We start from the raw sequence: 70788 nt of genomic DNA, 5'->3' as shown, positions 1-70788 counted from the left end.
TTAATTCTTCAGAAATATTTAAAAAGCAATGCTTAGCCAAACTACACAATAAAAGCTGTTTCTCAAGGATGAAGTCTTATTTTAAAACTGTCTAATTTACTTTTTTGTGTGAATTAGCCATCCTCTTCTTGGGTTTTTGTGTCCAATAAAAATAAGGAGTCACTCTCTCTCCATATTTCTTTATCTCTCACTATTTTAACTTTAGCAAATCAAGCGAACATGCATGCCTCTTCCCAAAGAAAAACATTAAGACATAGTGAGGAAGGGACAGAAAGGTTAGGAAAAAGTCAAACAAAAGGCACCTTACCTCTCTGGAATCGATTTTCTGTCAGCCTCATCACCTCTTCTTCATCCTGAACAGTTTTCATGATGTCACCTGTCCACAAAAAACGTCGAATAATCTCCTCTTTCTTCTCTTTTTCCGGTAATTTTCCTCCGAAATCCCTGGAAAAGCAACCTGACTTTGTTTCACTACATTAAAAAAACAAAACAGTAAAGGTAGAATCATGACGTCAGCACCAGGTGTGGATGACAGCCCGCACGCGCCCCGTCGAGTGCCTGAACTGGTGACCCCGCCCACCAGCACGAGCCATTGTTGTGGAGCTTTCTGTCTGTCATCAGCAGCTGCGTGGATTTATCTCTAAAAGGTGAGAGTGACACCTCACATCAGCTCCATGGAACAATGAAGCAGTTAAAAGCTGCATTTCACGAGCAGGTGGAACATTTTAAAAACACATTTTAGTTCAAGGACTAAATAAAGATTAGTAGCTACAAAAAAATAACAAAAAAATAAGAAGAAATGATTGAAGATGCCTTTGATGAAATGTACGACGGAGGATTAGGGCCACGTTAAAAAAAAATAAAATAAAAAAAATTGAGAATTCGAAATTAAAGTCGTAAATTTACGACTTTAATCTCGAAATATTTTTTTTTTTTAAAGTTAACGTGGCCCTAATCCTCTGTTTTCCCATAGAAGTCGAAGTTAAAAAAGTCCCCAGTCACAATTTATTGATTTTTTATTTCTTTGAATGTTCCTACAACCGACTGACACCTGAGAACGTGAGTGGTCTGTGCACGGGTCATCCTGTTGGTCATTTATATTAAATCCCCAGAACTGTTTTGGACCGAGAACACATTTTGCCATCTGTAATCTCACAAACTAAAACAGAATTATGCAAGACCAGAAATTTAAAAAAGGCCTCTGTTATTTGTTCATATAAGGTTAATATTATGTAGGCTACTTATTATAACTTTATGTAAGAATGAGCTTAATCCAGTGGTTCCCTACATTTTTAATGTGTCTATATCAGGCTGTTAAAGGAAGAATGTGCGACTTTTTGATCCAGTAGATGTCGCCCTTGAGCACCAGCATGAAACCAAAACAAACTGCTGTTAGGCCACGCCTCCTCCATACTGAAGCATCCGATCTCCTCCAGAGACACACCTCCAACCCCTCTCCACTTGAGTTTGCACGAAGGAGTCACGCTCAAGCGGTGGAACAAATTGTTCATTGCTTGAGCTGCCTGTGTCCTGCATTGTTGTGTTAGCATGCTAATGTTAGCCAGCGGGACTCGAGCTTCTCCCTCATTGTAGACAGTCATGACTCAGACACATTTACACAGGATATAATTCTTTATTTATGTGTGACATGTCGCACATTCTTCATTTAAAGGGTAAAGAACGGCTGTCAGGTGAACGAGCTGAGTTCTGGGCTTTAGAGTTTGGATTCTCACCGGGGTCCTTAAATGATGTCATGGATGTTCTTCACACTGAAACCCCGTAGAACAACGTTTACAAAAACTGAATCTGAGAACATCTATCTCATAAAGCTCTTATTTGTGTCTTTAGGTGGGAGCCAAATCTTTGATCAAGAGTAGTAATTATGCACTCTGCGACTTTCTTGTTCTTCTTACTTACCTTTGATATCAAAATAAAAGTGCAGGAAATGTTTTTCATTCACATCTCCAGCTGCTGCTTCATGACAGCACTGCCGCAGCAATGACTAAAATTAGCTTCCTGTCAGCTAAAAATATCAAGAATCAGAGGTCCGCAAGAGATTTAGTGAAACTGATCACGACTTCATCTCCAGCAGGGTTCAATGAACTCTTGTTCTTGATCTACTAAAAAAAAACACATTTTGACTGCTGCTGCTACAACAACAAGAGCCAACACATTTTAGCACCAGCTCCAACTTAGTTCTAGAAAATGATTTCAAAGTGCTTCTGCATAACAGCCGGAGGGGGAAAAATGTGCACTGATATGTTTGAAAACATGAACTCAGTTGGACCCTCAGATCACAAGGAAACAGGTTTGGTGCCTCCAGTCAGAAGCAAACATGGTAAAGATGTGTTTAGCTTCTGAGCAGCCCACTCAGGACCCCCATGATGATGTAACCCAACTTTAGTCACTTCATGCCCAAACATCAGGTCATCTTCTTTCTCCAAGACGCCTTATGGTTGAAGTCGCTTTGATTAATTGTCTCGATTTTCTATCAAATTTACTTCTAAATTTGATCATTTTGAATTTCTTAAAGGAGCAATCTGTAATTTATCTACTGAGTGAAATGATAAAGTGAGCTTACTATCTGATCATTAAGGAAACATGCTATGTTGAAGTGCTGGCTTCTCTGACAACAATGCAGCAGCCAGTATGTCCTCCTTCTAACTTTAGATTCTGCTCCTGAATGCTCTGGATTTGTTTGGATCAGAGAAGGAAGGCGCTTTTAAGGCGACCCCTCCAACACGGCCGTTTTGGACGCCCCTCGGTTTGCCAGATATGAGAGCAGTTATCAGGTCAAACCAACAGGTGTTGCAGCGATGGAAGCGGGTCAAGAGAAGTGGTTCAGATAGAAGTGATTGTACCCGACCTAAAAAGCCTCTGCATGTTTCTAATAAGCTCCACGAGCAGAAACGTGCTCAAACTAGGATCAATATTGGAGATGCTTTTTGAAAAATGGAGAGAGGTTAGAACACAGAAAGGTTTACAGACCCATGCAGAGCTGGATAAACACTGAAGCTTTGATTCAAACCTGATGTACTTTCTGCTTCCTGCTCGCTCACTCACTCTCTCTTTCTCTACTTAGCCTCAGCCACTGAATCAATCAGCCTGCTTTAGGAAAAACAGACACATACTGTAGTAAACAGGTGATCTGGTCGCGCTGTGGTTACCGGAAAGACGCCATTCTCCCTGTTGAAAGTTATTTTGCTGTTAAATATACCTTTGAAACTTTCATTTTAAGGTGGAAAAGTTACATATTTGTTGCTTTAAAAGGTTAAAAAGAGTGTCCCATTCACATGGAGGAGGCGGGGTTTATGACCTTTTACTGCAGCCAGCCAGAGAAAAAGTGACCTGGCACCTCTGTAATGTTATTTTAATGCAACTTAAACTACATCGATATTAACGATATTGTCTTACCCTATATCTTGTTTGAAAATATATAGCTATATCTCGATATATTTCCCAGCCCTAGTGGGAGGTGGGGAAAAAGAAAAGAGAAAAGAATAGGAAATGCTTTTATGTCCAATGCTTTTTTTTTGTATTTTCTTTCTTGTATTTTTTATAAGTTGGAAAGGAGCTGAAATCCATATTTTCTCACTCAGAAATTCGCTGCCGCCTGGAAGAAGGTTAACATTCCCCCTCTACCCTTCCAGCCTGCAGTGAGTTCCCCTTTTCATTCCTCATGTATTGCACCTCTCTTTGAGTTGGAGAGAATCCCTCCCTGCCCCTCTGCTCTCCCTAATAAGCCAGAGCGAGATTCCTTGGCCGACAGCTGTTCCAGATGGCATTATTACTCCTCGCTTTTCACAGTCAGCTGGCTCAGGATCCACCACCAGCCGAGGTGGCTATCCCTCCGCCGTGCCCGAGCTTCACGATCAACACCGGCATATGGCAGCGTTGCGTAATAATGTATCTGTGGGGTGATATCAGATCAACGAGTTCTCCTTCTTTCTCTTCATTTTTAGCGGTGATTTAATTTGATTAACGCTGCGCCTTTAATGTTCACACGTCGGGAAAATGAGTTCAAAGTGAAGGTGAGAAAAACATCCAACTGAAAAAGTTCAAAGCACCTGAGCTGCACGTACGAGGTGATCCGCTGGACCATGCTTTGATTGAAATACACTTGGGAGTGTGTCAGAGTTTCTTCTTTTTTTTTTACCAGGTAATTAACCCTTTCAAAGGTGACCTGGTGAGGGCAACTAACCAAGCAACAATTAAAATCTGCAAATTGTTTCTCAGATGAAGAGCAGAAGTTGTGATCACAGATGAAATCATTTTAAAAGTAGATTGAAGGTGTGTGAGGAAGATGCTTCAGGGTGTAGATGCTTTGATTAATGACTTTCTGCTCTGTGACTCAGGACGTGTTAAACTGTGTTTTATGTCTGTAACTCTTTGTTGTGCTGCTGCCTCTCATTGGCCAGGACACTCTTGTAAAATCTTAATCTCAAAGACAGAAAATGAGGTTCTCCTGGTTAAATACATTTAAAATTACATTTAACAAAAAAAATAAAATAAAGATTACAGTTCACAAACACATCAGGCACCGTCCAATGGTCTTGTGTTTTTTGTCTTTTAAAGGCTTTATATGTGATTTTTTGATCCAGCAGATGTCGCCCTTGAGCACCAGCATGAAACCAAAACAACTTGCGCTGCATTGTTGTGTTAGCATGCTAATGCTAGCGATCTTTATTCTGCTCGTATCTTCACACTGCATGTAAATTTACCTGAAATGAGCGTGATCTAGAAACACAGTTAAGCAGTGAGTACAGTATGTTATTCTTCTTTTCTCTAGTCCCTCAATTAAACAACTTTTATACACGAGGGGAGGAGTCAGCCGGCCGTCCCGGCGATGTAAACAAAGTGAAGATAGGACTCTGAAAACTCTGAAAACATCACAGACAGTGGGACTCGGGTGTTACACCCATTGTAGACAGTCATGACTCACAGAGTTATTTTCAGAGGATATACTTGATTTATATTATATTTAAGTGTGAAAAATCAAACACATCACAGTGAAATGAGGTCGGCCAGTTTCAAGTCATCCTGGAGAAAATTTCCTGCAGAGCGGGCAGCAAAACTAAACGGTCTTCTCACGAGCTCAGACGAGGAACAGACAGTTAACAAAAACATCACAGGAACACAGAGACTGCTTCTGCATATCATCCTCAATGTCTCAGGATGGAATTATGCTCATTACACCTTAAAAAGCTTCTTCTGCCGCCGCATACTGTAAGGGTTACAGCTTTGTTTGTGAAACCTATTATACCTGAACCTATTTCAGTTGATGATTTTATGCTTTTATTCCAAATTGTAGCACTTTGAGATTTTTTTATATGTTATGTTTAATATGTTTATTGAGTTTTAAACATTTTTCCAAGACACACAATTACAATTAGATACATTCTAAGGAAAGAAAAAAGATATACACATGCACATATATACACATTTATAAAAGAAGGGGGGGAAAAGTAAAATATAATAATACAAAAAAAAAAAAAAAAAAAAAAACAATTACGGGAGTACATTGCCATAGATGATTTGTTAATCACATATAGCACTATGAGATTTGTTTCAACTGTAAAGTGCGTCGTTAAATATTATTAATAATATTATTATTACCTACTAATGGGTTCAATTTGAGGAGAGTTCCTTGAAGAATTTAAAACTGTTGTGAGGGACCAAAACAGAGCTTAAAGAAGAGAGATTATTGGACCTGCGACCACCAGGTGTCTCCAAAAAATGCTCAAAAAAATATCCAGATTACTCCATTCAGTTGGAGCCACTTTAAATCCCCCCGTCTCCGTGGACTGGGCCCTGACCGGTCCATGCTAAAACCTCGGAGAGTCTGTGAGTGTAGCGGACTCGTATGTGCAGGATGTGTAAATCAGCAAAACTTCACAAAAATGTTCCCCATCAATTTCTGTGTTTTCAGTTAGTTATTTTTTTGTGTTTGCATTTAAATTTGGATGTTTTGAGGATTCATTCTTTGAATATGTGTTATGAACTGTAGATGTTGTAAACCTGCATTGCATGAATCATTGCATGTCAATTAGACCGTACCTATAATTTGAAATTAAGCCAGTCATTCACAAGAGCTTCTTTTTTAAATCTCTTATTTTAAAACTGATCTGCAGTTTCTCAAAGTGGTTCAGACTCTAAATGGAATCTCGATGGAGTTATTTGTGTGTTTTTGCACGTGTGCCACAGAAACAGGAGCGACTGCATGTGTGTGCTTGATGTTCACGCGGCACTTATCGTATGCCAGGCCTCCTCATGAACCCTTCTGTCCCCTTTTCTTTGAACCTCCAACCTCTTTGTTGAATCCGACCCCTTCCATCTCCACCCAACACGTGCTCACGCCCCAACTTTTCCATCCGTCCAATTACAACCACACGAGTGCTCACGTTCAACGATCCATACGGTCACATGCCGACATCTACAACCTGACGCACAAACATTTACAAAATCACACCCCACCCTCTCGTGTGTGTGGGGTGTATGTGCTGATTAGCAGATGCATGTACAGAACACACACACACACAGCACATCATCTGTAAAACAAACACACACAATCAAACACACACACACACAGACGTCACACTCCTGAGTTGGGGCTTTACTCTATTGGCTGGTCTTAACTGCTTTGTAGTATTTTTAGGCCTGTTATTCTGGGGCCTGTCCTGGCAGGCCACTGGGAGGGTATATAAGCTCCCCCTGCAAGTGGGGACCACTGAGAACACACAGTGGAAACAACTCTGCCTGGCACTCCAGCGAACATCCAGCAGGCATTTCTAAATCCCCTCAGGGTGAGTAAAAGCCTAATCGACTTTTAGGGATGTCGCCTTCTGAGAGCGGGTTTACCTACCTTTACTTTTGTTAGGGGGACTATCCAATAAACTGCATTTTTAAAGAGTTATCTTCAACCTTTATGGGAGAATACATTTTTAATTGTTTGTACGGGAAACATTTATTGGATTGGATGAATTCCAACATGTGTAGTGGTTCCTTTTTAAAATCTTTTGTGGACTTTCACTATAGTTGCACTCTAGGAAAGTCAGAGGTCAGGGTCAGCTGCAGCACGCTGCCCACAGAGCTGATGGGACCCAGTGGCCTGCTGAAGGACACTTGAGCTGGGCAAGATACAAGCTGGCATGGGGCTTCAAATTGGGGGTCGTCCAGGTTGAAGGACGGTCAGTGTGTTTACTGTGCCAACCCGGCTCGTCCTTTGAAAAATACATTTTTGATACAGTGCTGTTAATCCTTATTGAGATTTCCATGATGGCTCTCAGGAAAGAAAAAGTAAAAATAGACTTCATTCACAGTTTGCTTAAAGTTGCATCTGTACAGACATCAATCTGAGGCTTCCTCACATCACATATAGAGAGTTAAAAGGCGGTACTAAATTTGTGAAGGCTTTTGACTTTTTTAGCCTCGACAGAGACTAATGAGTCCGACCTTTGCGTTAATTTCTGGTCATGAATAGACATGATATAATTGCCAATTCATCACTGTCTTGCACAGAAAGTACAGTATGGTATATACTTCCTGCTACACTCCGAGAGTGCAGAGCGTGCAATAGTGCTTTGGATCTTTTGTGAAGGGTCCCCACAGCATCTTAAGCTTTTGAACAAAGTGCTGAAGCCCTACCTGCTCGCAGGATTAAGAGCAGTTACTAAAAATAGCATCTGAGAAAAATGTCAAATGTGTTCTGAATAGTGTCTACTTTTCTCTCTCTGGTTAGGACGCCATGCTTCCAGCATAATGTCTGCTAAAGTTGCAATCCAGAAGTTTTCCTTCCCCTTCTCCTGCGCCGCACGCCTTTCTCAGCCGGATGAGGTGACCCAGAAAGGATGCGTGCAGGCGAAGGCCCTGGCGCTCCACGACCTTCAGGAGAACCCGATAATAAGGGAACCGAGCCTTGTTGCGGTGGTCGGAGCTCTGGTTCATGATGAAAACCAAAAGAGTCCTCCAATGGCTGCGGCCAAGGTCCTGGACTGTGCAGAGGCTTCCCCGAGTGAAGTCGTCTGCAGGCGGAGTGCGTTCGAGAAGCTGACAGTGGAAAATGAAGATCAGCGTCCTGCGGCAAAGAGACAGCTGTCGTCCGAGAGCGCGGCCAGGACGATCACCGTGGTGAAGAAGAGCGCGGTGAGGAAGGAGGCCGAGGAACAGAGGCACTTGAAACTGAAGCCGCAGCGGATGACGCCGTGCCCCGCGGTGACAGGGAAGAGGAGATGTCGAAAAGACCTCTTCACCAACTCCGAGGTGTTCCACAGGGTCGACTCACACGCCATCAGAGCGGGAGCAGAGGTGACGATGATCACACATTATCATTCCTACATTACATTACAAAGAAGGTGGCAACATTTGAGGCAAAGTGGCAAAACCATTAACTTTGTCTTGATATGAATACCATCTCTAACCTTAAGAGTGACTAACAGCAGTCCATGCAACGTCTGTTACTCGAAACAAAACTTTCAATGTATTGTCAGTCACGTCTCTGCTTCCTCCATACAAAATATCAGAATGCAAAGAATCCACATTTGCAGCAGGATAAAACCAAAGCTAACTTAAAAAAAAAACAAAAAAAAACAAAGACGCAGCAGAGATGGACCTGTGTGTCCCTGAGCTCTGCAGTAAAAGCACTGAAGGACTGCGATGAAAATATAACAAATATCGCAGCTCTCAGGCTGCACTCACAGCCTTGAGCATGAATGGTAACTCAGCTCGTTCGATACACCGAGTGACACTGAAGAATACTGGCTGATAGGATAATGTCAGAGGGTGACGGACATAAAAACAGAAGAAAAAATGTGTGGCAATTGTTCCTTGAAAGTTTGTAGATGCTCGCTGAATGTGAAAAAGTGAAACTTCCACACTCATCAATCTTTATAACTCTTATCTAAGATGATATTTTTGTGTGTGTGTGTGTGTGTGTTTCAGCTGAAGGAGAAGTGTGTTTATGATGTAAAAACTATAGCACAAAGCGTAACTCAAGGAGCGAGAAACGAGCTGGAGAGGGTCCGTGCAATCTGGGTCTGGCTGTGTCACAACATCGGTGAGTGTTTGACTTAACTTTAAATATTTCACACATTTAAAAATAAGAGATTCAGCAGCGGGCGTGTCGACTGAACTGAATGTTGTCTCCGTAGAGTACGATGTGAGCGGGTACCTCGGCCACTCGGAGAAGGTGAGCTCCCCAGAGGAGGTGATAGCGACCGGGCGGGGTGTGTGCTGCGGCTACTCCAACCTCTGTACAGAGATGTGCAGGTAAACACAAGTAAACAAATGGCTTTTCTTTAAAGTATTAGACCAAAGCAACATGCATCTCTATAACCACATTGTTACAACAACTGATCAGACAGATTTCAATTTGCAAAGATGTTTGAAGTCTTTGCAGGTTAAAGCTGCATTTATTGATATCTGACCACTTGAGGGCAGCAGAACAAGCTATAAAAACTAAATTAACATCATAGCATTGTTATTGCTAACTTGATAGCTTAAATAAAACCATCAGACATCAAGCAAACTGTTAGCAACAGACGTGGAGCTACAAATTGAAATACAGTTTTCACTTTTGTTGTAGCTGTATTTTGGTGTTCATGAAAACTCTCCAGGGGATAATCTGACGAGCTAAGTAGTAATAAAATATAATCTTTTTATATTTTGTATTTTAAAGTTTAAGCTTTAAGTTGTATTTAAATTGACACTTTATATTTTAGGTTTAAAATGTTTAAATGTTTAAAATTCGTCTACCTGCACTGTTGTTAATTGACTGCTCTGTGTGCCTTTGAATTGCCCCCCGGGGACAAATAAAGTTTTTTGAATTTGAATTTGAATAAATAAGTAATTTTAATATCAACAACATTTTTCCTGGTCACAGCTGACCCTAAACGAGTTGAACTACTTTAGCCTAAAACAAAGCGTGAAACTTCACTAGAGTAAAGATGTCAACGGCGAGTACTCATCCCATCCCTAAATCTGTTTCTTATGTCACTTGATACTCCACAATGTCAACAGCTTACTCATGTTAATGGCTGTTTGGTGCCAGCAGCATGTGTAGAGTGGATTTATGTCATGTTTTTTTTTTGCTGAACACAAATGCCCACTGCAGTGGAAAAAGTTTATGAGCTTAAAGATGCTAAAAAAGGCTTTTAAAGGTCACATATTCATTTTCTTTTCAAACAGTTTAAATAAGTGTCAGAGCTCCTCAAAACGTGTGTGTGAAGTGTCTTGTTCTAAATCCACTCTGATCCTGTATTTGATCATGTCTATAAACCCCTCTATTTCAGCCCTGCTCAGAACAGGCTGTTTCTGTGTCTGTACCTTTAAATATGTAAATGAGCTGTGTCTGACCACACCCCTCTCTGGAAGGGCTCGAGTGTACTCTGTCTTTCTCTCTCCATGTCCTATTGTTTACGGTGAGAAGGCAGACTCAGAGGGCAGAACAAATACCTAGCTGTGGGAGTGTCACCCACCTGGGGGAGGGGCTTCTGCCCTTTGTGATGTCATGAAGGGAAAATCTCCAAACGGCCTGTTTGAGCACACATTTTCTGAAAAGTGGAGCAGGGAAAAGACGGAGAGGATAGACTTTTCTCATCATTGGGGGGTTTGTAGACGGACTAGGGACACATTAGAGTTAAAACAACACAGTGAAGAGGATTTTTTTATGGGACCTTTTAGGGAAACAGCTGAGTCTGACATTATGTGGCTCCCTCCATAGAACACATAGCTGTTGGGGTCATTGTAATTTTTATAATAAAAGAGTAGCGTCATTGTTTACATGGCTCCAAAAAAACAAAGTGAAACCAATTGGCTGCCGGACACCAACAAAAACACATCAAGAATCTTCTGGATACACTTCAGTTACTGTGCATTTAAATTTCATTACATTTTTTATAATTTTTGAAAAAGAATGTAGCCATCTATTTATCCAAACATCCATTCAGAACTGTGCTGCATTCTGTGTCCTTGGTCCCTTCTAAGTTCCAGCTGGACATTTCACGTTTATATAACATTGGCTGAATGATGAATTAATTATCAACAGCATTAAAAAACCTTGAGATTGAGTATAACGACGATGGGAATTCAAAACAAACAAAAAAAACAAAAAAGCGAGCACATTTTTCTGTTTGGTCTTTGTTTACAGAGAGGTGGGCATCGATTGCCAAGAAGTTCCGGGCCACAGTAAGGGCATCGGGTACCGCCAGGGCAAGAGCCTCAAGAATGTGAAATCTGATCACCTGTGGAACGCTGTGCTTCTGGGAGGACAGTGGTTCCTATTGGACGCCTGTTGGGGAGCAGGACGAGTGGATATGGAACATGAAAGCTTTGTCAAAAGGTTTGAAACTGGGGTGGGGGGGGGGGGAGGGGGGTGGCTACAACCACATTGGTGGTTCAGTGGAGATTTAATGCTAGAACGAATGTTTTCTGTGAAATACACCCAATGCAGGAATAAAAAGAGGAATCAGGCAAATAGCTTTTTGTATTTTACCCCAAACAGTGAAGCAACACCGCATGCAATCGTGACAAGTTTGAGTTTGCTCTTTAGTGGATTCGCACACACCCCCAAACCAGCAGCGAGCGGGGTCTCAAACCAGTCTGTTGTCTCCATCTGTCGCCCTGAAGGTTCGATGATTTCTATTTTCTAACGGACCCCGAGGAGTTCATAGATTCCCACTTTCCCGACGAGGAGAAATGGCAGCTCGTGGACGCGCCCATTACCCAGGAGGAATTTGAGAGGAGGGTCTTCAAGACCTCAACCTTCTTCACGATGGGGCTCAAGCTGGTTCAGCCTCATCACGCTCACATTGTCACAGGTCTGTCCTTTTGACTTGTTGATGTCACAAGGGGATGTGAATTCCTGTTTTTGTGCATATGGTTTTTTTTTTCCTGAAATGAGAAGGTGTGTGATTCTTTTAAAATCACAAAATCAGTCCAACATCTCCTATCGACCCCTGGTTGTTATCTAGTTTCAACCCTTCTCAAAATCCTTTTCTGATTTCCTCCTCAGACGACGGCGAGGCGAACGTGTGCCTCGGCTTCTCCAGATCTGCGACATTCACCTACGAGATCACACAGCACCGGGACCTTCTCCACTGCGGCGCTTCAGAGCAGAAAGAGTCCAACAACTCCTCCTACGGCCTCCTCACCGTCTCCCACCGGAGCATGAAGCTGCAGCTGCTGCCGCCGGCGAGCGGTGTGTACGACGTGAAGGTGTTCGCCAGACCGGAAACGGCCACCGCGCCTCTGTTTTGGGTCTGCTCCTTCACCGTCGAGTGTCCGACCCCAAGGGCCATGGAGGAGATCCCGGAGAACCCCTTCTTGTCGTGGGGACTGCAGACCGCCGCGGGATCTCTGGGCGTCGCGGGAAGCAGCCAGGGCAGCGAGGTGGCGGAGGTGGAGGAGGGCGTCTTCGAGTTGGCGTTGAAGACGTCCAGGCCTCTGATGGTGCTGTGTGAACTGGTGCACCCAGAACTGGAAGGTACTGTGGCCAAGCGCTGCCTGGCGACTCAGATTCAACCGAACGTCCTGACTTGCCACGTCTTGTGCCCGATGCGCGGCTTCTACCGGCTGACAGTGTTTGTGCGGGACTACGAGAAGACAGATTTGAAGTTCCAGAATGCCGCCAACTTCCTGTTGCACTGCAAAGGGAAGGTGGCCGGCTTGGACGAGCTCTTCCCCCCCAACCTGGGTTCAGTGTGCGGTCCTGGAACCCGCACGACAGAGGCAGGGCTGTTGAAATTTAGCCACACGACCGCACTGTTGAGCACACAGCAAGGGAAGTGTAACATCACCTTCCACAACCAGCGGGACCTCGAGCTTCACACCGTGCTCAGCAGAGAAGAGGAAAAAACAGCCGCCATCCCGCTTTCCCGGCACCTCTTCTGCACATACACAGACACAAAAGTGACGGTGAGCGTCAGCCTGCCTGATGCCGGTGTGTATCGGCTGGGCCTGTATGCCAGGATCGCCCCCGGCGGAGACTTCAACCCCATGTGTGACTTTGTTCTGAGGAACAGCTGCGATCAGCCGTGCCCTCCTTTCCCCTGCGTCTTCTCCGCCTGGAGGAAAGGCTGCGTGCTCTTTGAGCCCCGTGTGGGCCTGCTGGAGCCCCTCTCGTGGGTCCGCTTCAGGGTGAGGGTCCCCGGGGTCCAGAGGGTGAGCGTAGTCGGGGAGACGAGAACTGATCTGAAACTGAACAAGAGCAGAGTCTGGGAGGGCGAGGTTTTCAGCGGAAACGGTCTCCAACAACTGAAGCTAGCGGCCGCCTTGGGGGAGTCCAGTGACATGGCTGTTTTGATGACCTTTGACATCAAGCAGGCGGTCGGAGAAGAGTGAAACCAAAAGGATCGCAGCGACCAGTGAACAGCTTCCTGTTGATGTTTTTGATATGGACTCTTTCAAACCATGACTGTCTTTGAATATATTTACAAAAATTCAAACTCCAAGTCATAACCATTCAGGTTTACCAGCTTCAGCAACACAAGATCAACTTTATTAGACCGACATTGTTCAGATAGTGGTCTTCATCAGGGACCCAGATGGAGGCCATGAGCCCAAACGTGTCGGCCTAATAAAGTTGATTTTCATACTACAATTGTTGCGGGAGCTTTTCAACCTCTATGAAACAGATGGAGCCATCTTACTGCCAGTCATGTATGAAAATTTATGGTGCTCAACAGTTATATAATTCAGATCGAGAGTGCATTTGATTATTGATGTTATGTCATTGAAGGTTAATCTGCCTTTTGGAATGATGATTGTCGAAAGGAATGAAATAAAAATGAAATGTGAAAACAGTATCCATATTTGGACCACTTTTTTTTTCCAGGCACGGTATCTGCAAAGGTACAAATAAAGTTTCCAGTATTAATCATATTACTGAGAGAGAGGCCTTAAAATGACCCTGAAAGTTTTAAAGGTGACATATCCTCCTCCTCTTCATCCAGTTTAAATAAGTCTCAGAGCTCCTCAAAACATGTGTGTGAAGTTTCTTGTTCTAAATCCACTCTGATCCTGTATTTGATCATGTCTATAAACCCCTCTATTTCAGCCCTGCTCAGAACAGGCTGTTTCTGTGTCTGTACCTTTAAATATGTAAATGAGCTGTGTCTGACCACGCCCCCTCTCTGGAAGGGCTTGGGTGTACTCGGGCAGACTCAGAGGGCAGAACAAACACCTAGCTGTGGGAGTGTCACCCACCTGGGAGAGGGGCTACTGCCCTTTGTGATGTCATGAAGGGGAAATCTCCAAACGGCCTGTTTGAGCACACATTTTCTGAAAAGTGGAGCAGGGAAAAGACGGCTACAAATGTGCAACTTTACAATTTAAAGTACAAGCAGAATAAAATATGCTGCATTGATATGCACTCTTTGCAAAATACCTAATAGTTAGTTTTTCCATAAGTCCCACAGGACAAATAGCCAATCATAGTTTAGGATATTTGGGGTGGCCAATCAGATTTCTAGGGGGGCCCATGCCAGTCCTTTGGACACGCCTCTGTTGTACAGATTATAGTAAATTAGTGTTTATTCTAGTATTAGTTGAATAGTAGGGGACATGCTATTGGACTTAGTTGTTGGTTTATTAAGTAATTATTAACAGTCTTCATAAAACACCTGCAAGAAATCCTACAATCATTTTCAGAGGATGTAGTTCGAAGCGATCTTAAAGCGCAGCCTCCAAACATGGCAGACCTTCATGGAGGTATGATATATTACAGGGTTGTTCTTTCTGTAATGAATTGGCAGAGGAGCAGAAGACATTGTTACCAACATGAACTTAAACCAGAAACAAGGCTGGTGACATCTTGTAAAATGTCTCTGAAACGCGTCACATGAAATCAAATTAGCTGAAGTTTAAATGTTCAATAACTCTCAAAGTCCACCACTGTGCGTTGCACTTTAGCTGCAGTGACCTGGGCCCACTCAGCGGGCTTTGGCAGACGCCAGCGAGAGTGATGAGTGTTTACATGTGGCTTTCATAATAGCCCACAAATAGCCACAGCTCACTGGCTCAGTAAATAAAAATACAACAACAGTGGGGTGGGTATGAGAAAAGGGGGCGGTTAACGGTGGATGTGATGTAGTAAGAGTGTGTTTTAAATGTTCTAAGTGTGTCTGGGCAGTGTGTGTCGGGGGGGGGGGGCTTGCCTTGAGTCGCTGGGGAGAAACTGGCGGCGCAGTGGTAGCAGAGAGGCGAGGATACGCTGATGTCAGGGGTTAGCCATGTGAAGGACTGTATCTGCCTGGCAACAATACAAAGGACACACACACACACACAATATCTGCTTTTCTTTTAAACACACACACACAGCGTGAGGAAACCGAGGGGCTCAAACTGTGTTATGTGGGAAGGATTCCTCACATTCTCTCAGCTGCCATTTCTCTCTAACAAAGTGAGTTAATAGCCAAACCACAAAACACACACACACACACACACACACACACACACACACACACACCCTGCAGACAGTTACTGTTTAGTCTACCTCCCCCAATAACACAGAGCTCCCCGTCTCAGTTGGTGCTGATACAGGGTTTGGAAGCACAGAGGGAATCCATGCTGTTTCACCAAGTGATAAATCCACTACTATGCTGAACTGGCGGCATGTGTGGCTGCTGATATCTGAGCACCAAACAGCTAACACACATTTCAGAGCACAAAAAAAAAACACAACGTAGACCTTTGAGTGGATGCTACAGTAAGTGAGAGAAAAAAAAAAGGAACCAAGTTGGTCAACCATATAAATATTTTAATGGATTACGGTGGTGCAATAAAAACAACAAATATATTATAAAAAGCATCAGTCACAGGAAAAAAACAGAAGTTACAGTAGCTTTTGTGCAAATGCGATTCTGTTCAGCTCACTCGCTGTGAACAATCCTCGGAACGAAACATGGAGGTCAGTTTGGCACTTTTGAAGTCAGCTGATTCTCTTTTTTTTGCTCCTCAGTTCCTCAGAGACATTAAGTTATTTATATATGTTTATTCTCGCTGAATTTGACGGCATGTGTGGAGCGAAGAAGAAACGAACCCTTTCATTATTCCCCCCCAGGATCTAATTCTGTCATCATGACAACAAACACCACCCACCTTGAATAGTAAATGTTCCTCGACACAAATAACTTCTTTATTTTATACGTGGCAGTGCAGCCAGTCTATTTTTAGCCTCAGATTGTGATGTTAACCACCACTTCACCCCCGTCTTCTGTTAGACAACTTGTTTTTTTTTTAATTGGGCAATCTCAGGTCGAGAGATAATAACACCTGAGCTAATTCCTCCCACGGTCTGCGAGGACAGTGAAGAGCCTTTTGATTCCTTTTGAACCTCGATAGAAAAAGGACAAACCAAAACAATTAGTGCCGACAGTCCCCTGAGGAGTGAGTCATATTTGGACGATCAAAAAGGGATTTTTTTTTTTTTTTTAAAGCCGCTTTCCTCACAAATAGCACATAAAATATCCACTTCATCAAGAGGTGCGTCAATTTCCCTAACATGTCGTCCCTCTTGAACATCGGAGCCAATCTTTGAATGTAGAAAAAACCTCTCGCACCGCGTTATCACAGTGCAGTACCAGAAAAATATCACCTCCCTCTCTTCTATATAAAACACCAAACTTTGTTTTTGTCCTATAACTTCAGCTACAGAAATGGCTGGCCTCCACACACAGGATGAAGACACCAGGGTGCTCAGTCTGGCCAGAGAGCTGCGTAGTGGTCACACTGAGAGGTTATGGAGGGCTCTTTGGGCCCCCCAATGTGCAATAAGTAGGGGGTCACCAAACTTTAGTCACAAACTCAGTCATCTTTTCTTCCCGTCTTTACTCTGATACAAAACTGATTGGAGGTTTTGTATCCCGACTGGGGGCTGGACTAAGACACAACTTTCCTTCAAGTCTGTGCACATTTCCCTCAAAGAAATTAATCTCTGGTAATGTTTTAAAACAAGATAAGCCACCGTGTAATGAGCATAAATAAACTAAGTACCAGAGGTGTTCTAGTATCAGTACTCGCTGTGCCAGCCAGCCCCTTTTTCCAACACTTTTTTTTTGGTTAGTTTGCAAAAAATACCTGATTCCCCTGAGCCCTCCAGCTGCCTCCCCCCGTGTGACCTCGCCTACTTTACCCCTCTGGCTTAGTAAATACACATTGCTTTAAACGAACGACTCCATGGATTCCTTTCACCAACACTGTTGAAGGACGGATCCTTGCCTGACAACACCTCCTCCCCTCCAATGTAACAGCGAGAGGAGATGGAGCTCTGACTGCAGCTTTAATCTCTGCTTTTCTTAGCCGTAGCCAAGGCACTGCTGGAATCAGAGAAACCTGACGTCTCACAAACCAATCAGATTCTCTTTCAGTTTTTGTTTTTTTTCCCAACAAGAAAAAAAATTGCATCTGCTTTTTTGCAGCTTGTGCGAGAAGAGACGCTTCGCTTCAATTCAGTCTTACAAAAATACTATTCGACGTTTTGAGGTAATTCAATTTTTTTTTTTTTTAGCAGAAATGTAAAATAAACATTTTTTTTTCTCTCTTTGTTGTACCAGTTTGGTGAAAGGCAACATATTCAAAATACATGTGGCATCATATTAACATGACATCTCAACACATGCTAAATAGTGTAGACGCACTTAGTAGTAGTAGAAGTGGTGTGTATATGTGTGTGTATGTGTTAGTGGTTATTTTAATTTGAACATCACACACATCTTACAGAACCCTCCACTCTTTAAGGACTCCTTTTCTCTTCCTGTCGGCCAATTAGGGCTTCAGTTTTCTCGTTCTTTGACATGTGTGGCGGGATTCAGACTCGTGGCGCCTCGGCCTCCCCGTACATCAGCCCTCACAAATATTTCACTGTCAATCAGGGGAACTCTCTGCAGGATTACGTAAGCACAGAGTGACAGCAACTGTTGCTCAAAACAGACCGCTTTGAGAGAACATTTCTGAAATGCTAAACGGGAGGATCCAAGCTAAAAGCAGAGTCATCGCTTTGTCAACAAAGGACTTGTGTTACGTATTATACTACCCTAATGTAATCTCAATGCACTAAGCAGAGGTAGTGTGTCCCTCCCTTTATGATGCTTCGGGAACTGAAAGAATCCAGCAGACCACAGAATCCGCGCTGCGAGGGAGACTGAGAAGTGAGCATCCTCTCTGTCCTTAAAGAGCTCTTTGAGGGTACTGTAAGTAGAGTATAGAAAAACACAAGGTAACAATTGCACTTCTTTGATAGAGTTAGTGGACTCTGTTAGTGTGAGTAAACTGGGGGGGTCTTGAACCCCTCTTTAGCTGGTTGGGAGAACCATACCAGGGTAACACATGTTAGAAGCACACTTCTTTTGCTATTCTATTACATGTAGTATCCTCCGAGAAGACAAGTGGCACATCTAGCATAAAGACGGTATGGCTTGTTCAGATTGACGTATGAGGACGGATGGGGCCAGCAGTGTCAGGGTGGAGTTCAACCTTCAGGATTGTTTCAATCTGCGGAGATGCTAACAGGTCGTCTGAGGGGAAAGCCCTGCTGACATTGTTATGACTGTCTGTCTTGTCCGTCAGCTGCAAACAAAACAACCGATTCTTTGTTTTTTACTGCCTGTTGACACACAGACATGTGAAACACGGCATGGCGAGCGTCGTTGTTGGCAACCCCCAAAAACACACCGAGGTCCCAGCTGGTCTTTAAATAACCGTTTGGGTAAGAGTCCAACAGACACTAAGTGTTTTCCCCCGCCCTGCTTAGGAATTAGGTTATGGACTTTAAAATACATGTGAGGCGGACTGAAACTTCCTCTCTTATACGACATGTTAAAAATATCAGTTTGCTCATAAGAGAATGTAATCTTTAGTAGCAGAGTAGCACTATGAGACTTTAAAGAGTCTGCATGTTCACACTGCTGACCCCATGACCAACGATCGCCCTGTTCTTCACAAACTGTAGCAGGGTTTCTTCACAACTTTAGCTTTTAAATTCTTTTTTTTAACCACTCTTTAAATTGAAATACTTGTGTGGTTAGACTTTAAATATTTGAACTGGGTTTTTAAAATGGAAGCTCTTTTGCTGCAGCTGCATTGTTTCTGCCGAAATTTGTAACAGATTCTGATTTTCTCCATTTGTAGAATTTAAAAACCTGTGTAGAAACCCTGAATAGAGAAAGACATGCATAGAACATCAGTGTGACACACTTCAGAGGAGCAGACACAACTCCTCGTTTAAACAACACAGGAAGTCGAAGGCTCTGCAACATGGCATTAGCTGTTACAAAACCTTCAGACCATTGTTCACTAGAAGCTCTACTCAGGTTTAACCAGACCACACTCAATCTAGTCTTTTTTTATAGATTTCTTCTTTCCCCTTTTCCTACCCAAAACCAGTGCCCAAACAATAAAAAAAGATATTGGAATGTTTATATTTATAACATATGTTGTAACAGACTAACTTCTGGCTAAAGTGAGAAAATGGGAGATCCACACCGGGCTGCAGTGAGGACTCGCTTTGGGACCTTCGTCTTGCTGGTTTTTTATGTTCCCTAGCTGCATTATGTTACACAGAAAAAAGGGCTTAAAGAAAAGCTGCTGGAGTTCACAAGGCCTTAGTATTTAAAGTGTTCTTGGAAACCCCAGCTGTTTCCTTTAACAACAACAATTTGCTGCAAGGACTAGTCTGCTTTATTGCACTTTCATTAGATTCACTTCAGGAGTCTTAAAATAAAGCACTGAGATGGCATTTAGCTATGTGATTAATGGTATCATTCATCAGTTGTTTGCAGCCAACAGGCTGTCCAATGTTTACGGCTCTATAGCCAAGCGCTCCCTCTGCCGCAGCGTGGCACGCAGACAAGATAACAGGTGGGCCACGGATTGGGTGACAACAGAGGAGGAGCGATTCTTGAGAAACCCCACCGGGGAGCCCACCACCAGTATCACACGGCTATCCATGCATGTCCCGAAATAGAGGCATTAATTTGCCAACTGTGATAAACAGAAACGCACAAGCTGTAGGAGTGCGTGGCTGGAAATTCCCTTCGATTGTGAGAGTCCCGTAGCTTGCAGGGCTTTGTTGCTCTAATCGCGAACGGTTTAAAGATGGAGGCTCGTGTTGTGTTATGTTTCACAATTTGTCTGCCGTTGTGAACGACGTCCATCTCTTGACAAACATATTCAATCTGAATTAACACAAGTGACCCCATCACTTTGCCACTTTCATTTGACATATATGATACTTGACTTGCCAAAGTGCTAACTGCACAGTTACTAGTGTTGCAGCGGGAAGGAAGGCAAACAGCCACATTGTGACGTAACCTGCTTCTGATGGGGTGATGTCATTGTTCAAAACCCACCTGCACTCAACCTTTTCATGCAAAAAGAAAAAGACAAAGAAAAAAGTGACATAGTACATGCGGTAGATAAACACCACTTTCTGCATGTGGCCCCCCTGTCCCCCCGCCCCCCCCCCCTCAGTGTTTCCCTTAAAGTGAAATAAGACCGAGTGAGGCACTGGACATACACACAGATTGTATCATGGACCAAACAGATCGGACTGTCCTTGCAGCTCCAGCTGACGGTTGAATAGCTCGATCTCTTTGTTGGCCTCGGTGACGTACTCTTTAATGAACTCTTCCATGTCTGCAGTGAGAGCAATGTAAGGAACAAAGCTGAACAATCGTCACACAACAAGACCGCTGCAAGCAAACCTGCAGAATGATTCAGCATCACTTCTTAGTTCAGGGGTAAAAAGCTGTACATATTTACATTGATTGATTTATTACGTATCACACACAGTTTAATTCATGCATACTGTGTGGAGAGTAGGTACTATTTAATGTGTTTTGAGTGTTAGTTGTTGTTTTGTGGAAACGTTTGAACTCTCTTGCACAGAATTAAAAGGTTGAATGACAACAAAGAGAATTCACTATGAGAAAGGATACTGGGGTGGATGTCCCTTTTTTCTCCAAAGATGTCGACGTATTGATAGCCGTTGTAGAAGAAGCCTACTGGTAGAGGGTCCAAGTGCCGTTTCAGCTGAACAGGAATGTGAAAAATATCAAGATCACTTCAGGTTACTGACAGGAAAGGCTAATCTAATGCAGGTCCTGCAAGCTCTCAGAATCTCTCAAATAAAGAAAATGTGACCACAGAATGAACATTGGATAATATCTTTTGAAGCTTGTGTCTAACATCAGAGATTTCGTTCTCTTTTTCTCTTGCAGTGATAGAAATAGAAAACATTCTTTGCAGATAGCATGCAGAGTTGATAACATTTATTGTTTGTCTGAAGTTATGCTCGAAGCTTTTCATTCTAAACATTTGGAGAGAGAATTTTAGGGTGAATTTCCTGAAACTTACAGTTACAGTTATTTAAATCCATGTTTACATCACATAGGATGTTTTTTCTTCTCCGTCTTCTGCTGGCAGTCTGCTGAATTCAATCAGCCATAAGTGCATATGCGCAATACATGCATAGTAGAAACACAATATGGGTACAAAACGAAGCAGGTGTGAGGCTTAAGAACACTGCTAGTTATCATCAGATCTCTGTAGAGTAGCTTTAATGGCCTTCTGTCCTTAAAAAGGTTCCTCCACTATTATATATAAATAAGCCTCCTGGGGGGCTCTGAGGAGGCAGAACATGATGTAAAAAGAGCGACACAGAAGTGGACAAAGCAACGGAGTATGACACTAAGATGACACATTTTGTGATTTGTAGTTCTATATATTCAAAATATAAATAAGACCAGGGGTACCTTAGGCTGTGACCAGCCTAAACACTGACTATTAACGTTACATTACTATATTTTATTGTGAGTGAACAGCGCGTTTCGCCAGTAGCTTCCTCAGAGGAAACGTGCCACGTTATGTGGCATGTGTATTTGGAAAAAGAAACAGTAAACATGATGAAACACTTCCATTATGTGCACAGAGATCTAACCGGTCACGTGTTCAGTTTTATGGTCGTACACCGGTTGCAGGAAAACAAACATCATCACCCCCCTCCCGCTAGCTGTTTCCTGCAGCGATCTCAGATTAGCTAACCCCAACCTCATGCAGTGAAATCGGAATTATAAATGTAGCTGTTTGTGTTCACACATGCAGCTCAGGAAGATTTCAGGAAGTTTTCATGAGTGTTGTGCATACTGTTTGTGAAAGGGTATGATAATAAACCAAAACACACTCACATGTATGTTCTTGATTTCCTGTAATGAAAGAGAATATTTCGTCTTCTGAGGCTTCTTTGTCTGCTTCTGCAATCAGAAAAAAGAAAACAAAAGAATCAGGGTTACAGCTCTGTTTCTTAATGAAATACTGGACTGATGCTACTGATCAAAGTCTCAGTTTGTGTTGTTTCACATCTACCTGCTTGGCGCACAGTCTGAGCCAGTCCTTCAGTCCTTCCTCAGTGAGGCCGACACCATCAAAGATCAGAAAGCAGGACGTGTTGGTCTCTCTGGGGCCTGGGGTCACAGGGTCCAGTCTCTGGTCGCGGACAATGCTCAGGCTCCCACTCACAGTGTTGTAGCTCACCTCCACCAGCTGCTCCGAGTCTGGAGGGTCCAGAAAATGAAGGAGCACACATCCAAGTCACACATACAGTTCACACCCTGTGTAACACCTGCTACAGCAGCTTCATATGGTAACAGCATGGTGTTGGTGGGGTGTTAATGTTTTAGCATCCACACAGCCTCTCTGCTCCCAAAATGGTTCACAGAACTCACGTGCAGTCGGGGAAATAAGGAGAAAAGAAATGTCATATATGTCTGAATGTGCAACATCTAAATACAGAGATGTAAATAAAGTAAATAACTGAAGATAACGTGATGTGCATGATACACTACCCTTCAGACACTTCACACTCTTTGGTATTAAGGATCAGGATAACACAATACAGCTCCACACTCGTTCCATTCTGCTGCATCTTCCCAGCTCTCTACAGAACCTGCACACGCTCTGCACATCTCCTCACAGTCATCTGCACTCTCTCTTCATGCAAAAATACCACACAGGTCTTCATATGAAAAAAGAGTGAGAAAACTATGTGGAGGAAAACCAAACCGGTGGACTATGAGCTTCTATCTAAACACCAGACACCAGACCAACAACCGAGCAAGTATTCCTACCGTCAGGAGCTTCTTGCCTGCCTTGAGGGAAACTTTTCCTCAAATCATTCCCAAAACTGGGAGATGCAAATGCAGGTCAAATGTAATACACCAAAGAAATACATCACATTTGTTCAGGAATGCTTAACAAGAGCAAGCTGTCTGACCTGAAACATCAAAAAGTTAGCATAACAGAACATGTACTTTATGACAGAAAAAATAGTCATTTGAAATTCCTACCAGAGAATTGGACTTTTCCCCAAATATTGTACACATTTCCTTTAAAGGGACTTGGCCGCAGTGATGACTTCAATGCTAGATAAAAAAGAAATCATAACGGCAGTTATTCATGGGAAACAAATGGTAGGATTTCACATTGTTTTTCTGAATTAACATTTTTCTTTAAGCAAAGATGTCTTGAGTGCACGCTATGTGAAGATGGATTACTGCACAGCAAAGGCGAACAAACACGTAGAGACCTCAGTTGTCTCCATATTTGGAGGGGCTGGCAGCTTATGTAATCATGCACAAACCCTGCCAGCTCATATCAGAGCTTCTGTCACGTGTAAGAGTGAAAAAAAGGGGGATAGTTTCTTTCCATCTCACCTTTACAGTGGGTGACAAATAGAGGCCTCTCGAGGGGCCGTTTGAAATCCACGCGCTGCTGGGTAAGCACCAGAGACCCAGAACCAGAGAAGAAGCGCCCTTTGCACCTAAAAACACATGCACATAACACAAATGGTGAGAAAGTTAAGTTAAGAACAAGACAAATGTTTGTCTTACAAATGTGTTTGGCTGGAAAGTTGTTTACTCTACCAGCTGCTGACAGGAAACCGGACAGTTTATGTGATTTACTGGTCTGCTGTGGAAGTGGATGATAAAACTGAACATCTAAATACTCGCATCAGCAGATTAAAAAGGTTCTCGTCTTGGTCAAAGAGTTTGAAGTAGTAACGATAGAAGCATCTCTCCCACACCCACACCCACACCAGCACACAGTAAACAAGGCTTGAAGATGAGTAAATGAAAAGGGCCAGACTTTGGACAGATATCGAGTGTATGATCTGACAGGAGGACTTAGCAGAAGTTCATATTAGGCTGACCACTGTGGCATGAAGCCTGACTGGATGAGGTCCAAAGGGAAGGGGACCCCTCTGTGTACATGGCAACTGCATGGCCAACAGCTTGTTACTGTGCTGCCAGGAGGCAGCTGGTGATAGAACACAAGATGCCCTGAGGGGCTTTGCAGCAATCAGCAGCCGATACCCCCACCATCTCGGGCGAGTGGCAATTAAACAGCAGAGAAGGAGACGAGGCAGGACTGAAGAACAGCAAGCGAGGAATCAATCTGTCGCTCAGGAGTCAAAAGGTTGAGAGTGGACAGCGGGGTGACACACGGGGGTCACAAGCAGCAAAGTGGAGCATCGGAGTAGATTCTTACCATCCAGGGAAGAGGACATAACGTGCTCTGAGCATCTGTGGCTCATTGAAGCCGCTGTCAGAAAGTATCAGTTTCACATCTTCATTCCTGTTAAAAGATAAACAACAGCACAGATTGAGTGTGTGGCACTTGTACCAATGTGTGTATCAAGGTTTGCAAACATAAACAAGACAAAACCCACATAACTACTTGTGAAAATGCATTTAATCCATAACTGATTTTGAATTGCAAAATAGGAATATTCGAGCGCAGCCTGCACTGGACAATGTTCCCTCCTCATTAATGTGCAAGCTGAGCAGCACGGTGACACTCAGACCAAAAGGCTGAATAAAATGTCGCTAGCAGTGAATATTTTCATCAGAGATAAAAGCAGTTAAATAACTGTTTGCAGCATTGATCACAATTCTGAGAGCGCCTACCTGGTGACAGCTCCTCTCTCTGCGTGTATGAAGGCTGCGGTGGGGTTGGCAGAGCGTACCAGCTGCTGAACATGCTGCATGAGAGGATGCTTCTGCTCTGCTGTCAGCCCAGTGAACACCACTGTACTCACAATACCTGACAGAAAATGAAACACAAAGAGGGAATGTGAGTTTCAAGGAAAACTGCTTCACTTTCTTCAAGATAAAAAAAAAAGTCTCAGTATTGGCTGCAGAGTTGATCTATTTTATACAAGTTTTATGGCGTTTTCACTTAAGGCACGATTGTTTCATACAATGCCCGAGAACGATTGCCCCAAACAGAAAGGTTGAACAGCGTGAGACTCACCTTGGCTGCACTGCTCCAACAGTTTAGGGAAAGCAAACCTAAAGTGAGAGATGAAAGAGAAGCATTAAATAGAATAAACAGTGTGCTGATCACAGGGTGAAGGCAGACTGACAGCCATCAGTTAGACAACAAACAAGTCTAAGTGAAGTTGTCACCTCTGCGTTGTAAAAGATAATATGAACATATTTGATTTATTTAATTCAACTGATTTAAAACACATATAGGAGCTGTGTTCACTTAGTTAAGTTAGTATTGTCACTTACAATTACTCTGTTTAAGACTAATGGCTGCTTGTGAGCGCTGTGCAGAAAGAAACAGGATACTTCCATGTTATAGGCCTTCAGTTTATCAATCATGAAGCATTTTTCATAGGATGACATCACGGCTATGGCTGAAAACTACCCAATGTAAAAGCTTTCTGTAATGTCATTTTAACAAAATGTATTCCTGGTTTTCCAATCGATCATTGTTATACTCCACTTTCAGAATAACTATGGTGAGCCTGTTCTTCCTCCAGCCCCCACAGACCCTCCTCTTCAGCTCTTAGGGAGCCTGCAGGCTGCAGGCTCGGGGATCAGCGATTTGAAAAGGCATTTATCTTTCCTGTCCTGATGTAATGAACTGTCTAAATTCATCACAAAGAATGGATCATGACTGACTGATGAGCTTCAGTGAGGAGGGTGCGTTAGTCGCACATGTGGACCTGGGGGGATTAAAGGGCTATGCTGAGGGGGTTGACAGGCAGGTCAGGCCAAAGCTGGGCTAACCATCCCCAATTAGCACCATAGTGGGGGTCCACAGACCTCCACACAATCTATGGCAACAGACAGTGATGGGGGGGCTTGTTGAAGATGCCTCAAATGGAAAAGTCAGTGCTAACCACATTGCTAACTAAACCTCTTATAACACATTTTTCCATTGCTGAGCCAAGTGGGGCTTGTCAGAGTTCGAGGGGAGTCATCACAGAATGTTTTTAGCAAAGGATCTAAAACGTATTTATTAGCAAAGCTCAGCTGGCTAGACACTCTACCTCATCTGAAAGGCTGTGGTAATGTTCAAAATAGAACTTTTACTCAACATACATTATGAATTTTCCAATGCAGAATCAAATGATTATTACTCCTGTTGTAACAGTGTTGACCTCAAGTCAAAGTTCATCTGTGTGTAACTATCTACTGGCCGGTCCAGCTCGGCTGCGCAGTGGAAAACAGCCTATTAACCGGAGTGGTATGTCATGTTGTGTAGAGCAGCTCAGTCAATCTACGACAGTGAGAAGCTCTGTAAGCTACATCTAAAGCCTGTAACAAAAGGAGAGTGAGATTAAATGTGGGACTGATCCCATCTGTAAAGCGACCCTGCCTTGAGCTTTAATATCCAAAAGTGTCATGTAACCTCTTCCTGGAAACCTCGAGTGCTTCTACCATTTATTAACATCCAGCCCTGTCTGTCATCAGATGGTACTTGTAATACAAAATATACAATAAATCTACAACTCCAATTGAACCTCCTGTCCCTGATGTGTTGGAGCTCACATGATCCGTTAAACTTGGCTAAATACACAGCTAACATTTGTTGCTAGCTGTTCCCCCACTCTCTGGAGTTATACGTTTGTTCCAATGGTTGAAAATGATTTCTGTGCAGGGAACAGAGAAACAACCTTTTGGTGAAATGTTATGTTGTTGGAACATACTATGCAAACTAAACGATAGTGTAACAGAAGAGCATACCGAAGTGGTGATCTACACAAACAGCAGTAGAGGCTGATTGGCTGCAGCTTAAAAAGAAAAGGTACAAAGAAGTTTGAGCCCTGTAGCTTCCCTCCTTCTATACTTTGAGCAAGTCGCCAAGAAACAGCGGGTAAGTATGTGCTACTAATTGGGCGGAAGATTTTTGGTTGCATTTTTCATGCCATTGTACAAATCTCGTTGAAACAGCTGCTTAAAAACTAATAGTCTTCCACTCATTTGGGAATCTAATTAAAAGATTGTCACAAACCAGGAGGCACTGCTTAAGGACATTTACTTACTTAGTGAAGCAGCTGCACGACTCTGACATTAACTACAAATATGAGTTCAATAATGCAGCTGAGTCACTAACTAAGTTTTTTAGGAATAGAACGGTACACAACTGAGCAGCTCATCTTTAATCAGTAAGGTTGATTAGTTTGTAATAACTGTTACATGATGAAATATAAAATAGGTGAGTGGAAGGTTTTATTGATTTTGAAGTACACACAGCAAACAAACAAATTCAAAACCTCTTCCGTCTGCAGGTACAATTTAGAACACCTTCAACTGTGCCCTGCAGTCTCTGATTATTGAATCTACTCAGACATTACTGAGTTCAGTTAAAAAGCAAATCTGAACCACAGGTATCGCTTCTTTTCATTGGACAAGAATAAATCTGAAAGATGCTTCTTTATAGGAGTGAAACATTTGATTTTGTCCTCTTAACATTAGAGAGGTTAGAATCTATTCGACTTAACGATGAAACGTACCTGTGCTCCATGCAGGAGGCCAGAGGGTTCACACATGCAGTGACAGCGCCAATGCTGAAACACGCTTGGACTACTGGGTCCGGGTGGAAAAGCACAGCCTGGATGATATCCAGAGCGTCTGTGTATCTGTGTATAACATTTACAAGAGAAAAAGTCAAAACAAACAATTCATGTAAAGTCTAAATATATCAAGGGTTACTTATACGTTCAAGTACCCACAGTTACTCTGAATGCTGAAATAGTAGTGTCATAATAAGTGTGTGTAATGTCTAATGCTGGCATTTGAAGCATTGGAGTGATTTATTGACATCATATATCATCATTTTCAATCAGTTTCCGTCTGTGCTACCATTTAGCTCAGTTCTGTACAGTTACACAAGCCTCGACTTCTCCGTTCTAAACCGTCTCAGGCTGATCAGCAGGCCTTCTTACCCAGGTGAGAGCACCAACAGACGGGGTTTGCCTCCTGGGCCTCTCTGGCTCTCCAGGAAGCCGGATAAGTACTTCTGCAGGTGTGAAGCTGAGAAGCTGTCAAAGCTGTCAGGACTGGGTTCATACAACGCCCACCTACAGATTAAACAACAAAACAGATTATAGTTTGTTTTGGCTTATTTTGACATTTTCATCATTGCATTTATAAAATAACCACAGCAAGACACATGACAGAAAACCTCATTTGGATGATTTCTCTCTCACCTTTCACTTTCCTTGCTCAACTGGAGCAGGAAGTTGCAGAGTCTCTTCTTATGGCTTCCTGGCAATCCAGTGATGATGGTGATAACAACCTTTTTACACATTCAAAAGCCCACATGAGATTTTGTTAGTATCAGCTCATTTTAGAAACACTGTCACAAGAAAGCATCACAGCTCACCTTGTCTCCCTTGCTTTTGACTGGATTCCTCAGCTCTGCAGAGGGGAAGAGCAACCCCAGGTGGTCAAACAGAATGGGCTCCTGACCAATACTACTCAAAGCAAAGTGCTGAAGAAACCTGGCACAGTCAAGAGAACTGACATCAGTTTGTGGAAATAGGGTCACAAAACACAGGCACCACTAGATGGTATACTGTCATTCTGAGTTCTTGCATTTGTTTCAGTGTCTGCAGTAGACACACAAGTGCACAAAATCAGTTTTTATCCCTGCTGGAACTGTGAACTCAGAAATTAGAGGGTAAATACTTTGATGTTAATTTTGGGTGCAAATGCTTAAAACAGTTGGATGCCTAACATGACAGATTTAGGGCAGATTTAGGGCAGATTCTGGCAGACCGAGATGCCAAAAGATAATGTGTTATCGTGGTGTCCGATCCGCTTTATGTAAGCGATACAGGCAGGCAGGAAAATATGTGTTCAGTGTTTATATTCAGCCATAACTCAAAGTTCTCTCAGCAGAAAATAACTTCTTGTTTTGGATGGTCACCAACGATTAATACCCTGTATCAAGAAACACAGGCTTAATGTTGTTCTGGCAAGACAAGCTCAACATTAAGCAATACCTACTATCAAGTTCTATGACTCGTTCTGTCCAACTGTTAAGCAATCTACTGCAGGGTTTAAGTGTTCAGTACTAACATGTCCTGCTCTGGGAGTTGGGAGTATGAAGTCTTCAGGCTGCCTCTGCGTTTAGCCACCGGCGGCTCCTGACTGTCGTGCAGCTTCTGCAGCCTTGTGTGCCTGAAATTAAAAAAACAGTCATTAAGCGGTGTAATGTCACCCTGGGCAGTTTTAACCTGAAACGACTACATTACAGATCAGTTAAAGGAGTGGTTCATTCAACAGAACCAGAAACATCAACGTGTACATGACAGACTCTAAGGCTTTAGGAAACAGAACCTAACCGACTGCTATGAACAGATATAACGTTACAAAGAAGATGAAGTTGTCTCACATGTTTTTCTGGTTCCAGGTCAGGTGAAGCTTGTCCACCATTTGAAGAGGAAGTCCAGATTCAGACTTTTTCCACACTGATAGAACCTGAGACCAAGAGAGAAAAGAAGCAGCATGTTTAATGAGCATACAACTTGTAGTTTTCATTACATCATCACTTTAATGAGTTAGTTCTATGTTGTTTATTTTTATGAATTGTTGAAGCCTTGTGATACTTCTGGTATCAGAATCAGAAATACTTTATTAATCCCAGAGGATAATTTGATTGTTACAGTTGCTCCAAAATATACAATATAGCAGTAGAAATATAGTAATAAAAAATGAATCAAATAGAATAGGAATGTAAGTAAGATATCAATAATAGGTACAAGAAATATTTACATCAATAAGAGTCAGATGGAGTATATACACATATTCAAGGTTATTGCACATTTTGTTTCAATATTGCACTTTTTTATCAATGACATATTATTCATTAATTATTATATTGCAGTTTTAATAAATAATGAGTTATGGTGGAGGTTACAAGAATAGATAGGTGGTAGAATAAATGTATCTGCATTGTCACTGTAAAAATAAAAGTAATGGATCATCCATGAAACAACAGTGAAGGAAAATCCAATCCTTCATTTGGATCCTCATGATCAAAATCATAACTCATACTGATATCACTTTCTCAGAGCAGACATAATCACCAAGGCCGCAGATAAATCCTTCATGAAATGTATTTTTTAATGCTGAATTGTGTCATAGTAACCTTAAGTCATGTACCTATAGTGATATTAATGCTAAAAGAACTGCTTACATTTACGTTGTAAGGGTATGATGAGATTCAGAAACAGCTACATTCAAATGGCCCGTTCATATCTTCAGTGTCCGTCCTGGTGGGATGTCCCGTGCTGGAGGACTTACCTTGGAATAGAAGGCCCTGTGGCTCTTGGACCTGGGCTGAAGAGCGAAGACCAGACACTGGTCCGAGCTGTGGAGAGGGAACGGAAGGTGTGGCAGCAGGCTGCTCTCGTACTCCACAAAGAGAGACGCCACACCGATGGAGTCCTGATGAGAAGACAACACAAAAATCATACAGAAGTTTGTACCAGCGATAACACGGTGGCATCATATACAATGTTACTTTGTTTTAAGATCTATTTTTGGGGCTTTTTCATGTGTTTATTGTAGAGACGGGAGAGTGGATAGAGTTGTAAATCAGTGCGAAAGAGAGAGATTGGGGAAGGACATGCGGGTAAGTAGCCACAGGCCGCACTTTTTCAATTCAATGAAACAGATCTTAGGTTCATAAGCATTGTGATGATGCACTGGTTCCGTAGTGGTTAGTGCACGCGCCCATGTGTGGAAGCTGTTGTCCTCCAGGCGGGCGGCCGGGGTTCGAATCTAACCTCCTGGCTCCTTTCCTAAATGTCATTCCCTACTCTCTCTCTCTCTCTCGTTTCAGACTCTATCCACCGTCCTATCTCTAAAATAAAGGCCCAGAAAAAAACAAAAATATATCTTAAAAAGGACTATTTCTTTGGACTATTGCTCGTCATTTCACATGACAACACTGTAAATATTTTACCGGGTCAAAGAACTTGATGGTCCTGATGTGATCTTTGGACAGGGTGATGCTTCCATATTGAGAATGGACAAACATGATTCCCTCAGAGAAGAAAATGATTTTCCCTAGGATGGATATTTGAAGAGAGGTTAGGTTTATCTCAAAGTGTAAAATGATGTAAAACTTTAACCCTTGCAGTATTCACATGGTGGAGTAAGGCTGACTCTGCTCATTGATTCCAGGGTAAGTTCTTAATTTAGGAACAAACATTTCACTACACATTTTATCTCTTTCTGAATGAATATACATAAAACGTTGCTACATGGTGTAAATGTAAATATGACTGTAGTCACCTTCTTCAGGTGTGGACAGCTGGCTGCTGGAGAACACATACGCAGCGTCTGCTAGAGTCAGAGCAGTTCCCAAACAAGTTCCTTCCTCCTTCTTTTTGAGACACAAGAGCAGGTGTTGGGTTAAATAAGCATGTATTCATAACATGTCTTGGATACATCAGGATTATAAACTTACCTTAGTGAGATGTTGTGCTTGCTCAGACTGCTTGACATCAGATTCCATCTAAAACAACATGACCACCAGACATCTGATTACAAAAACGTTACAGATATATAACCAACAAACTGTGATTTGACTAATGATTCTAATCGTGGACTTTTAGGAGGCAGCACTAATCTAACATTCTGTTTATCATATTCATCTGAAATGGATCAGCTGCACCAAACGTACCAGCCAGCAGGCATAGCGAGGCACAGTTGTAGTGAGGATTGTGTAGCAGCTGTCTGAGGACACAGTGCCATCTGCAGGACAGAAACAGACTTTTTTTTAAATGAAGCATAAACAACAAAGCCAGAGAATGACAACCACAGAAGATGAATCACAGATATTGGCCTCAGGGTAGGAAGTGGTCTATTTTTAGTCCAGTGCTGCATTGTTTTAAAATGACGTTCACCATTTTTGTTTACAGTGACTAAGAGATTTGTTTTTATTATTAAGTATACCACACTTTCTTTGTGTCTTTGAATCAATCAGCGAAGTCAATACTGCACCTTTCTGCTGGATGTTGATGCTGGACTCCAAGAAGGATTCAGAGAAGACAACAGAGCCAAGGTCCACCCCGCTCCACTGCAGGTCTGGGATGTCATGGACGATCATGGAGGCCTAATAAAATTAAGATAAACTGAATTAGGCGCGATGGAAAAGGCTTATCTGAGGACGACTGTGAAGAGTCTGATCAAGCAAAATAATATTTCTCTGTAGCTTACCGTTTTGACTACATAACGGCTTTCTTCATCGGTCAGTGGAATGATCCTGAAAACAAAAAAGAAGGGTCTTTAGGTCTGAAACCCCTGACCATTGCTTGACTATTGAATGACTTTAATGTTCAAGGCTGTTTTTATTATCACTGTGAGAGGGCAATTTGTTCTGCACAACAAACATTCATCCAGCCAACGATGAACACAGCTTAAAAAGGCATTAAAATAAGTATCTGTCTAAAGGACAATAAAAACAAAAGGTTAAAAAAATGTAGTTTGAAAGCCAATGGCAGCTAGCAGCAACAAATGAGTGTTTAAGTGTCTTTGTCCTGGACGATGCCTTGCTGAATCTGCGGCCGGATGGAAGCCACTGAAACACTGCAGACAAAAGATGGTACCCAGGTATTTATATTTCTGCACAGCTTGGATATTTCAAACAACAGGAGAGATGACTGCACTCGGTCTTCTCTTTAGTCTGGGAAACATAAATGTCCAGGAAGGACGACCTGCACCAGTCAGCACATTCTGTCACGCCTGGGACATAATCACAGAATCCTCTGCAACCGTAATGCTTTGAGGCTTCTCATAGCGGCTTCAGCACTCATTAGTAAACAACTCAAAGAAGAGAGGTGATAAAGCAGAACCACAGTTATGGACATATATAAACCCACCTTCCTGTCTTATTCACTGCCTGAATGTTGAATTCACATTTGGACCTGAGTAGAGAGTACACATAATCAAACTCATGAAAACAGATGGTTCAGCTGGGTGATTCATAAAGTGGCTGACAAGAGAGAAATCATTCCATACCTGAGGGAACTGCGGTACTGACTTAAATTCATTGAGTCCAAACCCATGAGAAAGGTGTTCTCTGCTACATCTTTGGCCTATGATACAAAAGTCTTAGACTGAGTAAATGTGCACGCTACATTACAGAATTAAATGAATGGAGTGAAGAAGGTGCTCTTTCGGTCTCACCTTAACAGCACTAGATGTGCAGGAGTAGCATTTGATTCCTGATAGGACGGCCTGAACAGCAGCTGAGTAAATCTGTGACAAGAGCCTGAAAAAAAAAAAAAGACAAAATAAACATTTTACAAATATTGAACAAACAGCCAAACAATATTGAAACAAAAAAACGACAGAATTACTCACAAGACTTCGCTTTTCTTCTGCTCTGTGTTTTGATTTCTTGACTTTTGTGGATTTTCTGAAGCAAGCAGAAACAAATGATTTACAAACATGAGAAACTGACCCACAGCTCTGATAAGACTTTTCCTGGAGCCTGAATTTAACTCACACAATCATTTCTGACTCAGTCTTTAACCATTGGGTTAATCAACTGTGCTTTGCAACTTGGCGTCCTCTAAAATGTGACGCTCAGTACAACAATGTAAATAACTTAAAAGAAAAAGATGAATATCACGACTGTCCTGCATCAATGATTAATAAGCAGAGCCGTACTGTAACTCTCACCAAGGTATGGCATGTGGGTGGACCCAAAGAAGTAGGTTCGAGAACAGGCCAGAGGTCCTTTGGGAGCCACACACTGCAGAATCTGAAGGATAGAAAAAGAGTTACATCAGAGAGATGTTATCATGGCATTTTCCTTCTTCACAAATAACAGACAAAAGTGGTGAAATAAAAATGATATTTACTTTTTCAGGGGTCATGGGATTAGCATTAAAGCTCTTGAAACATAAAGTCCAGAATGATTTATCATGACACTGCTCTGAACTAACCATGGTTGTACCAGATTACTTCACCAGGTGGTGCTGCAGGCCAGTGTGCTTCTTTAACTTAAGAACTGTGGTTTATACATCAACCAGCCACAACATTATGACAAACTGTGCAATCTAATCCAACACAAACATTCTATCACTATTTGAACTTTTAAAAATCTTCATTTATGGACTATTTTTAGTCTTTGTTGTTCTCTATAATTATTGTTGAAGTTGTAGTGGGCGGTGGTGGTGGTGTTGGAGTGCAATGTGTGATAGCAACAGCTGCACAAACAGTAATGATGGTGTGTGTGTGTGTCAGCATTTTATACTGGTTTAATGGTCCCACTGGTATATAGTACGCAGCCAACTATTCAGATGAAAAAATAGTTATTAAAAGGGCTTCTTATACACCAGATTTAACAGGAAGGAGAAGAATAATCACCTTTCTGACCATGTAATCAAAAACTGATTGTCTGACTGTAGATGCTTCTTAAAGGAACAATTTAAGGTAGAGCTGTTGTTCTGGATTGCACAGGTGGTCATAACGATATGGTTGATCTGTGTAAAACATTTAGTAAACAAAATACAAAAATGCTATTTAGATTGCTGGAGGGTTTTCTCGGTTTGTCTACCCATTTAATGTTTACATTGTAAACCTCTCATTCTCTCACATGACTGTGTTTACAAGTCAGATGTCTCACCATGTGATTGGCTGTGGAGCCTTTGGCCCCCGTGTTGCGGACCTGATGACTCTCGGAGGGAAAGTTGAATGAATAACTCTCAAAATCCTCGAGGGAGGAGTGCTTCCCGAACAACACAAAGGGCTGCTGACTTTTACTGAAATAAAGACACACAATAGAATATTTAACAAACACAACAGGTGAACCTAAAAGCAGTACAAAGAGACAGTTAAACATAAAGAATACCTTTTATCTGTGATGTTGCTTGAGATCAGACCGTGAGAATAATAAGTACGGAATGCCTGTGGAGTGATAAAAGTACAACTTCAATATTTTACAAGGATTGCGTTTGGTTTTTTGTCAGTTTTGATCATAGCTGCTGAATAATCCTGTCACATAGCTAACTCAAACATAACGTTTAATATTAAAACCAATAACAAAATGTAAGGCCTCTGCAGACAGATTCAAGGTGACCAACCAAGGACCTCGTCATGTTGTCTTATCTTAACAAACTTTAAGTCTTTTTCTGAGATGTTTTCATAAAGTCTGTGCACACACAGCATCTCTCCTACATTTTATTTAGTTCTTAATATTTAAAGAAACTGAGGCCCGCAGAGGAAATGTAACTCTTTTTTGCCTCAATGCGGTGTAATATTGTCTGCTGTCCAAAAACTAAAGTATGAATGAATGAATGAATGAATGAATGAATTAATGTTTTTATTTTCGTCATTCATTAAAGAATAACAAGAGTCAAAAATATTTGTGCAAATAGTCTTACACTTACAGAAATAGAAACAAAAAAACTTTACATGTTTACACTTGTCCATTTGACACAATAACATTCAAACAATCAATGACCCAAAAAGGAATAGGCTGAAGCCCAAGGCTTATTTCTGCCTATCCTGTAAAATCCTTCACATAAGTAAAGAATTTCAACAAACAAATCAAAAGTGCTGTAAAGCTTCATATACTTATTGTGTTTGTGATCTTTTGCAAATTCAGTAAAGCAAATTATCAGCAAGAGATTGTTGTATTTTAGGAGGATAATTGGAAATACATGCACAACGCACCTCTCCTGCCTGTGCTTCAGACAGCTCCAAGATGGAGAGATGGCTCTCCAGGTCCATGCTGGAGAAAAACCCACTCCACTGCTTCTCAAAGTACACCAGATCCTAACATACAACACACAACCCCGAGGTTAGCAGACGTGTATTTATCTGAAAAAACTTCTATACTTAAAGACAAGGAGGTCAACTGATTTTCTGTCAAGAACTAATTAAAGAGGGTCTAGGTGTGAAAGGTAGATCTTGTGACAGAACTCTGATAATTAAAGAACACCTGCTGGGATAAAGAGCTTCTTGTTACCTCTGTTAGGACATTATCCAGGGACACTGGGTCCAGTCTGTTGTAAACCTGCCACAGCTTCTCACTCATGTCCATTAGCTGCAAAAGCAGAAATATACAAAGCAAGCTCAAACAAAGTGTAAAAAGTGTAAGACAACAAACCCAATGTAGAGCCACAAACGCTTTGAGATGAAATGTATAACAAACAATAGGCATGTAATGGTGTTTGTATTCTGTGTTAAATATTCTTTTGGGGAGAAAAAAAGGCAATCACACAGGGCAGTATCCACAACACAATCCAGGTTGTGGTAATGCGTGTAACTGTTTGCCAAGTGCTATTAAACAACAAACGAAGAAGAAGAAGCAGACACAACAAAACCCACAGAGAAGACGAATAACATAGAGTAGCACGGCGGAGCTAGAAGACCTGCCTTCTCCCACTACTCCGCCTACTCACTCATTGAAACATGTTGAATATGCTAACCAATATAATATGGCATCACCCAGAGGTGCCATTTCTCCTGTTGAACTGAAACCGAGGTACAAACCGAACTGTGAGTTCTGTGAACTGTTACACCCCTAACAAATACAACATTTGTAGTTTTTGAAGGTACCTTGTATTTCATGGTAAAAAAGCTTCCTCCACCGATGCCTTCCAGAGCAAACGCTTGAATCAGGGGCCACTTCTCCACCATAAACATATCAAATGTCTGGAAATGTCCTGAAGGAAACAGCAGAGCAGGCATAATTACTGGGTTTGTTGCTGTAATTATACAGTAAGAGCTTTCTGTTGGTGATGAGTTTGTAAAACTACCTTGTGTTCTGACTTACTGAGATACAGTGAATGCAGTTTTCACCATCTCTTTAAAACATGTACAGTGTAGTGTTAAAATATGGAGATTAAAATGTGATGATGTGTACCCTGGGAGCTGAAAGGTACTCCAATACGATAGCAGTCCTGCACCATCGTGACAAAACTAGAGATTTTAAATTCCTCTGCTGCTTCCTCGTCTTCATACTGTAAGCAGAGAAGAGAAATGATAGGGGAAGACAGAAGAGATAAGGGCGTCAACTTAGAAACAACATTCTCTTTTACAAACACTGCTACAAAGGGTCAATCACGTTTAAAATGTAAACAATAACATATGCAGTATCTATGAAAATAATTAAGGCTTCGATAGGCAAACTAACAGCAAAACGCTCAATAACACCAGGTACTTTAACACACTGTGTATTTGCTGCTTCAATGTGCAACCAGTGAGGACAAGTTCAATCTAATTTACTGACTTCTCTAGTATATTAAGTATGTGCCTGGAAAAGCTCAATTGTGTAGTCAACATAACCTAATCAGTGTTTCCCCCAGGCTGATCTGTTTGATTAAATGTTGATGTAAAGCACTTTGGGATACATTTGTTGTATGAAAAGTGCTATACAAATAATGTTTGATTGATTGATTGATTGATTGATAAGGTTCCTATCTCTAGGTGAAACAGAAATGTTAGCCAAGTTTGGGAGGAAGAGAGCTTTCTAACCTCTGCCTTGGTCATGCAGTAGAGATGCAGGTTCCTCCAGTGGGACACGTAGGGCAACAGGTAACTATAGTTCATCGGGTTGCAGTACAGATGAACACAATCCGCCTTGATCAGCAGGATTACATCTGGAAGGCAGACAAGTAATGTGTAAGAGCAGATCAAGTTTGAGCAAAAATACTTTGATAAATAGATTAAATAGTACATGAAAAACTCACCATCCAGCATTTCTTCAGGAAACTCATCAAAGGCTTGTTCCAGATTCAGCTGGTTTCTTCCATATAGTCCATTGAACAGGTATTTCGCCAGCTCAGTGCAGCCATCATTATATCGACTGTCAATTCCTGACAAAGTATTAAAAAAACTACATTAATGTTTGCTCACTGGCTGTGTTTGAATCACCGTAAAAGTTACTTTTTTCACCATCTGCTCTGAAAATCTTAGGCCTTTGCAGGCGGGAGTACAGTTAGCTGAGTCAGATAAAGAAACAAAGGTTAAAGATAAAACTGTTTGCCACTTCACATACCAAGAGAGCACAGGATGCCATCAGGGGTGATAGGTCTTCCTGCACAGAGAAGAGACTGAACCTGACGCAGGCGACAGCAACTGAAAAATATTTACAACAAAAATTGTTATCGTCATGTTTAATTATCAAACATATCTTTAGGTAGATTTGAGCTAAAAGTTTCATCCTTTCATAGAAAAGGAAAATAACTAGACATGGTCCATATCTCCACTTTAACACTTCTCAGTTTGTTAATATAATCGAGGAGAATAGCTGAGTTACCAAAGATGAATCACAATTATGAGATACATGAGCATGTTTATCACCTTATGAATGCTACTGATGGCGACATCAGACTTTTTAAAGACAATATTCACAGTTATCACATTAGATGGTTAATAATACAACTCAAAACTAGCTATCATAAAGTAAGACATAACATTTTTCAATTCATTAACTATTTCAGATGTATTCTCAGTCAAGATAGTTTTGGTTTGGGAGATGCAGAACAGCCCATCCAGACCTAACTAGTTGAGCAGAATCAATGTTATATTTGAAGAAGAAGAAGCAAAATGTTTATTTGTAGAGTAACATTTCATACAGAAAGCTACACATTGTGCTTCAAAGGAGTAAATAAATGCGTAAAAACACAAGATATGAGCATAAAAATAAACACAATAGATAGATAGATAGATCACAAAAACATAATTGATGCAAAAAGATACTAAACAAAAACTGGGAGCAGTAAGATTCAGACAGTAAAGAAAGCAAAATAAACATCAGACCAGTGTAAGAGGATAACAGGAGTAATGGTAATAGAATAGAATAGAATCACTTTACTGATCCCAAACTGGGAAATTGTGGCTTTACAGCAGCAGGTTGTTCAAACACACAATATTAGCAAAAAACACAATATTAGCAAATCTAAAACACAATATAATATTAAATACAAAGTAAATAATCAATAAAAATATCAAAACTAAGAATGAGAATAGATACAACCAGGATTTAACTTAGCATTAGTAGTCTTAAATATGAAAGATTAAATGTAAATGTGCAAAAAAATGAACAGTATTGACATAGGGAGCTGTGCAATCAGTGATACTATAAGTTAAAGTGATGATGATATTATGCCATGACACTTCTTGATAACTGTGTGTGCAATAAAATGTGCAACAATAAACAAGGTAGATGTAAGTACTGTATACATGCATATTAAATAATGAATATGACCTAGGATATATGTCTACATTCATGCACTTTAACTTATAGTATCACTGATTGCACAGCTCCCTATGTCAATACTGTCCATTTACAACTCTGTTTTTGCACATTTACATTTAATCTTTCATATTTAAGACTAGTAATGCTTAGTTAAATCCTGGTTGTATATATTCTCATTCTTAGTTTTGATATTTTTATGGACTATTTACTTTGTATTTAATACTATATTGTGTTTAGATTTGCTAATATTGTGTTTTTTGCTCATATTGTGTGTTTGGACAACCTGCTGCTGTAACGCCACAATTTCCCAGTTTGGTATGAATAAAGTAATTCTATTCTATTCTATTCTACATGCATAGACATAGGCAGATATAATATATGATTAAGGTAATTGAACCTTGTTGACATAACCTATATTACGTTATGTTAAAAGGCTCATTAATAGTAATAGTAATAATAATAATGATGATAATAATAATAACAGTGTTATCTGTCGTTAGCTTGACACCTAGCCGTTGTTAGCACCGTTAGCAAACGTTAACGGTTTATAACTGGTGCCAGGATGCTAACGCTAGCCGAGTTAGCTTGACAGCTTCACTGAACCGTTTTCTATCAACATTATTCGACATTACCTGACGGTTGGGTTGACTCCCGAGATTTTTCCGTTTACTCTCCGAAGACCGGCCATTGTTATCGTTGCTGCGGTTCTCACAATCTCACGTTTTTTTTTTCTTTAACCGAACGACGTTATGAATTTTCACACCGAATAAACTACATCTTCTCCATCACCCTGGAGAACGTCTACACAAAATAGCATAGCAACGGGATGGACCACTTCATATTTAGGGGCGCCAGGAATGTTATGATATTTATCTGGGATGTAGTGACGTTATATTCACCACCAAATTTGATGATTTAAACACCCTTTATCAACTCTAGAATCTTAATTTGTATTGGCAGAATTAGAGCGATTGTTAAATGGGAATTTATACCAAACTATTAGACGGTTTCCCCCATTTTCTCTGTGGAAGCGTCTTGTTTTGGGCCGTTGAGACAGCGGCAGGAATCACTGCGCAGCTGCACAGAGAGATGGTGCAATCCCTCAGTAATCTCAGTAGATGTGTGTGTAAGGGGGAACTCCTTTATTTACAGCAGCTCGATACGTTCAATTAATTAATTAATTAATTTAATTTAATTTAATTAATTCGTTGTCAATGATAATTCCATTGCTATTACTTTACTTCATTTTAAGGATTTATCCTATTTTAAGAAAGTAGCTTTGAGAAGTTTAAAGCAGATTTTTCTCATAAGGTCTTTAGAGTAAATCGTGCTTATTGAGCATATTTTACCCAATGTATCATGAAGCTTTACTAATTTAGTTAAAGAAGTTCGGGGTGATTGACTGATAATCAAAACAAGAAACAATCACAGGATGTCCATTAGACATGCTTTTATTGTGCAAACAGGAAGCACATAAAATGATCACATAGAAAAGGAAACTGAGCAGGATGAGATGATTAAGAGTTTGCTAATTCTCAAGTTGTTTCAGGTTGCTCTATTATGCTATACACATGCTACAGCAGAGAGAAATCCGTGCACATGAGCAAGGTTATGTTTAATGTGAGGTGGCCTAAATATCTAGCAAATTAATTCAGTGTCCTCCCATGACAAAAAGCACATGGATATTTTTAACATAGTTCTGCTATGAAGTGCAAAAAACTCTACTTGTTGAAACGTGAGAAAGAAGCACTGGACCAATAGCTTATTCATTCCTTAAGCTGTGGTATGCACTTCCTTAACAACAAAACTGTTTGGTCACACAAGAAATGTTGTGATAAGGAAACAACTGGTTTTAGAGCCAGAGGATCCAGTTTCTTAGGTTAACTTGAGCAGACAAGAATCACAAAGCTGACCTGTAGGAGCTCCTGCAAGAAACATGGCAAAACATAGTAAGTGATTCTTGGTGTTTGCATATATTCAATGCTATTTATCACTTATAATGAATTTGCAATTTAATAGCAATTTTAGCTGTTAATACCTGATAGAAAAACATGCAGCCACGTCATATAAAAAGCTGAACTTACCCTAAAAAGAAACGAGAATTTTAATGTCATTTGGTGTGTGCATTCACAACCATTTCCAAGTCGTTAACAAGTCATATCTGTGTGGTTTTGCAGACGGTGTGAGGAACACTGCTCAGATGATGGTCATATCCTCAGTGGAGGAATGGTTCTCCTTTAAGTCTCTGCTGCAGAACTGCTCTAACGAAAAACACCTCCAGCTAACTTTTAGTTCCCTGGGATCAAATCAGGTCTGTGACTTGGCAGTGGATGGTCGCTCTTTCAGCTTGCACTATGCAGAGTTAAAAGAAGACCTGACACAGGAGGCCATCAGGCAGGCAATAGAAGGCTGCTTTAAGTCCTGCACAGACAGGATCTGCACTTTTCTGCTGCTGATAGAAGGTGGACATTTTACAAAGAGGGAAAGGAGAATGATTGAGATTCTGCAGGCCCACTTTGGAGCCGAGGCTCTGAAATACTTGGTGGTTCTCTCTCTGGAAGATGGAAAAGTTGCAGAAACAATGGATGATGCCCTCCTGGAGTTGATAACGACGTGCAATAGAAGGTACTCTCAGATCACAGCAGCAGCAGCACATGAAAAACTGTGCTCTCTACTCGACACGGTGGACCAAATGACGGGCTACACTGAAGCCATGCTGACTGAGGCTAAGAGACGGAGCACAGAGGACGCAGCCATGAGGATGCTGAAGGAGAAGGAGCAGGTCTTTAAGATAATGGTTCAACGAGAGGAGGAGAGACGGGCCAAAGAGATGGAGGAGCTGATGGCAAAACATGCAGAGGAAAGAAAGAAGGAGGCAGATGAAGGAAAGACATTTGAGAAGGGAAAAGAGAGCTTGGAGGAGCCCGTGGTGAGCCACAGAGACAGGCTGCAGCTCCAGATGAATGCCACTGAAGGTAACTTGTATTTTTCTCTGAACTTTTTTACGTTTAAATCAGAGATGGGGGACAATAAGTGTATCGTATCATAAGTACAATTTATAGATCAATATTACCTTTATAGCCCAAACACTTAGATCTGTATTTTTAATATGTAAAACAGTGTAGATGAATGATAAAAAAAAAACATATTTTTCCCTGTTGTTTTTGTTTTATTTTATAAGTAAGCAGTAACCAACTAATTAGAAAAAAATAACCAAAGTATTTATCCTGTATTGGTTTGTAGAAATAAGATAGAGAACACAAACAAACACGATGCAGAAACAGTCAAATAAAGATAAATTATTCCTGTAGGAGATAAGAGGCACATTTTTTTGTTATTGTAAAAATTGGCAGATGATCCTACTGAGGAATAGTTTAATGAATCTGTTTATCTGTCTATTTTGGATCAAATAGGGAAAAGATTTTATTTAGAAAAGTAAAAAGGAGTAAGTAAATATATGTCAACATTTCCACCACTAGGGGGCGGTATAGTTGCACAATAATAGCAGCAACAACAACTGGAAAAGACTGAAAAGTGTATGCCTTAACAAACATGGAAAATTAACATCTTGTGTAAATATTTTTTAGGTTCAAATCTTCCAAAAATTCTTGCTAACAGCTTGTTTTCTTGTTTTCTTTTTCTGCATGTAGATAATGATGACACAAAGAAGATGTCGGTCATCCTGTTGGGTCTCTCCGGCAGTGGGAAGTCTTCAGCTCTCAATCTAATTTTAGAGAGAACAGGTAATAAACACTCAAACGATGAGTCGAGTCACGAGGCCCCACAGACCTTGTGCTGCGAGAGAAAGCAGGTGTTAGCAGCGGGGAGGAAGCTCGTCCTGGTGGACACCCCCGAGCTGTGGGACGAGGACGAAGTGGAGGATCTGGAGCTGGTCAAAGACTGTTTGTTGTTGTCTTATCCTGGACCCCATGTCTTCCTGCTGGTGCTCCAAGTGGGCCGCTTCACCCGGGGCGAGAGCGAGCTGCTGCAGCGCCTGCAGAAGATCTTTGGACGAGAACTTGTAGAGTACGCCATCGTCCTCTTCGTCAGCTTCGATGGCAGCCAGAAGATCGACGACTACGTGATGGAAGCCCATGCAACCCTGCAGGATCTGATCAGGAAGTGTGGGAGCCGGTACTATGTGCTGAATGCTGCAAAGTCCCAGAATGCTTTGAGCTGCCAGCAGGTGGAAAATCTGCTGTCAGGTATCAACAAACTGGTGGCTTCACACGGGGGCCGGCCTTACCCAGTGAGGAGATTTACTGAGCAGGAGCTGCAGGAGAGGAGAAGAGGGATCGAGGAGAGGAAGGAGGGGGCTTTGGAAATGAACTACTTATTGAAAGACGATTGATTTTAAAAATATCAAATGTACGATGAATTATGCAAAACAATCAAATGCACAAGGAATCAGTTCTGCAGGGATTAAGAAATATATGTTTTTCATTGCAACAGGGTGGTGCTTTGGGTGTTTTCTGAACTAAACATTGGAGCAGAACACATCATCTTTTTTTATGTCTTTGTTTATAAGCACATGGGTAGAGCTGATAGGGGGGAAAATGTGTTTGTACTTTCCCATGAGTATGAGGACTAATCTGACTGGTTTATGAGATTTGTGTGTTGATATCTTGATTACTTAACAGTTATTTCCTCAAACCGTATCTGTCAGATGTAATTTACTGAAAAACAACATACAGATTTATTAAAGCTCTTACAGCGTAAAGAAGGATTTTTGTTTTTTTAATCAAATGTGCTATAATGTCATATGTTTTCATATTTAACAGTTCATCTGCTGGATACACACAGCATTTGCAATACGTTTTAAAGGTCACCTATGATGCAAAATACTCTTAACCATGTTTTTCTAACACTAATATGTGTCCCTAGTCTGTCTACAAACCCCCCAATTATGAGAAAAGTCCATCCTCTCCGTCTTCTGCCTGCTCCATTTTTCAGAAAATGTGTGCTCAAACAGGCCGTTTGGAGACACAGATCACAAAGGGCAGTAACAGCTCCCCCAGGTGGGTGACACTCCCACAGCTAGGTGTTTGTTCTGCACTCACTTTTTGGCAAGATACTTCACAGACATGTTTCTGGTACCTCTAAGAGATTATTTAAACTTGTTGGAAAGGAGTATAATGTGTGACCTTAAAGGAAAATTCTGTTTATTTGGTAACACTTTATATTAAGGTGCTTGTAATAAGCATTAATAACAGGTAATAAGTCACTTATAAGACCTTATTATGTTCTTATTAACACAAATAAGACTATATAAGTGTTAATATAGGCATCATTAACAAATTTATTATGTCTTTTGAGACACTTATAGGCTCTTATTAGAAACATACTAACACTTTATATACCGTCATGAACATTTATAAGATGTTTATGAACATTAATAAGACTTCATGAGTGTTAATTAAACTCTAAATTAATTTCTAATTGGCTTGTAAGATATTAATCAACACAAAGAAACTTGTTTATAGACCACTTATCAACATTCATAAAATGTTTATTGACATTGATAAGACTTTATTAGGTTCATATTAATGCCTTATAAAGGTTAATAAATACTTTATTATGCACTTATTAAGAGTTAATAAAGTTCCTCTGCAGGTACTGGATCTAAAGTGGGAACACTACTTATAAAGGTTAATAAATACTTTATTATGCACTTATTAAAAGCTCAGTGGGAACAGGGTCCAACTTTTAAGTAAACGCAGAAACAAAAAGGAGGTCTATTGAACTTCCACTCAAACAGTTTTTGAAAAGAAAAAGGCTACCACAAATACAAGTATTATCTTTAACGTTAACTGTAAACAACATTATGAAAACATTTGGTGTGTCATAGCTACCAACATATCAAGTTCAGGGAAAAAGCATAGTTGTTTTTAACCCATGTTACTGTAAATAAAGTGTTGAAGGTGGACAAACATCAGAAGACTAGGACACCTTGAGCCCAAGGTCTGAATACCAGTCAAGAGATGCACACAGGAATACATGTATGTAAGGAACACAAATATTGCAGGACAAGATTACAATATACAATTTACTAATGCAATTAACAACTTAATTAATAAAGTGTGCACATGAAATAAAACAAACATTTGAAGTGTCTAAGCCCAGTCTTTTTCGTTGGGGATCAATCCAGGTGTGTGTTTCTGTTTAATCTGTGCTCTATGAAGTAGCGAAGGAAGTTCTTCATTAGAAGAAACAGTCTTCTTAATCCCACTTGAGGTCTCGAAGGTTGGGCTCACTATCCAGTTAGCTGCTCGACGTTCTATGGTGGATGCTCTTGTCGGTGGATGGTCTTCTGGATGAGCCCAAAATCCGCATTTTACCAAAACCTGACCTACAGACAGGTCACACCACCCCTATAAAGATAAACATGCACGTCAGCATCAACACAGGCTTCATCTCAATTTAAGCACTTAACATTTAACACCAAGCATTAAAATAACATCTGTTGTTATTCACAATTTTCCATTAGCTCTGTTGTACTACAAAAAAGGTTAAATATTTTCTTTATCAATTTACTGTTGAGCTTTTTATTGATTAAACAACATAGGACACTTTACTGTAATAACTGTACTATGAAACACTGAAGTTCTGTGTGAGAGACTCCACAAAAGAGAGTGAAATTAACAAGAGGGAAAACACTTTCATCATAACTTGCATTAAACTATTCCTTACTCATTTACATACATACTGTGGCACCCTTCATGGTGTCAAACCTTTGCTCTTACAGATCACAAAAAGCCTGAATAAATACTACATTTTTCACAAAACAAAAGCTAACTGATTAGCAGTGGCATATGACATTTTACATGTATCTTGTTAGCATCGCGGCTAACGCTAATTGCACAGGACTAGCCATTTTTCAATACACCTGTTAGCATCGAGGCTAATGCTAGCTTAACGGATAGCGGATCCAGCCTTGATCAACAGCCAATATTGTGTTGTTTTTTCAACCTACCACTGAATACTTTGGAAGTTTGTACCCTCAGTCAGGACAGAAGAGTTGGATTTAAACTAACACGCATGTTCTCAGCAGAGATCCTATTCATTCATTTTTTATTATTATTTATCTGAACAGAGAGCTTATTTTTCGGCGAGATTTTCTCCCGCAGCCGCCCTGTCTCTCACGCACCCCTGAGACCGGGGGCCAGGGAGAACATCTCGCGCGAGATTTTCTCCCGCAGCCGCCCTGTCTCTCACGCACCCCTGAGACTGGGGGCCAGATCTTTCCCTCTTTCCCTCTTTTCTATCGTGAAAAGCATGAAAAAGCCAGAAAACAAAAGCAGAAAAACAGCAAATTATACAAAAGACAAAAATTGAAGGGGGCAGTGGTCACCACCGATATTCAATAGGTTCTTCTGTATGACTTTAAATGTATACTGCACTTCCTTTTGGTAGGCAATGTTAATTGCATACAGCATACCCATGAGCATAGCTACCATATGCTACCAATAGCCCTTCATGCCATGCTGCTTGATCTGATGCTCCAGGACAACCTCATCTTCTATCACCAGGAGGATGCTGATGTTCATATGCTTTGTTATGCCGTCCTCAGTGTCTGTAGATTTACAAAAGACAGAAAAAATAGATATAGCTGTAAATTGTTTGTAATACTCTCTGAGAAACAAAATTTTTAGCCGGCAGATCCCCCTATAATCCTTCACTCTGTGAGTGAACTGAGCACAGACACAAAATATGGCAGCGCCCAGTAAGACCTCAGGGTTTCTCTCTTCCTGCAACCCTAGCCCTGTGGTAACACTTAGGGGAGTTTACAGTCAGCTGAATCAGCGCACTTGACATAACACTGTGACAAAGTGGGTGAGCAGCTCTTCTCTTAATCACCACTTGTCACTTAAGTCTTTATTTATTTATAATAATAATAATAAATTAGATTTATATAGCACTCAAAGACGCTTTGACAGGAAACAACAACAAAAAACAAAGCAAAAACTAACAGAACAATACAAAATAGAAATAGTGTCAAGGGAAGAGGATGAGAGTCAGTGGTTGTAGGTGGTGATGAAAAGATGAGTTTTTGGGGATTTCTTGTAGGAAGTGAGTGTGGGGGAGTCTCTGATGTTTTTAGGGAGAGAGTTCCAGAGGGTGGGAGCTGCAATGGAGAAGGCCCTGTCCCCCCAGGACCGAAGGTTGGTCCTGCGGGGGGGGGGGGGGGGGGACAGGAGGTTTGCATCTGCAGACCTGAGAGTGCGGGTGGGAGTGTGTCGGTGGAGGAGCTCAGACAGGTAGGGGGGAGCCAGGTTGTGGAAGGCTTTGTAGGTGATGATGAGGAGTTTGAAGTGGATACGCTGGGGGATGGGGAGCCAGTGGAGGTCATGAAGGACAGGGGTGATGTGATCTTGGGTGCGGGAGTGTGTGAGGAGACGAGCAGTGGAGTTTTGAATGTATTGAAGTTTCTTGAGTGATTTGGATGGTGAACCATAGAGGAGACTGTTGCAATAGTCTAATCTGGAGGTGATGAATGCGTGGGTGAGGGTCTCTGCAGCTGAGAATGAGAGTGATGGGCGGAGGCGGGCGATGTTTCTGAGGTAGAAAAAGGCTGTTTTGGTGATTTGTTTAATGTGTTTGTCGTAGGAGAGGGTTTGGTCGAAGATGACACCAAGGTTATGGATGTGGGGGGAAGGGAGCACTGTGGAGCCATCGATGGTGAGGGAGAAGTTGTTGGTGGATTTGATGAGGGATTTGGGGCCGATGATAATGACTTCTGATTTGTCGCAGTTGAGTTTGAGAAAGTTGGTTTGAAGCCAGGATTTTATTTCAGTGATGCAGTCAGTGAGGATTGAGTGAGTGGCAGGAGTGATGACTTTGGTGGCGATGTGGAGCTGGATGTCGTCGGCAAAGCAGTGGAACTGGAGTCCATGGCGGCGGATGATGTGACCAAGGGGGAGCATGTACATGATGAAGAGGAGGGGACCTAGTACTGAACCTTGGGGAACACCTTCGGAGAGAGGAGCAGTGGGGGATTTGCAGTGGTTGATGCTGATGAACTGGTATCTGTCCGAGAGGTATGATTTGAGCCAGGAGAGTGCAGTGCCAGTGATGTTGAATGTGGTTTCAAGGCGGGAGAGAAGGATGGAATGGTTAATGGTGTAAAAAGCTGCGCTTAGGTCCAGTAGGATGAGGATGTTGAGGTTTCCGGCATCAGAGGAGTGGAGAAGGTCGTTGGTGATCTTGAGGAGAGCTGTTTCGGTGCTGTGGTGGGAACGGAAACCAGATTGGAATGATTCATAGAGGTCATTGGCAGAGAGGTGAATTTTGAGTTGTGAAGCAACAGCACGTTCCAGAAGTTTTGAGAGAAAGGGGAGGTTGGAGATGGGTCTGAAGTTGTTTGGGATGTCAGGATTGAGTCCAGGTTTTTTCAAAATGGGGGTGACAGCAGCAAGTTTGAGAGATGGTGGAACGGTACCTGTGGAGAAGGAGGAGTTAATTGTTGAGATAATGAGTGGGGATAGGGTAGGAAGGCAGGCCTTGACAAGACTGGTGGGGATGGGGTCCAGAAGGCAGGTGGAGGTTTTCATTCCTGTTGTGAGGTCAGAAAGCTCTGCAGAGGAGATGGGGGAGAACTGAGACAGGGGCTGACAGATTAAGGGGGGCAGGTGGAAGAAGGGGGGACAGATACAGAAGGGGCTAGGTTGTCGTAGATGGTGTCTATTTTTGTTTGGAAGAATGACAGGAAGGAGGTGCATTTGTCTGCTGTGAAGGATTGGGAACCGTTGTCCAGAGGGTTGAGGAGTTTTTTGATGGTGGAGAATAGTGATTTAGGGCTCCTGGAGCCAGACTGTATGAGATGGGAGTAGTAGGTGGATCGGACGTGGGAGAGGGCATCTTTGTATTGTTGGAGGTGATCTTTGTAGGCTTGAGCGTGTACAGTGAGTCCGGTTTTGTTGCGTAGTCTTTCCAATTGACGGGCATGGGTTTTCATGTGACGGAGGTCAGGAGTGAACTAGGGAGCAGAGTGGGTGAAGGAGATTGTTTTGGTTTTTAATGGTGCGAGCTGGTCGAGGCAGGAGGAGAGAGTGTGATTGTAGTAGTCGGTGAGGTCAGAGGGAGCGGTGAGGTCACGGGGAGGGAAGGCAGACTTTTTGTCCATGAGGGCAGATGATAGAGCGGAAGGAGAGACATTGTTGAGTTAGCGGAAGTGGATTGAGCGGTTTTTGTTTTGGCAGGGGGGTGGGAATGTCAATGTTTATGTTAATAGCTAAGTGGTCGGAGATGGTAAGATCCATGCCTGAGAGGTGATTTATGAAGAGACCAGTGGAACAGACTAGATCCAGGATGTGACCGCGGTTGTGGGTGGGGAAGTTGACATGTTGAGTTAAGTTGAAGCAGTTCAGTATTTCGATGAATTCAGTGGATATTGTTGAGTTTGTGGAGTCCAAGTGTATGTTAAAATCACAGAGGAGGAGGATGGAGGGAGAGAGAGCACAAAGCTGGGTCAGGAAATGAGAGAAGTCGGAGAGGAATGATGGGTTAGGCTTGGGAGGGCGGTAGACAACAGCCATGACCAGCTGTGTGGTGCCAGAGTGTTTAAAAGCAAGTGAATCAAATGAAGTAGCAGGAGGAAGGGAGATGAGGCTAGTTTTTATGTCCTGTCTGTGTATGACTGCAATGCCACCACCTCGGCCCTCAGTGCGTGGTCTGTCTATGTAAGTGTATCCATTTGGTGTGGTCAGGTTGAGTGAGAGATAATCCAGGGGCTGTTGCCAAGTTTCAGTGAGACAGAGGAAGTCCAGTTTATTGTCCAGTATGAATTCATTGAGAATGTCACTTTTGCTGTTAAGAGACCGGGTGTTAAACAGAGTGAATTTCATGTGGGTTTGCATGGTGTTTGTGTCCAGGGGAGCTCGAGGCAGGACTCGTAGACAGGGAGAGTGCGTCTGCTCGTTGTTGTGATGATGACGTAGTGGGGGTGTGTCGGTCCGCTCAGCTGACCAGAGTGATGGGATGGAGTGGCCATGCTGGCTAGACCGGGAGTAAACAAACTTGCGCCGGGAGCTTCTGTGGATGTATCTTGGTCGTCGTAGTAGTCTAAAGGTTTTAATGGCGGAGATACATGCAGGAGTGGAGTTATTGTTGAGTTTGAGCAGTTGTGAGACGGAGTACTTCACTGCCATGCCAGCAGAGGATGTTGGTTCGCTAATCCTGGAGTTGTTAGCCGGTAGCCGCAGGCTTGTCAACCAGAGTAACAGGCAAGTCAGGGTGGTCCACAGCATAGCAGTCAGTGGGACTGAAGTGGTGCCGAATGAAGGATGTCCAGACGAACTGTAGAGGATGACTGGGTGGAGGCGGAAAGTAGAGGACGGGAGGCAGCCGAGTCAGTTGCCAACAATAGCTGCATTAGCCTCAGTGACCGGAGCGAAGGCTAGCTAGGCTAGCCGCGGGAGCGGACTAGCAGCCGAAGGTCAGGGGCCGAAGGTCTGAAGCCGGCGTTGACAGGTGCCGACGACAGGTAGGCTATGTGAACGCTCAAAAGAAACTATAAAGTGAGATTTAACCTTTAGGATTAAACTGAGGTTAAATCATAAGACACAAGAGACGGCGGGATAGGTCAAAGTAATACAGCAATAATCAAGAGTAGTGTACACTTAGGCTTAGCTGGAGAAGCGGCGAACAAACATGCCAGCGTCCTCTCCGACCAGCAATCGGGTTCTTAATCAATTGTACTGATTGTTACTGATTATTACTGATTGTAATATGTTGAAATTTAAAAAAATAGAAAGAAATGCAATCAGAAGTTTGATTGTTGAGGATGCAAACAATGATCTGATCTTCATATCACAGCTGTGAGGGCATTAAACTGCAGTATCACCATGTCATCACTGCAAACATTGTAGCCAAGACTTCTGGATTTTATGCATATGGATCGGATGCATCCTTTCAGGAAATGAATTGTATTTAATATCAAATTACATCATTAATTACAGTTGTGTATTTAGCTTTAATTTATTTTTGCTTGTGTAACATTGCAGCACTTACTTCTATCCCTGGTGTGTTTGTGTTAGCAATAAGTTACAGTTCACTAGTGATGTTACGTTTGACACCGAGGCTTTGAAGCGTGTGTCGAGTAGGAGGGGCTTTTCTAGCCGAGGCCCCGTATCGAGGCTCGTGTCATTTTCAGAGAAGCGCGTCATCAATGACAAACGAGGCCTCACTTCGAGTAGAACTACGTCATTGATTTGTTTGTGTTTCGGGTTGTGGATAAAAGGAAGCGAAACCCACTTGTCATGTCTCCTCGTGAGTTTGCGTTAGTTGGTTGTTGAGAGTTGGAGTTTTGGTTCTGTTTTTTGGAGAAATGGAGCCTGCCAGAAAGAGGAAAATGTCTCCTGTTTGGGAGCATTTTGAGTTATCATCTCCCAATAAGGTAAACGTTAAAACAAGAAATTTCTTTGCTGGTATCAGGAATCGAACCCAAGCCTGTATGTCAATGTGGCGTTGCCATAACCATTATGCTACAAAGCTTTCATGTATTGCCAAGCTGAATCTCTTCGATTAGTTGTCACTATTTCCGTCACTATCATCACTATCTGTGTTCATTATTGATGGCTTATTATTTTGATTTGAAGGTGAAGTGCTTTAAGGATCTTTCAATCTTCCTTTTTTCCTGGACTTGTAGTTAACATAGATCCTCAAACTTGTTGAACAATAGATTTATATATATTATTGTTTCATAGGCTATATCTTGATAGGAAATCATAAAAAAAGATCACCGAATGATAATATGATTATATTAACTAAGGTATGTTATAAAGTAATATCACGTGAATCCTTATTGGTTACCGCAGTAGAACAATTTGCTATAACATGTCAGTAATGCAATGGCATGTCATGTGATCAATAATAATTTGGCTGCTCTAAATTGTTTTGACCAGTAGGTGTCACTAGTGTACACTGTGTTAAATGAGGCCTCGAGTAATGAATCTATTTGCGATACAATTGGCTGGAAAGCCTCATTGCTTCACAAAGCCTCATTTCACCATCACTACAGTTCACATCAAAGCATAAATTAACTTAAAGCAAACATACAGTCTTGACTTAGTTCAGTCATTTTTATTTAGTTTCTGGAACTGCAAAATATCATTGATTGTCTTATCCATACTTACCTCTGTTTGTTCTTTTGTTCAGATTCCCATGTGGTTCCATGCAGCTAAAAGGGGATAGGCCAGCACTTCCTGGGTATTTATCAGACTGATGATGTCATTGCTGACATCACTGGGGCAGACCATTTTGAAGGGGTTTTATTTCTGAGAAATGTTTTCTTTCTAATAATTTCTTTAATGTTTGAGTTACTGGTAGAATGTAATTTAATTATTTAAAGTTAATTTATTTGAGTAAATGATCCGAGGTTAATTTAAGGGTTCATGTAGATTTCTTTGCTTTAAGAGAAAAGTGTAAACCCACTACTTGAGTTGTGCTGCACCCAGCTGCGGCCATTTTGTTAATGGGGCCATCTATAAAGCCAGGAGACATGTGCTCTTGCATGAGGAGAGGTGAGGACATGCTGCCTTTAACATGTTTCTTAGTCTGATTTAATCATGAAGTAAGTTGCCTTATTTACATTGAACTTTTGTTGTTTTGTTAAGTTAACACGTGTAATCACTGTATACTCACCTCTTGGAAAATCTTCTTCTGCTGAGTTGCCTTTCTACAACCTTCCTAGACAGTTGTGCTAACTACTTTACAAACATTGAGATTGACATTTCTTTCCATGTATCTAGCGATGTGGAAAATTCCAAGCTTCGGTCTGCAGGGAGTCAGACTTTTTCTGACAAAGTCCAATCAATCAATGTGAACACTAGTGTGCCAATTTGTAAGTGTGGAACTGTTGTTTTTTTTTTTCAGATACAGGCAGATCCCAGTCTCTCCTCCTCCTCCAGTAGTTCAAACTGGAGTGTTGTTGCTGATGAAATGGTTATCCTGTTTTGATCAGAGTTATCAAACCATCCTGCTGCTTCTGGTCATCTCAGTAAGTTCCTCTCGTCTCTGACTCACTGTTTGCTATCTGTCAGGGGCCTGTATCAGAAAGAAGGTTCAACAAATTCTCAGGCTGTTTTTGAAACATCTACTATACTTGAGTACGTACTGATTTCTCTGGCAAAATATTCAGTAGATCATCAGACCAGTCTTCGCTGACTGTTTCCCACAATGCAAAGCGCCAGGTCAAAGATTGAAAAGACGGACAGCTATGGTACCAGAGAAAATAAATACACAAATCAGACAATTTAACCAGATATCGCAATCTCTGCTCCTCTGTATACCTATTGAAAATAATTAATTTAACTGATTCTATAGGATTCTGATGAGTCACATACTTTGCATTTCAGAAACTGAAGTGGACACCATTGATGTTTACCTGGACGGACAGTTTCTGGTGGTCTGTGAAGAAATGGAAACCTTCATTCAGACATCAGGTCTGTTTTTTGAGTCCATACCTTAGTTGACATCTTGTTGATTTAAAGTTATATTAAGTTGACCTCTTTTATAGGCCTAGTTCTTATAATTTGTTTTGTAAACTAGAGGTACTTATATGCATATGGACATTGATGACTCTCTTAATTATGAATGGGTAAAGTCTGCCATTCTTGCTAAATATTACATTAATCCTGAGACTTACAGGCAAAGATTCTGCTCCCTGGACATCAACCCTGATGAGAGCCCTAAAGAGTTGTATGTGATGCTCAAGGAGCTCTTTGGGAAATGGATCCAGCCAAAAGGTAAAAGCATCCAAGAAGTAAGTGAAATAACCATCCTACAACAATATTTGAGAATGTTGTCCCCTGAGCTTCAGGTATCGATCAAAGAGCATGACACAGATTCAGCAACGGGGACTACCAAGCTGGCCGATGTCTCTGTGGCTGCACGGAAGAAGGGTCAACCATGGAGCTACAATGCATGGAGGCAGACAAAGGACAGCCACAAACCAGCCCAACAGTTCCCACAGGGGGAAGCATCCAGTGTGGGTAAGCCTCCCATGTGGGAGGGGTCAGCCAGCTAGCAGGCCAACAAAACCCTCCATCAAAAAGCTAATTTGTTATTTACGTGGACTTGAAGGCCATACTAAACTCATCTCAGTTAAGATGACACAAATGTGCTTAAAAATGATTTTTATATTAAAATGCAAAACATTGAAGTTAATGGAACCATTCTTAGGGCCTTGCTTGACTCTGGGAGTGATTAGACACTGGTACACAGGAAGTTTGTACCACCCAACATTGTCAGCAGCAGTGACACCATCCTTATCTGTTGTGTTCATGGAGACGAGAAGCCTTATCCAACAGCTGACATCTACATTAAGGTAAAAGGTCAAACTTACCATTTGAACATTGGGGTTGCTGATAATCTGCCTTTTAATGCTGTTCTAGAAAGAGACCTACCAGTTAAAAGCAGAAAGTGTAACGCTGTGGTAAACAGAATGCAGGCCATGCAATCCAATGAGCTCCTTTGCAATGAGGAGTTGGAGACCACACCTGGGAAGTCTTGGAAAACCCGCAGACAGAGAAGGCACAAGAAATTCCAAAAGACAGTGATGACACCACCAACCAGCACTGAGCCAGAGTTACCACTAGGGTTTCAAGTTCCAGGTAATATAAGTGATATGCAGAAAACTAATCCGTCTTTGGTCTCTCTTTTCCAGAAAGCAAAGGAAAAGGAGCCGGAAGCTGAGTTGGACATCGTAAGTGATGAGTATATCCTGCAAAACTGCTTGGTCCCTAACAGTCTCCCACAAGAGAATCCTTCTCACCAGGGTAAGAGTCTTTATAAGACACACTACATGTGAAGGCCTGTGTCTGGCCATGAAATGTTTGTCTGATTTCACCTATGGCTTTGATGATGTCACCAGCTGTAATAATCCCAATGGATTTCATTACCTACAGAAAGATGTGGTTCTTCTTTTTTAGGCATTGGTAGAGAATATGTGTTGTGTTTTTGTCAACAGGGATATACAATGTGTTTCTACTCATGTAAAGATGGGTTTTTCCACATTTCAAACTTTGCCTTATTGTTGACCAAATGAAACATTAATTTTTCTTTTTGTCATCACAGCCATAGAAAAAATGGATGTAGGATCTTTGAAAGAGGTTAGTCGAGACCCTCTTCTGTTAGGGTTATTTTTTATTTTCTGATAAGCAAAATTTTAATCCCACCTCGCTACACACTCGGCTCCAGTCTCAAATCAAGATAGACTTCTGCTCAAGCAATGATTACCACATCAAGGGCTGCAGTACAGTGGTGATGTTCAGTCTGGGCCATGCAAACACTTGGTGAGTTACTGTTTCATTATGGTGCTTGAAAAAATTATATTCACGGGTGTATCCATGAATTAAACTGTATTGGAAGATATCCTTGCTGCCTTGTCCATCTTATACGTTTATCACTGTTGTTTTTCCGACTGCATTTTAAACTGGGTTTGGCTGTAATATTTACTGTCAGATATTCCCTCTGGACACCTTTTGTGGAAAAAATTTACACACAAAATCTGTAATATTTGCTTTTTCTATTTTGCTGTTTTTCTGGCATTTTAACTGCTTTTGACGGTAGAGAATGAGCAAACTAGGGGTCTGGCAGGAGAAACTCTGGGTGCAGTCTGTGAAATTTGGCTCTTTTTCAGGAGTTTTCTGCAAGTGTGAAAGCCTTGTAAATAAACTTTTTGATTTCTAATGGGTTAAAGAGAGAATAACTAATAGAAACACAACATGAAAGTTAAGAGGCCTGTTGGAAAAGATTGTGTGACGATTGTTTAATTTCTCTTTCTATGTTTTAAAGAAGTGAGGAAGATGTTGGTGGTGGGACATCTGCTGTATGTTCTTGACAGTGAGGTGAGTTCTTTGCTCTTAATTGAAGCTGTGATACACATCTGGACAAGTATTTGAGCCTCTTTTTGTTGCTTTCTTTTGTCTGGGTAAGTACACTGAGTCTTTGGGACCTTCACTTCCTGGTCATGATTCACTGTTGGCCCGATGTGGCCGTTCATGACTTTGAACTAACCACAGAGTGCGACTCTGCCTCCATGTATCAGTGATGTAAAACATACTACAGCTGTGATTTATACAGAGAAATGGGACTTAAAAAATGATATATGTTTCACAGCCAAGAAAAAAGCAGCATGAGGATGATTACACTGACTACACAAGACGACTATCAGGTATTTGTACAAACGCTTTTAAAGAACTGTGATGTGATTTTCACGAGGCTGTCCTGAACTCAACATAAAGCTTTATGATTTTTCAGATCAACTCACTGCAAATATGATTTCTGCCTCGATGAGTGTTTGTTACTCTGTGGATGTGTCTTCAGTCTTCTGTCTCGTCCAGACAGAAATAAACATGGTAAGCGATCAACATTTATTACAGTGGTAAATGGATCTTGCATGCATTAAATGTAAAGATTTCTTCACATTAAGTAACATATTTTGCACACAAAGACGCCATCGTGCCAACATGCTCATCCTCAGTTGGCTCGAAACATCACTTAATAAATCCTTCAAATGGGAGCTTCTTGTTGTGTAGATCTTGTTTTTGCTTTCCTTGCCTGCTCAATACTTAAGAATGTGATAAAGGTTTTAACATACTAAGCGGTCTTTGTTTTTCTTTTGTTTCTCAACAATAGTCGAAGAGAGCTTATTTCTTCTGTCGTCGTCAGATGCTTCACAGAGGGTTTGCCCGAGAACAGGTACTTAACTTTATTTGGATGCAATGTTTGGATGTTTCTTCATTTGTAAAATATTTTTTATGAAAATGTTGTGTTCGCACTATATTATAAAATGCCCATTGTTTCACAAATACTCATCTTCTCTCTCCAGATGCAGTCATAAAACATTTAAAGCCATCCCTGGGCCGTCTGGGACAATTTCTGCTCCCTGCCCTGTTTGATGTTGTTAGTTCTGTTACACTAGTTATTTGTATTTATAAGAAATATAGTTTTTATTTTTAAAATAAAGGAATGCTGTTGGACTTAAAGAAAACTGGCACACATCTTTATATTTATGAATACTGTCTGCAATATAAGGGTCAACCAAAATTGTTATGGCCAGCTCTGTGTCTACAACTCAAAGGTCACATATTATGCAAAATTTGGTTTACATAATTTAAACTTGCAACTGACATATAACCACATAGTCTAGTCCGAACCAATCACAGTTAAATGTACACATGCTGACTGAAAGCATTGCTTGTCTGCATAAATAAAATTTTATTCTGACGACAGCAATGTGATTGTTGCAAATCCTTTCATTGGGATAACGATGTAACTGCACTTACTTGCACAGCCCTATAGCCTACCCTGACCTTTGTTTTAAATTTGTTCTTTTTAAGGAGGATAATTATGATTCCAAAGAGGTGGAGAGTCTCAAGTCCCTGGTGTCTCACCTCCGTCAGCTCCTGGACCTGCACAAGAAATACGACTGCAGACCTTCCCTTTCAGTCTCTGAGAAGGTGTGTCTTTCATGAAAAACCCATTTTATGATGTACAGTGGGTATGGAAAGTATTCAGACCCCTTTACATTTTTCACTCTGTTTCATTGCAGCCATTTGCTAAAATCAAAAAAGTTCATTTTATTCTCATTAATGTACACTCAGCACCCCATCTTGACAGAAATGTAGACATTTTTGCAAAGTCATTAAAAAAGAAAAACTGAAATATCACATGGTCATAAGTATTCAGACCCTTTGCTCAGTATTGAGTAGAAGCACCCTTTTGAGCTAGTACAGCCATGAGTCTTCTTGGGAATGATGCAACAAGTTTTTCACACCTGGATTTGGGGATCCTCTGCCATTCTTCCTTGCAGATCCTCTCCAGTTCTGTCAGGTTGGATGATGAACGTTGGTGGACAGGCATTTTCAGGTCTCTCCAGAGATGCTCAATTGGGTTTAGGTCAGGGCTCTGGCTGGGCCAGTCAAGAATGGTCACAGAGTTGTTCCGAAGCCACTCCTTTGTTATTTTAGCTGTGTGCTTAGGGTCATTGTCTTGTTGGAAGGTGAACTTCCGGCCCAGTCTGAGGTCCTGAGCACTCTGGAAGAGATTTTCTTCTAGGATATCTCTGTACTTGGCGGCATTCATCTTTCCTTCAATTGCAACCAGTCGTCCTGTCCCTGCAGCTGAAAAACGCCCCCATAGCATGATGCTGCCACCACCATGTTTCACTATTGGGATTGTATTGGGCAGGTGATGAGCAGTGCCTGGTTTTCTCCACACATACCGCTTAGAATTAAAGCCAAAAAGTTCAATCTTGGTCTCATCAGAGCAGAGAATCTTCTTTCTCATAGTCTGGGAGTCCTTCATGTGTTTTTTGGCAAACTCTATGCGGGCTTTCATATGTCTTGCACTAAGGAGAGGCTTCCGTCTGGCCACTCTGCCATAAAGCCCCGACTGGTGGAGGGCTGCAGTGATAGTTGACTTTGTGGAACTTTCTCCCATCTCCCTACTGCATCTCTGGAGCTCAGCCACAGTGATCTTTGGGTCCTCCTTGGGCAGTTCCTTCGACCTCATGATTCTCATTTGCTCTGACATGCACTGTGAGCTGTAAGGTCTTATATAGACAGGTGTGTGCCTTTCCTAATCAAGTCCAATCAGTTTAATTAAACACAGCTGGACTCCAATGAAGGAGCAGAACCATCTCAAGGAGGATCAGAAGAAATGGACAGCATGTGAGTTAAATATGAGTGTCACAGCAAAGGGTCTGAATACTTATGACCATGTGATATTTCAGTTTTTCTTTTTAATAAATTTGCAAAAATTTCTACATTTCTGTTTTTTTCTGTCAAGATGGGGTGCTGAGTGTACATTAATGAGAAATAAAAAGAACTTTTTTGATTTTAGCAAATGGCTGCAGTGAAACAGAGTAAAAAATGTAAAGGGGTCTGAATACTTTCCGTACCCACTGTACAAGTGTACGACGGAGGATTAGGGCCACGCAAAAAAAGAAAAATCCAAAATGAGATTGAACTTGTAAATTTACGATATTGAAGTCGTAAATTTACGTGAATAAAGCTGTAAATTTACAAGATTTAAGGAGGCCCAAATCCTCCGTCGTACAAGTGTATAAGATTCAAACAAATCAGAAAATTGACAGCACGAAAACAAGGGAAACATTGATATAATAAATACAAACATATTTAGTGTCATGTTTTATTTCAAGACAGAGATAATGCTTTGTGGTGTATCATGAATTAAACTGTATTGGAATATATCTTTACTGCCTCGTCCGTCTTATACGTTAATCACTGATGTTTTTCCAACGGCATTTTTGGTTTTGGCTGTAATCATTCTAATTGAATTTGACAGGGAAGTGTTTGGAGTTCTTTGTGATTCTCGCCGCCACAGTGGAAAGCAATATCCTGCCTTGTGACAAGCTTCTTCTACAGTATATCAAGGTAAGACAACACCACTGCTAGAACCCTTGTGCCCTCCTCAAATGTATTCATATTTTTCAATTATTTTCAGGATTGTAACCCTTTAAATGCTAGCGTGTTAGTTAAATAGTGATTAGAGTCTTGTACAGGACTAGCAACAAAGTTGATTTGCTTTGTTGCAGAAATGTACAAAATCTGCAATAAAATCATCAATTTTTGTCTTTTGTATAATTTGCTGTTTTTCCTGCATTTGTTTTCTGGCTTTTTATGCTTTGCACGGTAGAGAAGAGGGAAAGAGGGAAAGAGGGAAAGAGGGAAAGAGGGAAAGAGGGAAAGAGGGAAAGAGGGAAAGAGGGAAAGAGGGAAAGAGGGAAAGAGGGAAAGAGGGAAAGAGGGAAAGAGGGAAAGAGGGAAAGAGGGAAAGAGGGAAAGAGGGAAAGAGGGAAAGAGGGAAAGAGGGAAAGAGGGATCTCCCTGGCCCCCGGTCTCAGGGGTGGGTGAGAGACAGGGCGGCTGCGGGAGAGGAATCTCGCGCGAGATTGCTCTCCCTGGCCCCCGGTCTCAGGGGTGGGTGAGAGACAGGGCGGCTGCGGGAGAGGAATCTCGCGCGAGATTGCTCTCCCTGGCCCCCGGTCTCAGGGGTGGGTGAGAGACAGGGCGGCTGCGGGAGAGGAATCTCGCGCGAGATTGCTCTCCCTGGCCCCCGGTCTCAGGGGTGGGTGAGAGACAGGGCGGCTGCGGGAGAGGAATCTCGCGCGAGATTGCTCTCCCTGGCCCCCGGTCTCAGGGGTGGGTGAGAGACAGGGCGGCTGCGGGAGAGGAATCTCGCGCGAGATTGCTCTCCCTGGCCCCCGGTCTCAGGGGTGGGTGAGAGACAGGGCGGCTGCGGGAGAGGAATCTCGCGCGAGATTGCTCTCCCTGGCCCCCGGTCTCAGGGGTGGGTGAGAGACAGGGCGGCTGCGGGAGAGGAATCTCGCGCGAGATTGCTCTCCCTGGCCCCCGGTCTCAGGGGTGGGTGAGAGACAGGGCGGCTGCGGGAGAGGAATCTCGCGCGAGATTGCTCTCCCTGGCCCCCGGTCTCAGGGGTGGGTGAGAGACAGGGCGGCTGCGGGAGAGGAATCTCGCGCGAGATTGCTCTCCCTGGCCCCCGGTCTCAGGGGTGGGTGAGAGACAGGGCGGCTGCGGGAGAGGAATCTCGCGCGAGATTGCTCTCCCTGGCCCCCGGTCTCAGGGGTGGGTGAGAGACAGGGCGGCTGCGGGAGAGGAATCTCGCGCGAGATTGCTCTCCCTGGCCCCCGGTCTCAGGGGTGGGTGAGAGACAGGGCGGCTGCGGGAGAGGAATCTCGCGCGAGATTGCTCTCCCTGGCCCCCGGTCTCAGGGGTGGGTGAGAGACAGGGCGGCTGCGGGAGAGGAATCTCGCGCGAGATTGCTCTCCCTGGCCCCCGGTCTCAGGGGTGGGTGAGAGACAGGGCGGCTGCGGGAGAGGAATCTCGCGCGAGATTGCTCTCCCTGGCCCCCGGTCTCAGGGGTGGGTGAGAGACAGGGCGGCTGCGGGAGAGGAATCTCGCGCGAGATTGCTCTCCCTGGCCCCCGGTCTCAGGGGTGGGTGAGAGACAGGGCGGCTGCGGGAGAGGAATCTCGCGCGAGATTGCTCTCCCTGGCCCCCGGTCTCAGGGGTGGGTGAGAGACAGGGCGGCTGCGGGAGAGGAATCTCGCGCGAGATTGCTCTCCCTGGCCCCCGGTCTCAGGGGTGGGTGAGAGACAGGGCGGCTGCGGGAGAGGAATCTCGCGCGAGATTGCTCTCCCTGGCCCCCGGTCTCAGGGGTGGGTGAGAGACAGGGCGGCTGCGGGAGAGGAATCTCGCGCGAGATTGCTCTCCCTGGCCCCCGGTCTCAGGGGTGGGTGAGAGACAGGGCGGCTGCGGGAGAGGAATCTCGCGCGAGATTGCTCTCCCTGGCCCCCGGTCTCAGGGGTGGGTGAGAGACAGGGCGGCTGCGGGAGAGGAATCTCGCGCGAGATTGCTCTCCCTGGCCCCCGGTCTCAGGGGTGGGTGAGAGACAGGGCGGCTGCGGGAGAGGAATCTCGCGCGAGATTGCTCTCCCTGGCCCCCGGTCTCAGGGGTGGGTGAGAGACAGGGCGGCTGCGGGAGAGGAATCTCGCGCGAGATTGCTCTCCCTGGCCCCCGGTCTCAGGGGTGGGTGAGAGACAGGGCGGCTGCGGGAGAGGAATCTCGCGCGAGATTGCTCTCCCTGGCCCCCGGTCTCAGGGGTGGGTGAGAGACAGGGCGGCTGCGGGAGAGGAATCTCGCGCGAGATTGCTCTCCCTGGCCCCCGGTCTCAGGGGTGGGTGAGAGACAGGGCGGCTGCGGGAGAGGAATCTCGCGCGAGATTGCTCTCCCTGGCCCCCGGTCTCAGGGGTGGGTGAGAGACAGGGCGGCTGCGGGAGAGGAATCTCGCGCGAGATTGCTCTCCCTGGCCCCCGGTCTCAGGGGTGGGTGAGAGACAGGGCGGCTGCGGGAGAGGAATCTCGCGCGAGATTGCTCTCCCTGGCCCCCGGTCTCAGGGGTGGGTGAGAGACAGGGCGGCTGCGGGAGAGGAATCTCGCGCGAGATTGCTCTCCCTGGCCCCCGGTCTCAGGGGTGGGTGAGAGACAGGGCGGCTGCGGGAGAGGAATCTCGCGCGAGATTGCTCTCCCTGGCCCCCGGTCTCAGGGGTGGGTGAGAGACAGGGCGGCTGCGGGAGAGGAATCTCGCGCGAGATTGCTCTCCCTGGCCCCCGGTCTCAGGGGTGGGTGAGAGACAGGGCGGCTGCGGGAGAGGAATCTCGCGCGAGATTGCTCTCCCTGGCCCCCGGTCTCAGGGGTGGGTGAGAGACAGGGCGGCTGCGGGAGAGGAATCTCGCGCGAGATTGCTCTCCCTGGCCCCCGGTCTCAGGGGTGGGTGAGAGACAGGGCGGCTGCGGGAGAGGAATCTCGCGCGAGATTGCTCTCCCTGGCCCCCGGTCTCAGGGGTGGGTGAGAGACAGGGCGGCTGCGGGAGAGGAATCTCGCGCGAGATTGCTCTCCCTGGCCCCCGGTCTCAGGGGTGGGTGAGAGACAGGGCGGCTGCGGGAGAGGAATCTCGCGCGAGATTGCTCTCCCTGGCCCCCGGTCTCAGGGGTGGGTGAGAGACAGGGCGGCTGCGGGAGAGGAATCTCGCGCGAGATTGCTCTCCCTGGCCCCCGGTCTCAGGGGTGGGTGAGAGACAGGGCGGCTGCGGGAGAGGAATCTCGCGCGAGATTGCTCTCCCTGGCCCCCGGTCTCAGGGGTGGGTGAGAGACAGGGCGGCTGCGGGAGAGGAATCTCGCGCGAGATTGCTCTCCCTGGCCCCCGGTCTCAGGGGTGGGTGAGAGACAGGGCGGCTGCGGGAGAGGAATCTCGCGCGAGATTGCTCTCCCTGGCCCCCGGTCTCAGGGGTGGGTGAGAGACAGGGCGGCTGCGGGAGAGGAATCTCGCGCGAGATTGCTCTCCCTGGCCCCCGGTCTCAGGGGTGGGTGAGAGACAGGGCGGCTGCGGGAGAGGAATCTCGCGCGAGATTGCTCTCCCTGGCCCCCGGTCTCAGGGGTGGGTGAGAGACAGGGCGGCTGCGGGAGAGGAATCTCGCGCGAGATTGCTCTCCCTGGCCCCCGGTCTCAGGGGTGGGTGAGAGACAGGGCGGCTGCGGGAGAGGAATCTCGCGCGAGATTGCTCTCCCTGGCCCCCGGTCTCAGGGGTGGGTGAGAGACAGGGCGGCTGCGGGAGAGGAATCTCGCGCGAGATTGCTCTCCCTGGCCCCCGGTCTCAGGGGTGGGTGAGAGACAGGGCGGCTGCGGGAGAGGAATCTCGCGCGAGATTGCTCTCCCTGGCCCCCGGTCTCAGGGGTGGGTGAGAGACAGGGCGGCTGCGGGAGAGGAATCTCGCGCGAGATTGCTCTCCCTGGCCCCCGGTCTCAGGGGTGGGTGAGAGACAGGGCGGCTGCGGGAGAGGAATCTCGCGCGAGATTGCTCTCCCTGGCCCCCGGTCTCAGGGGTGGGTGAGAGACAGGGCGGCTGCGGGAGAGGAATCTCGCGCGAGATTGCTCTCCCTGGCCCCCGGTCTCAGGGGTGGGTGAGAGACAGGGCGGCTGCGGGAGAGGAATCTCGCGCGAGATTGCTCTCCCTGGCCCCCGGTCTCAGGGGTGGGTGAGAGACAGGGCGGCTGCGGGAGAGGAATCTCGCGCGAGATTGCTCTCCCTGGCCCCCGGTCTCAGGGGTGGGTGAGAGACAGGGCGGCTGCGGGAGAGGAATCTCGCGCGAGATTGCTCTCCCTGGCCCCCGGTCTCAGGGGTGGGTGAGAGACAGGGCGGCTGCGGGAGAGGAATCTCGCGCGAGATTGCTCTCCCTGGCCCCCGGTCTCAGGGGTGGGTGAGAGACAGGGCGGCTGCGGGAGAGGAATCTCGCGCGAGATTGCTCTCCCTGGCCCCCGGTCTCAGGGGTGGGTGAGAGACAGGGCGGCTGCGGGAGAGGAATCTCGCGCGAGATTGCTCTCCCTGGCCCCCGGTCTCAGGGGTGGGTGAGAGACAGGGCGGCTGCGGGAGAGGAATCTCGCGCGAGATTGCTCTCCCTGGCCCCCGGTCTCAGGGGTGGGTGAGAGACAGGGCGGCTGCGGGAGAGGAATCTCGCGCGAGATTGCTCTCCCTGGCCCCCGGTCTCAGGGGTGGGTGAGAGACAGGGCGGCTGCGGGAGAGGAATCTCGCGCGAGATTGCTCTCCCTGGCCCCCGGTCTCAGGGGTGGGTGAGAGACAGGGCGGCTGCGGGAGAGGAATCTCGCGCGAGATTGCTCTCCCTGGCCCCCGGTCTCAGGGGTGGGTGAGAGACAGGGCGGCTGCGGGAGAGGAATCTCGCGCGAGATTCCTCTCCCTGGCCCCCGGTCTCAGGGGTGGGTGAGAGACAGGGCGGCTGCGGGAGAGGAATCTCGCGCGAGATTCCTCTCCCTGGCCCCCGGTCTCAGGGGTGGGTGAGAGACAGGGCGGCTGCGGGAGAGGAATCTCGCGCAAAAAAAAACTCTCTGTTCAGATAAATAATAATAAAAAATGGATGCCGCGATGATTAAATGTTAAGTGCTTAAATTGAGATGAAGCCTGTGTTGATGCTGACGTGCATGTTTATCTTTATAGGGGTGGTGTGACCTGTCTGTAGGTCAGGTTTTGGTAAAATGCGGATTTTGGGCTCATCCAGAAGACCATCCACCAACAAGAACATACACCATAGAACGCCGAGCAGCTAACTGGATAGTGAGCCCAACCTTCGAGACCTCAAGTGGGATTAAGAAGACTGTTTCTTCTAAGGAAGAACTTCCTTCGCTACTTCATAGAGCACAGACTAAACAGAAACACACACCTGGATTGAACCCCAATGAAAAAGACTGGGCTTAGACACTTCAAATGTTTGTTTTATTTCATGTGCACACTTTATTAATTAAAGAGCCCATATGATGCCCTTTTTGGGGTTTGTATATTTAATCTATGTACCTACTTTTGTACGTTCACAATAGCTAAAGTCCGAAAAAAGTGTCTGTTTTCATGTACTGCTCCTCCTTGCTCCCTCTACGCTCTGAGTCCATCAGCTACGCTCTGAGTCCGTCAGCTGCACTCTGTTGAGCCTGTCAGCTGCACTCTGTTGAGCCCAGACTGTTAGACCCCACGTGGGCCAAGTCTGCTTTGATTGGTCTGCCGATCCGCTCTGTCGTTATTGGTCAGTTGCTCAGCACACATCGCCGAAATTTCAGCATGAGCTGCAGGGCTTGCCACAACGAGCCAATGGACTTAGATCAGTGATCTCACACTGGCAATGATGTTAGACTGACCAATTTTTAGCGAGGGTTACATGCGGCTAATGCTACAGCTAACAGGAGGAGGTAGGAGAAGCTGCGTTTCCGCGGACTTTGAATTTTTGCACATAGATGTGCCTAAACATGCACAGGACAGTTGGAAAACACACTAAAGGGCATATAAAACCAGGAAAAGCATAATATGGGACCTTTAAGTTGTTAATTGCATTAGTAAATTGTATATTGTAATCTTGACCTGCAATATTTGTGTTCCTTACATACAAAGTTTGAAAATGTATTCCTGTGTGCATCTCTTGACTGATATTCAGACCTTGGGCACCCAAGGTGTCCTAGTCTTATGATGTTTGTCCACCTTCAACACTTTATTTACAGTAACATGGGTTAAAAACAACTATGCTTTTTCCCTGAATTTGATCAGATATGTTGGTAGCTATGACACACCAAATGTTTTCATAATGTTGTTTACAGTCAACGTTAAAGATAATACTTGTATTTGTAGTAGCATTCTTTTTTTCCAAAAACTGTTTGAGTGGAAGTTCAATAGACCTCCTTTTTGTTTCTGCGTTTACTTGAAAGTTGGACCCTGTTCCCACTGAGCTGTTAATAAGTGCATAATACAGTATTTATTCATCTTTGTAAGTAGTGTTCCCACTTTAGATCCAGTACCTGCAGAGGAGCTTCATTAACTCTTAATAAGTGCATAATAAAGTATTTATTAACCTTCATAAGGCATTAATATGAACCTAATAAAGTCTTATTAATGTGAATAAACATCTTATGAATGTTGATAAGTGGTCTATAAACAAGTTTCTTTGTGTTAATTAATATCTTACAAGCCAATTATAAATTAATTTATAGTTTAATTAACACTCATGAAGTCTTATTAATGTTAATAAACATCTTATTAATGTTCATGACGGTATATAAAGTGTCAGTACATTTCTAATAAGAGCCTATAAGTGTCTTATAAGACATAATAAATGTGTTAATTATGCCTATATTAACACTTATATAGTCTTATTTGTGTTAATAAGAATCTAATAAGGTCTTATAAGTGACTTATTACCTGTTATTAATGCTTATTACAAGCACCTTAATATAAAGTGTTACTATTTATTTTAACATCTGCATCTTTGTTTTTAATGCTGCATCTTACTATTACTGTACACGATGGCAAACAAGTCAAGACACACATTCTATAAACTGCCTTTTAATGATTTCTCAATACAGTGAATTGATTAAATGCTGTGAGATATATTTTCCTGACATAAACGTATAGGTAGTAATGTGTTGGGATCCATCTCTTCAATCATGCATTTAAGTAACAAACGAGTGTGGAGCACTTCTGTCCAGCAAAAAAAACATGTCTAAAGTGAAATCATCTGTGATTCAGTGGATGTAGGATTGTATTAGACACATGGCTGCGATTTAAAACTGCGATGAGCCACTGATAACTGTACCGCCGTCTCTCCCTTCACTTCTCGTTCTGTGCAGCATCAGGCTGCAGGGCCATGACGCTGTCAATCCACTCGGTGTAGTGAGAGATGATGGTGTAAATTCCAGGCTTTCTGATCTGGCCACACTTCATTCCTCCGTTAGAGGTGATGCCCACTGCGACGCCATTGTAGAGCAGAGGACCTCCGGAGTCACCCTGACAGACGACAAAAAGCACAAGCAGAGAGGGAAATTATAATATTTTAAACATCTGCATGTGACAATGAACTGGAGAAGAAATGGTGAAAAAAGTTGGAAGCAATTGCTGATTTAAAACAAAGGTAACTAAGAAACCATAGCACAAACTTTATTAAAAAAAACATTTGCCTTAAACCTGGCCTGCACGGGGCATCTCCTACGGTTACAGAAGAAAGGGCAGTATCTGTGTCTCAATTCAACGGTAGCATCCTTGAAAGGACGCAGCCTACAAGATGCTACCAATAACTACATGGGCTTAATCCCTCGTTTTAACTATCCTTTAGTAAGCCTTGATGTTTATTTTGTCAATGATGGTCACTTTTACAGTAAAATAGATATTAACGCAGGGTGTGCTTTACATGGCTACCATGCTAAACTGAATCTGAAAAGAGAGGTGGCCGCAATTTGTATCTTCTTGCAAAAACAGCAAACTCGCAAAAACAGCAAACTCAGCAATCCAAATGTTAGTCCACTACCAATGGATGACGCCACAGCACGGTTCACTTTCTTGTACAGCTAGATAACATGCAACAAGAGTCTACAGACATGCTAACCGCTACAGGAAATGGTACTGTTAGCTTGCGATAATACTCACATTTACAATGCTCACATGCTAATGTTTTAGCACATGCATGTTCCCTTTTTAAATGTAATGTGTTAGCATGCTTGATAAGTTTGAATTTACTTCAAAGATTGCCTACTTTAGGGCTACTTCTCCGCTACAGTCTTATGTTTTGTCCTACAAAGTTTGTTGCTCAAAGGCTATTTGGATTTCCACAGTTTTTTATTGTCGCTTGTAGCTTTGGTGTAAAATCTTTAGCTAATAATTAAATAAATTGATCTTTTTGTGCGTGAAGCTTCCCCACAGTGTTGTAAAATTATTAACACAATCATTTATATTCCCCAGAAGGAAAGGAGCTCAAACTTACATCACAGCTATCCTGTTTCTTGTAGGGTTGGTCACAAGGCTCTGGACATACTTTATGTGCACAGATCATGTTACTGGTGAACTTTCTGCCAAAGTAGTCGCCGCGACTGCATCGAGTGGGTCTGACCACCTCGACCACCACCTCCTGGAGCTTGTCTGGTCTGGAGCCCAGGTTGTTCAGAGATCCCCAACCGGCTGTCTCCACCTCTGTGTCCGCGTCTGGGTTTGTGCCGCTTGCTCGTAGATATTCCACAGCTCTGACAGCCTCAGATGCGTTAAATGGACGATCCAGCTGCAAATACCACCCAAAAATATGTTGTATCTTTTGGCTTTTTCTGGTACCTCCATCACTAGATCATGGCATGCAATGAAAACTATACATTTACCTTAATCAAAGCAATGTCATTGTCATAATTTGATGCGCTGAAGGTTGGGTTGTTGTGAAGTTCCAATATGTCAAATGTCTGCTTTTCGTCTTCGGGTTCACTCAGAGAATGGACACCAAGAACTACTTTCCTTCCATTCGGCCTATAATAAGAGCAGAAAAGATCACAAGACTGAATCAAAAGAAATAGACAAACAAGTTTCTATTTTTTACTCAACAAAATGGAAAATCAGTCATGTGGCTGCAGCAGCTGGGGATCTAACCCGTGACCTTCCGGGTTGAGAAACGACTGATCACTGCCGAACAAAATGCATCCTCTGATGTGGTGTTGAAAAGGACTGGCCTCATGTAGCACACGTGGTCTGGAGCTACCTGAACTTTGTTACTCACTGGATAAAGATATTCCAAACTTTGTCTGAGACTTTACAGAAACAGCTTAAACCAGGACTAATTCTAGCAGTATTTGGAGTGAAACCATAGACTGTAAATATTAATGAACGAAGCCTGAGTGACGTTTTGAATGGGTGTGTATGTGACTTCCTGTGCTTCTGCAGCCAGCCTCTAGTGGACACTCAATGAACTGCAGGATTTTGAACTTCTTAAGGCTTCATTTTTCAACACTTGAGGTTACTGCTTGAGTGAGACCAGCTGCTGTGGCGCTCTCCAACATCTGGAAGTATTATGATTCCCTTTCAGACATTGTAAGCAAGTAGTTTTATTTTGCTGAATTGGGCTGAATTGTCTTTCTCAGAGAGTATACAGTTTGGGTAAATTCCCTAAAGGATCTCATGACCAATTACTATAAAATTCTTAAAGGTTATACGGTTTGTTTTTATCTTCTGAAGACAGTATTCTCACCCTGTTGGCAGACAGTGAACTGCGGTCATCACCCACTGATCAGCGACCACAAAGCCTCCACACTCATGCTTCATATTTTCTCCTTCTTGAACTTGGATTGAGGCCATGTAGGGGCGAGAGTGCGGCACTGCCTCTCTGCCGCCGATGATACCCTCAGCTGAAATTATCAGAACACACAACCACAAAGAAAAACTTCACAATCAAAAATTTCTGGTTGTGCACAGTAACACACAGAAGATGTTCATACCAACAGAATATGACAAAAAAAACCTCATGTCCTAATCAGTCAGCACTGCAGAGTTAAGAAAGTTTAGATAATAAAGAAGCAGGTAGTATCATATCCTTCTAGATTTGCAGAAATACAATAACAGAATTACAACAAACAACTCAAGAAGAACAGTCAAAATACACGCTTCATATTTAAGAAACAATGTCAGCAATAAACTCACTGTGGAGAAAGAGGGCACAAACAAAAGTAACGACCACCAGAACGTCTTTCTCTCCCAGCATGATGTCTGTTTAACTAAAGCAAGTTTCGAAACTTTGGCGTTTTAAAGGCTTCCACTCCAAGGAAAGGATTCATAAATCAAGGATAGATATGGTGCAAGACACGAGTGGGAGTCTGACCTCCTCCTCTTTGCTGTTCCTGGAAGAAAAACAGGAAAGCAAACAACATGTTCTCTATTTTCTTTAAAAATCTGTATTGTCTTTAGAGCTGGGTTTTTATTTACATTGGTCCACGTTGTTGTTGGATTTTTAAATCTTAAGTATCTGTGGCTCATGAGCCAACATACAAAACAAATGTTGAAAAGTTAAATAAAGAAAAGTGTACTTACTGACTCCAGAGTCCACACTGTTGTGTCCTAACATGTAGTTGAAGCTGCCACCTAATGAGAAGTGGCTGCCTGGCTGTCTGTCTGAACATTTACATTTCTATAGCTTCATTTTCATGTGAAAAGCTCAACCCGGTCCGAGAGGCAGGAGGGGGGGCTCTCTCACCTTGACGTCTGTGTAGGTTCTCAGTCATCCAGGTCATGGTAAATTCAAAGCTTGATCCAAAATGAACCATATCCAGTTGCATTTGGATCAAGCTTCAAACTTTCTCACCTTGATGCTGCCAATCTACGGCAATTCCTGGCAGTTTACGGTGTTGACTGTAAATTCACATGAAGAGCCGTTAATTTGAAGG

At 43.1% G+C, this 70788-nt stretch overlaps 4 protein-coding genes across 4 annotated transcripts; 2 read left to right on the top strand and 2 right to left on the bottom strand.

Annotated features, from left to right (window-relative positions):
* Positions 1-6664: 6664 nt before the first annotated feature.
* ky (kyphoscoliosis peptidase) lies at positions 6665-13658 on the top strand. Its single transcript, XM_061063168.1, has 7 exons — positions 6665-6803; positions 7739-8304; positions 8938-9052; positions 9147-9264; positions 11144-11335; positions 11623-11813; positions 12008-13658. Exons 2-7 carry the CDS (start codon positions 7759-7761, stop codon positions 13333-13335), a joined length of 2490 nt encoding a protein of 829 aa, XP_060919151.1. The 5' UTR covers positions 6665-6803; positions 7739-7758; the 3' UTR covers positions 13336-13658.
* A 2072-nt stretch (positions 13659-15730) lies between these two features.
* dnaaf9 (dynein axonemal assembly factor 9) lies at positions 15731-40291 on the bottom strand. Its single transcript, XM_061062480.1, has 37 exons — positions 40146-40291; positions 38311-38390; positions 38003-38128; positions 37788-37912; positions 37177-37273; positions 36870-36976; positions 36277-36354; positions 35982-36083; positions 35158-35213; positions 34933-35068; positions 33984-34065; positions 33663-33717; positions 33486-33570; positions 33318-33394; positions 33179-33223; positions 32517-32562; positions 32301-32412; positions 31981-32051; positions 31765-31812; positions 31590-31680; positions 31258-31361; positions 30594-30737; positions 29683-29768; positions 29367-29468; positions 28669-28786; positions 28493-28581; positions 28229-28363; positions 27797-27922; positions 25300-25337; positions 24954-25089; positions 24535-24621; positions 23700-23806; positions 23334-23408; positions 22354-22541; positions 22176-22241; positions 20928-21021; positions 15731-20625 (listed from the first exon to the last, which is right to left on the bottom strand). Exons 1-37 carry the CDS (start codon positions 40199-40201, stop codon positions 20519-20521), a joined length of 3477 nt encoding a protein of 1158 aa, XP_060918463.1. The 5' UTR covers positions 40202-40291; the 3' UTR covers positions 15731-20518.
* Positions 40292-41373: 1082 nt separating this feature from the next.
* On the top strand, positions 41374-45676 carry LOC132993569 (GTPase IMAP family member 8-like). The gene is made up of 3 exons (XM_061063468.1): positions 41374-41462; positions 41691-42488; positions 43164-45676. The coding sequence occupies exons 1-3, from the start codon at positions 41450-41452 to the stop codon at positions 43862-43864; spliced, it is 1512 nt and encodes a 503-aa protein (XP_060919451.1). The 5' UTR covers positions 41374-41449; the 3' UTR covers positions 43865-45676.
* A 21254-nt stretch (positions 45677-66930) lies between these two features.
* On the bottom strand, positions 66931-70205 carry cfd (complement factor D (adipsin)). The gene is made up of 5 exons (XM_061062976.1): positions 70049-70205; positions 69600-69756; positions 68743-68884; positions 68358-68648; positions 66931-67387 (listed from the first exon to the last, which is right to left on the bottom strand). Exons 1-5 carry the CDS (start codon positions 70107-70109, stop codon positions 67211-67213), a joined length of 828 nt encoding a protein of 275 aa, XP_060918959.1. The 5' UTR covers positions 70110-70205; the 3' UTR covers positions 66931-67210.
* Positions 70206-70788: the final 583 nt, after the last annotated feature.

The sequence above is a fragment of the Labrus mixtus genome, chromosome 18 (assembly GCF_963584025.1).
Source record: "Labrus mixtus chromosome 18, fLabMix1.1, whole genome shotgun sequence".
In the NCBI taxonomy this organism is placed as follows: Eukaryota; Metazoa; Chordata; class Actinopteri; order Labriformes; family Labridae; genus Labrus; species Labrus mixtus.
Note: the sequence above shows the minus strand (reverse complement) of the source record. Positions and strands in the feature narration are given on the sequence as shown.

Excerpts from the sequence above, each read along its gene's own strand:
- LOC132993569 (XM_061063468.1), top strand. Across the intron at positions 42,489-43,163 it reads CCAGATGAATGCCACTGAAG|ATAATGATGACACAAAGAAG; the intron begins GTAACTTGTATT and ends TTCTGCATGTAG.
- cfd (XM_061062976.1), bottom strand. The coding sequence starts at position 70,109 with ATGCTGGGAGAGAAAGACGTTCTGGTGGTCGTTACTTTTGTTTGTGCC. Across the intron at positions 68,649-68,742 it reads ATGACATTGCTTTGATTAAG|CTGGATCGTCCATTTAACGC; the intron begins GTAAATGTATAG and ends TGGTATTTGCAG. Across the intron at positions 67,388-68,357 it reads AGAAACAGGATAGCTGTGAT|GGTGACTCCGGAGGTCCTCT; the intron begins GTAAGTTTGAGC and ends GTCGTCTGTCAG.
- dnaaf9 (XM_061062480.1), bottom strand. The coding sequence starts at position 40,201 with ATGGCCGGTCTTCGGAGAGTAAACGGAAAAATCTCGGGAGTCAACCCA. Across the intron at positions 34,066-34,932 it reads GCTCCACAGCCAATCACATG|ATTCTGCAGTGTGTGGCTCC; the intron begins GTGAGACATCTG and ends TCTATCCTTCAG. Across the intron at positions 31,813-31,980 it reads CTCGCTATGCCTGCTGGCTG|ATGGAATCTGATGTCAAGCA; the intron begins GTACGTTTGGTG and ends ATGTTGTTTTAG.
- ky (XM_061063168.1), top strand. The coding sequence starts at position 7,759 with ATGTCTGCTAAAGTTGCAATCCAGAAGTTTTCCTTCCCCTTCTCCTGC. Across the intron at positions 9,265-11,143 it reads CTCTGTACAGAGATGTGCAG|AGAGGTGGGCATCGATTGCC; the intron begins GTAAACACAAGT and ends CTTTGTTTACAG. Across the intron at positions 11,336-11,622 it reads CATGAAAGCTTTGTCAAAAG|GTTCGATGATTTCTATTTTC; the intron begins GTTTGAAACTGG and ends GTCGCCCTGAAG.